Genomic DNA, 68885 nt, shown 5'->3' on the forward strand with positions numbered 1-68885 from the left:
GGAGCCAGGCCAGGCAAAGGCTGATGAGAGAGACCCTCCGGGTGAGCCAGTGGCGGAGGGGGCAGCCCCTGGGGAGGGAGAAACAGAGGTCCTGAGGCCCTGGAGGAGCCTCAGCGGGGCTGGCATCTGCCCTCTGCCTTGCATGGACAGACAGGACAGGAGGTCCCAGGTGAGGAGGCTGGGAGGAGCAGGGAAGGTGGGGGGGAGGGCACCCCCAAGGGACCCCCATGAAAGCACCCTGAATGGTCAGCTTGGGATATAGGCTGGCTGGGCCCATTTGGGAGCTCTGTCAATGGGGAGGGCCCAGGCTCTACTGGAGGCTGGCGCAAGGCTCAGGCCGGGGTCTGAGCAAAAGGCAGCTTCACACCCAAGGAGGGGCTGCTGGGGCTGGCACCACCTCCCCAAGAGCCCCAGGAGTCTGACGTCAATCCTGTCCAACCTGTAGGACCCAGGCCATGGACTAGACCTGGCCTGCTTCTTCAAGGTCTGAGCCCCAGGTGCGGGCGCCCCAACTTCAGGGGCAAGGTTGCTAGTGGCAGAACTGTGACGCTTCCAGGATGCCCCTCAATGCAAGTGGGAAGCTGTCCCCTCCTTCCCAAGGCAAAAAGGTGTGAGGTTGGCTGCCCAACCCTGACTCATGTTGGGGCTGGGGGCTGGGAAGTGGGGTGTGGGGAGGGCCGGGAAGTGGAGTGTGGGGAGGGCCGGGAAGGGGGATGAGGGAAGAAAGTTGCCCAGGAACCATGGCAAGAGAATGAAGGCACAATCTGTCCCAGTATAACAAATGATTACTTATATATAGCAATTATACCAAATAGATTTACTGATTACTTAGTTATAGCATAATAAATAACTGATTACTTATAGCAAAGACACCAATTAGACTTAGATACAATCACATAATTATATGCTCAGTCTTATTACATTACATTACAGAGGTTATTAAGCTTTGTTAGTATTACAGTGGAGGAACATGTTTAGCCTCATAGTACAGAAATAATCGGGTGAAATGTAATTCGGAACTGAAGGGACATTGTGAGAAGTGATCAGGAGGCGAGAGTCAATGCCTTGCGGTAGCGCCAGGTAAGATGCCCGTTACAGACAGGCCTTGCAGTAACGCCAGAGCCTGGGGAGGTGCCTGCTGCTTTGCAGGCCGTGAGGGGGAGTTTCCCTTTCCCTGGGGAGTTCAGAGAACACTCTGCACCATCCGGCCCTCGAGGAGGGTCTGACACTAGCCAGGCCGACCCACAGACATCCAGGGGCATAAACACCTCCGTGGTGCTGTGCTCCGACGGTCGCCATCCTCGTCCACTTTCCCACCGATGCTCCCTTGTAAATTCTTAGAAATAAGAATAGAGGAATCCTAAAAGCCTTTGATCTCTCTGATAAGTGCATAGAAAGATTCTGATGTGTGTGCCTCCCCTCCTTGCAGTGACGGCCTGAGAGAGAGGGGCCCTCTGTACAGTACCCATGTGACCCCCTGTACTGTACCCACGCAGCCCCCCGTATGATCAGTATGTGATTTGCTTGGCCCCTACCAATCATGTAGGATGAGTCACTCTCCGGCCCTGCCCCCTGCCTTGTATACAGTGAATATCAGTGTGTCCAGGCATTGGGGCCACTGCTGGACTCCGCACCTTGGTAGCAGTGGACCCCGGCCCAGCTGAATTATCTGTGTCTCGTGTCCTTTTCTACGATCTATCATCTCCTCACACAAAAGAATACCCACGAGACCCTGCCAGGCTAGACCCTGCAGTGGGGAGGGCTGGGAAGAGGGATGGGAGAGGGCCAGGAAGGGGTTCTGGGTAGGGCAGGGTGGGTACCTCCCCAGTTTGTGGAGCTGGGTGCACTCCAGGGCCTGGACAATGGGTGCAAGTGCTGTGCTGGCCCCGTGATCAGGGCTGGGAGAGGGTCGAGCCCCGTCACTGAAGCCAACAGCCTGAGGATGCCTCCCTCCGGATTCTGGCCTTCAGCCTCTTCAGGCCGCGGTGGTCGGGGTCCACCAGGAGGCCGCTCTCAGCCGCCGTCCAGGCCTCCGCGTGACGCTGCTCCTCCAGGCAGCGCTGGCCGAGGAGGAGGAACATGCGTGCAGTGGGGCCCCGGCCTGGCCGCTCACACAGGCTGTTCTGGGCCGAGGTGGGTGCCAACTTCAGGGCCTGGGCAAAGGACCCTGCGGCCCCCGCCTCATCCCCCAGGCTGAGCAGCAGGCGGCCCTGACAGCAGAAGTCCTCTGCCCGCCTTGGGAGGTCATTGTCCCCTGCAGCCTCTTGTAGCACACGGTCCAGGTCCCTGAGGGCCCGGTCAAACTCCTGCAGCTCGGCCAGGCAGGTGGCCCGCAGACGCAGATGACACGCATGGCCGCCACCAGCCAGGACAGACAGTGAGCAGTAGCCCAGCGCCCGCCCGGGTTGCCCTGTGTCCAGGAGGGTGCCAGCTTCCTGGGCTGCGGCCTGCATGGGGAACACAGAGAGAGGCGGGGAGTGCGGGGTCAGCCCCAAAAGCCGGGCAGCCCCTGCTCTGCAGAGCTCCCCTGCTGGTTCCCTGCGGAGGGCAGGGCCCCGGCTGCACAGGAGCTGCCCACTGCCGCTGGAGGGGCTGGCTGGCCCCGGGCAAGGGCGGGAGGCGGGGGTGGGCATGGCAGAGGACCCCTCCCTGTAATTCCCACTGCCCTGGACTGCAAAGTGCTGTTCAGACCCTTGGAGGCCCAGCGGCAGCCCAAGGCCTGGCATCCTTGCCCACTGCCCCCCTCCCTGCGCCTCAGATCAGGCACCTGGATTTCCCTCTCTCATGTCCCCAGCCGCTGGGCCCAGCTTCTTGCCTGGTGACCGCAGCGGCCTCCTGCCCCCGCCCCTCTTGGCCAAGCCACCTCTCCAACAGGCTGACAGGGCTGCTGCCCAGCCCCTCCACTCTGCCCGGCTTCTGAAGGCTGCCCCAGGCCTCAGGACAGTGGCAGACATGGCCCTTGCCCGGTCTCCGAGCACATGCGCCCTGGGCCCTCTCCCCGGGGCTGATGGACGCAGGGTGCAGCCTCCGTTGCGGGCTGGGCCTGGCTGTCCCCCCAACTCCTCCCAGGCACTTTCCTGAGCTCACCCAGACCTAATCGTCTCATCTCAGACCCAGTTTCTTCACAGAGTCAACCACGACCAGAAATCCGCCTGCCTCACTGGCTTCCCCCTCTGCTCAAGAACCTGCAAGGGCTCCTCACTGCCTGCCGAACAGGGCACCGTGCGGGCCCCGCCCTTCTCGCTGGCCCTGCTTCTCCCTTCCAGCAGCCGGGCAGTGCCCGACGTCTCCTCCCCACTGGGGGCGCGGCCGCCAGGGGCGAACGAAGCCCAGGCCTACGCCCGGGGTCCGTGAGAGGAGCAGGGGGTTCCAGGGTCTCGGCTTTGCTGCTGGGCTCCCGCGGGGCACAGTGTGGTCTCTTCTGCCAGCTATGAGCGGCACCGAGCAGGGCAGGGGCTCGAACCCCCGTCCCTCGCCTGCTGCGCGGCCCGCGGGACCGCCCCTCTCCCGGCCGAGGCGACTGACCCTGACGCGCAGCCCACGGCCCGGGGTGGTCGCGAAGCCTCGGCCCGCGCAGGCCCCGCACATTGGGGCCCACGGGCCGCCCCCGCGGGGGAGCGCGCGCCATCAGACCCCGGGGGCCGCTGATCCGCGCAGGCGCAGTGCCATGCGGAAGGGCCCGAGCGGGGCGGGGCGCAGGAAGCGGGGCGCAACCACTTCCGGCTCACTTTCCGCTCGGCCCCTGTCTCCAGGCAACCGTCCGCGTCCCGCAGAGTCTCGCCTCCGCCGAAGCCGCGGGCGGACGACCTGGGAGACCCCGCCCTGCCCCGCCTCCGGGCTCGGTGACCCCGCCCCGGAGACCGCGTCTGGCCGCCGCTTCTGGGCTCCGGGACCACGGCCCCAACCGGGCTTCCCGCCCCGCCAGGCCCTCCTCCCCCCCGACCCCAGCGCAGCCCCGGACCCCCCCAGTCCATCCTGGGAGCTCTGAGACCCCCCAGCCCGGCCTCCGCCTCTAGGTCCGGGTAGCCTGACCTCGGCCTTGCCCCTCAGCGCGGGGCGGCTGCTCTCCCTCCGCGTCAGCCCGCTGCCCCTCGGGCTGCTGCAGCCCCGACGCCTCCGTGAGATCCCTCTGTTCTTCCTAGTGTGGCTTCTGTTTTCCTACGTGGCCCCCGAGTGCCGGAAGCCGCTGGTGTCAGGAAGCACGAGGAAGTGAAATCCTGCCCAGGCCCCACTGGGGTGTGGTTCTGAGTCCCTGGGACCCCAAAGCCCGCTGTGCTCTTGGCCTCCCCGCCTGCCTTCTCCCCTCCTGCACTGGGCTTGGGGTGGGCTTCCTGCCAGGCAAGGTGCCCCTGGCTGGCCCAGTCTGGCCCTGAGGGCAGGGTCCCCTTCCCTCTCTTACACTCGAGTCGCCTGTGGCTTATATACCCCGTATAAAGAGGCTGAGAAGTCGGTGGGATTGTAGGGCTAAGGTGGCCAGAGACCGTCTTCCTGGGCCAGAACTGGGTGCCTCTCACCCCACCCCAAACCCAACTAAAATCAACCCAACCGCAGAGTGAGGAAGGGCTGCTGGAGCGGTGGGCGCAGGGGTCTCAGGACTGTGTGTTGGGGAAGGTCGGGGTGGGAGATGTGTGGGGTTCTTTCGCGCACCTGGGCAAGGCTCTGCCGCTCCGAGGTCTCCAGGAGACGCAGCAGGCAGCTGAGGTCTGAGGCATCCGCCTCTGCCAGGCCCTGCAGGTCCCGGGCAGCCCCTGGCACGTCTCCTTTCTTGAGCCGGAGTAGGCCCAGCCGGGCCCGGGCTGCCTCTGACGCTGGGGCAGAGTTCAGGGTGTTCTGCAGGTGGGTGCCAGCCTCCTCGTAGCTGCCTGTCAGGGATTCAGGATCACCGTCAGTGTGTAGGGCAGAGGTGCAAGAGAGGCGAGACTCGCTGGCTGCTCCTTCCCTGCCCTACGCCGGCTTAGGGGAGCTGCTGACGGCTCAGCCCCAGGAAGAAGGAGCTGGGAGCAGAGATGCACCGTGATTCCAGGCGGATCACACGGACTCACCGCTGACCCCCCTCCATGATGCTGAGCCCCTCACCATGGGCACTAGAAGGGGCTGCTTTCTCTTCCGGGCAACGAGAGGCAAACTCTGGGCCTACTGGAGCAGCCCTGGGGCCCCCGCAGCCCTCGGGGGGCACATGCAGACTGCAGAGAGAGCTCCCTTCGGAATTAGTGGAGAAAGGTTTCCACATGACCACGGGATGTAGAAACCCGCGGGAAGGATGTACGTGTCGGCACACGGGGCGGACGACAGTTCCTCCTGGAACGGGGCCTCATGTCCCGTGGGCGCCCGGGAAACAATGGCTGGAGGTTCGCGAATGAATGAGGGGGCGAAGGATCTGAGGCCTTTTATGGACCAAGATCACCCCTTGATTCCCCTCCATGCAAGCAAAGAGCCCGCTGGGTAAAGTAGCAGAGAGCTCTACGCACCAGGCCTCACAGGGGCCGGGGCCGGAGGTCATGGCACTGGGCTGGAAGGGATCTCGGAAGCAGTTGTGGCCCACGTCTCTTTCTCCCATGTGACAGAAAAGGATATAGAGGTCAGTGGAGTGCGGACGGAAGTCCAGACCCCGTGTTCCCCTCTGTGGGGCCGCCACGTACCCCGTGCCATGAGAACGTCTGCCAGGAGGAGGTGCCAGTGCGGTTGAGGTGCATCGATTCTGATCAGCGCCTCTGCCGCAGCAAGGAGGCCTTGGGAGTCCTTGTCCTTGAGAGGGGCCCCAGGGTCCCCCAGCTGGCTCAGAAGAGCCCGGCAGCGGGAGTAGAGGCCCTGTGTGATGAGGGACCGGGCTTCTGGCTTCAGAGAGCGGAGCTCTGGGACCACTGTCTCGGGGCCAAGCTTCAGAGCAGAGGTGAAGTCGTCCAGGGCTTCCTGCAAGGAGGGAGGGCGGGGCGGGTACAGAGTCGGCCTAGGCGGAGAGACTGGGCAGAGGGCAGAGCAGGAGGGCTGGCTTTGTCTTTCTCATTCCCTGGTCTTCTCCTCGGGGCCCTAGAGGGTCTGAACACCCGGCTTCCTGCCCCTTCCCGCTTCCCTGTGGCTGCAGCCTCCTGCCATCCCCGACACCCTGAGGTGAGTGTCTTACAGCCTGAAACATCACCGACACCCTGAGGTGAGTGTCTTACAGCCTGAAACATCACTGACACCCTCAGGTGAGTGAAACATCACCAACACCCTGAAGTGAGTGTCTTACAGCCTGAAACATCCCCGACACCCTGAGGTGAGTGTCTTACAGCCTGAAACATCACCGACACCCTGAGGTGAGTGTCTTACAGCCTGAAACATCACCGACACCCTGAGGTGAGTGTCTTACAGCCTGAAACATCACCGACACCCTGAGGTGAGTGTCTTACAGCCTGAAACATCACCGACACCCTCAGGTGAGTGAAACATCACCAACACCCTGAGGTGAGTGTCTTACAGCCTGAAACATCACCGACACCCTGAGGTGAGTGTCTTACAGGCTGGAACAGCACCTAGCACCCTCAGATGACAGCCTGAAACATCACCGACACCCTCAGGTGAGCGTGTTACAGCATGGAACAGCACCCGACACCCTCAGGTGAGTGTCCTACAGCCTGGAACAGCACCCGACACCCCCACATGAGTGTCTTATAGCCTGGAACAGCACCCAACACCCTCAGGTGAGTGTCTTACAGCCTGGAACAGCACCCGACACCCTCAGGTGAGTGTCTTACAGCCCGAAACAACACCAAAACCCTCAGCTGAGTGTGTGACAGCCTGGAACAGCATTCTCCAACCCCAGGTGCACATCTGACAACATGGAACAAGACCCATACTCCCAGGCAGGTGTTCACAGCACCCGACACCCCCAGGTGAAAATCTGACAGCCTTTACTGCACCTCACACTCCCAGGTGAGCATCTGACAGCCTGGAACAACAACCCACCCTAAGGTAAGCAGCTGACAGCTTGGCATGGCAACACACACCCACAGGCAAGCATCTGATGGCCTGGAACACCACCCCACACTCCCAGGTGAGATCAGACAGTCTGCAATGGCACCCCACACACCCAGGTAAGCATCTGACAGCCTGGAACAGCATCCCACCCCCAAGCGACTATGTGACAGCCTGGAACAGCATTCACCAACCCCAGGTGAGTATCTGACAACCTGGAACAGAATCTCACTCTTCCAGGTGAGGATCTGACAGCATAAAACAGCACTCTGCATCCCGAGGTGAGCATCTGACAGCATTGAATCGCACCTCACACCCCAAAATAAGCATTTGATAGTGTGGAACAGAACCCCACATCCCCATGTGAGCATCTGCCAGCCTGAAATGGCTCCCCTACCCTAGGTATGCATCTGTCAGCCTGAAACAGCACCCTCCACCACCAGGTGAGCTTCTAACAACCGGAAACTGTACAGTACAACCGCAGGTGAGCATCCGACAGCATGGAACAACACCCCCACCCACAGGTGAGCATCTCCCTGCCTGGAACAGTACTTCCCCTCAGGTGATAGCCTGGAAGAGCAGTCGCCATCTTCAGGTGAGCATCTCACAGTCTGAAACAAACCCACCCCCAGGTGAGCCTCTGCCAGCCTGGAATGGCAGCCTTCATCCCCAGCTAAGCATCTTACAGGCTAGACCAGCACTTCACACCATCAGATGAGCCAGACAGCCTGGAATGGCATCCCACACCTTCAGTGAGCAGGAGGAGGCCTGTAATGGCACTCCAAACCTTCAGGTGAGCATGAGGAAGCCTGGAACCACACCCACACCTCCAGGTGAATGTGTGACAGCCTGACAGCATTCTCTAACCACAGGTGAGGATCTGACAGCCTGGAACAGCACCCCAAATCCCCAGGTGAGCATCTGACAGGCTGGAACAGCACCCCACACTCCCAAGTGAGCATCTGACAGGCTGGAAGAGCACCCACACTCCCAGGGGAGCATCTGATGGCCTAGAACAGCACCACCAGACTGAAGTGAGAATCTGACGGACTGGAACAACAGTCTCCACCCCAGGTGAGCATCTTACAGCCTCCAACAGCATCCAGCATGCCCAGGTGAGTGTGTGAGAGCACAGACAAGTGCCCACACCCTCAGGTGAGAATGTGAGAGCCTGGCACAGCAGCCCAGGTGAGCATCAGACAGCCTAGGAAAGCACCCGCCACCCCCAGGTGAGCATCTGATAACCTGGCACAGCATCTCACACCCCCAAGGGAGCATCTGACAGCGTGGACAAGCCCTGCCCCCAGGTGACATCTGAATTCCTGGAATATGCGCTGTCCATTTCCACCAGGGGAGCATTTGGCAGCCTGGAAGAAGCACCTCTGTATGTTACCTGTGGTGAAAGCAAGCCTCAGAGGCAGGCCAGGGTTGTTGGCCGAGAGGGGAGGCCTGCCGCTGAGGCCCAGCGCTGACTTGGAGCTCACAGCCCCACGTCGTGCCGTGGGTCCTCAGGGGGAAGAGGCAGTGGGCACGTGAGTGGTGCCGCGTCAGCGCACATCCTGGGGGCGGAGGTTCCCAGGCGTGATGGGGCTCCGGCTCCGGTTGTCACTCCCACGTGCTGGCCCTCAGGCGTCCTGGCTGACTTTCCCTGTCTCTGGTCCTGCGGCCCTGGACAGAGCGGGCGGAGTGGGCAGGACCCGGTGGTACCCCTCAGAGGAGGTGCTGACTCCGGCGGGCAGGTGTCCAAGGATCCCTGGTGGCCACATCCAGCTGTTAAGTGGGCGTGTCCCGGCCAGCCACCGACGCCTGTCCAGATGCACGTCTCCCGCCCTGGGGCCCAGGCTGGCACAGAAGTCAGGCCTGCCAGCGGGCCTGGGGGAAACTTGGTGCCCCAGTCCGGCAGCCTGCCCTGCAGCAGCGAGCATGGCCTCTGGAGGCGCCGTCCCCTGGCCTCTAAGATGACTTTTCCCTGCTTCCTAGAACTCCCGCCCATAAGAAAATCAGATGCCCTGGCAGGCCCATTGCCTCTGTACTGTGCTCTTACCCGGTGAAGCGTCCGGGCACACAGCCCATTTCAACACTGCTCTTGGCTGGGAAGTACCCTTGTCTCTGACAGCCTCCAGCAAGAAAGGGCAGGGCCTCCGGGCTGGGGCTGCCTGGGGGCAGGTCTCTCTTGTGACAGCCTCTTGTCATGGACCTGGGAGTGGACCCCTCCTGCCCCTGCCCTGCATCCTGTTGCGTAGACAGCTCAGGCTAGTACCCAAGAGGGTGACCAACGGTCTCACAGGGGACATTCCTCGTGTCCTGCCTGTTTACGGGCTAAAAGAACCACACTCTTCAGCCACAGGTCCTTCTCCGCCCCACCCGCATTCACCCGAGGTTGATGGGAGCGCTGGGCAGGGGACAGGAAGGGGAGGGGCAGGCAGCACCCGCCCTGCTCTTTCTCCCACTTGTTATCGTGGTAAAATATACATAACGTAAAACGGACCGTCTTGATTGTTTTGATGTGGGCAGTTGGGCGGTATTAGATACATCCGTAATGTGCAGCCATCCCCACCATCCCTTTCCAGAACCAGCTCATCTTCCCAAACTGAAGCTCTCTCCCCGATAAACACTCTCCATTCGCCTCCCCCAACCCCAGGCACCCAGCATCCTACTTCCTGGCTCTGCGATTCGATGGCTCCATGGACCTCATAGAAGTGGAATCACGCAGCGTCTGTCCTTCTGTGGTGGCCGCTTATTTCACTGAGATAATGTGCTCGAGGTTCATCCATGTCAGAGTGTACTGGGATTTCCTTCCTTTTTAAGGCTGAATACTTCCCCATTGTATGGATGGACCCTGTTTTGCTCATCCACCCATCCATCCGTGGACCCTGGGTACCTTCCTCCTCCAGGCTCTTGTGAGCAAGGCTGCTGTCTATGAACATGGGTGTACAAACGTCTCTAAAAGACCCTGCTTCCATTCTTTTGGGTGCAGACCCAGATGTGGAACTGCTGGGTCCTATGGTAGTTCTGTTTAACTTTCTGGGACATGGCCGTTTCCTTTTCTGAGTGCTGCCCCATTTTACCTTCCCACCAACAGTGCAGAAGCTTCCAGTTTCTTCACATCCCCACCAACACTTGTTACTTTCTTTTTAAAAAACTATGGCCAGGTGCAGTGGCTCATGCCTGTAATCCAGCACTTTGGGAGGCTGAGGTGGGCCGATCACCTGAGGTCAGGAGATCGAGACCATGCTGGCCAGTATGGTGAAACCCTGTCTCTATTAAAAATACAAAATAGCCGGGCGTGGTGGTGTGCACCTGCCATCCGGGCTGAGGCAGGAGAATTGCCTGAACCCGGGAGGCAGAGGTTGCAGTGAGCCAAGATCATGCCACTGCACTCCAGCCTGGGCGATAGAGCGAGACTTCACCTCAAAAAAAAAAAAAAAAAAAAAACAAAAAAAAACAAAACCCAAAAAACAAACAAACAAAACTATAGTAGCCATCCCGACAGGAGTGAGGTGCGTCTCGGTGTTGTTCTGATCTGTGCTCCCTGATGACTGGGGAGATCCACCATCTTTCCATGTGCTTCCTGTCCGTGTGCGCATCTTTTTTAGGGAAATGTCCACGTAATTCCTTTGCTCATTTTTGAATTGGGTTTTGGCTTTATTGTTGAGCTTTAGGACTTCTCTGTGGATTCTGGATATTAATTCCTCATCTGTGACTTTCAGATATTGTGGTTTTCTTCTGTCAGTTGTCTTTTTCCTCTGTTATAATAGTGTCCTTTGGTGCATAAAAGTTTCAATTTTCATGAAATCCAACATTATTTTTTCTTTTGCTGCGTGTGCATTTGGTGTTGTGGCCCAGAAGTCATCGCCAAACCCAATGCTGTGAAGCGTCCCCCAACCATGTTTACTTCTAAGAGATTTATAGTTTTAGATTTTTTGATCTATTTTGAGTTAATTTTTGTATGTGGTGTTAGGAAAGAGTCCAATTTCATTCTTTTACATAGTTTTCCCTGCAACATTTGTGGAAAAGACTGTCCCTTCCCCACTGAATGGTTTTGGTCAAATCATTTGATCATATATGGGAGGGTTCATTTCTGGACTCTATTCTGTTCCATTGGTCTGTGTCTGTTTTTGTGCCAGTACCACAGTGTTTTGATCACTGTAGCTTTGTAGTAAGTTTTAAAATCACGAAGTGTGAGTCTTCCAGCTTGTTGGTTCTTTTTCAGGACTGTTTTGGCTGTTTGGGGTCCCCTAAGAGTCAACAGGAATTTTAGAATTTAACTTTTTCATTTCTGTAAAGAACGTTATTGAAATGTTGACAGGGATTGCATTCAATCTGTAGATCACTTTGAATAATACTGACATCTTACCAATATGAAGTCTTCGAATCCATGAACACAGAATGTTTCTATTTATTTACGTCTTCTTTAATTTCTTCCAGCAATATTTTGTAGTTTTCACCTCATTGGTTAATTTCTAAGTATTTTATTCTTTTTGATGCTATTGTAGATGGAATTATAGTTGACCCTTTAACAACATGGGTTAAAACTATGTGGGTCCATAAATATGTGATTCTTTTTCAGTAAATACAGTCAGCCTCTTGTATTGGTGGGTTCTGAATCCACAGCCAAATAAATGCAGATCAATTCTTGGGATGTGAAACCCGTGTATACGGAGGGCCAACTTTTTGTATTTAGGGCTTGGAGGTTCCACAGGGCTGACTGCAGGACTTGAGTATGTGGGGATTTTAGTATCTGAGGGTTGTCCTGGAACCAATCCCATGTGGATACCAAGAGATGACTGTATTTTATTAATTCCCATTTTGGGTTGTTCATTATTAATGTATAAAAATGCAACTGATTTTTGTGTTGTCTTTGTATCCTGTTACTTTGCTGAATTCATTTATTAGTTCTAACAGTTCTTTTGTGTGTGTGTGTGTGTGTGTGTGTGTGTGTGTGTTTAGGGATTTCTACATATAAGATCTGTGAACAGAGATAACTTTACTTCTTTTCAAATTTGGATGGTTGGTAATTTTTTTCTTGCCTAGTTATCTGGCTGTAACTTCCAGTACGGTGTTGAGGAGACTCGCGATAGCAATCATCCTTGTCTTATTCCTGATCTTAGAGAAGCTTTTCTTTTTCACCAACGAGGATGACGTTTGCTGTGGGTTTTGCGTATATGGATTTTAATTGAGGCAGTTTCCTTCTATTCTTAGTTCGTTGAGTGTTCTTATCATAAAAGGGTGTTGAATGTTATCAAATGCTTTTCTGCATCAGTTGAGATGATCATTTTTTCCCCCTTCATTCTGTTAATGTGGTATATTACATTAATTGACATTTGTATGTTGAACCATCCTTGCATTCTAGCAATAAATCTCACTTGGTCATGGTGTGTCATCCTTTTAACAATTGCTGAATTTGTTTTGTTAGTATTTTGTTGAGGATTTTTGCCTCACTATTCATATGGGATAATGGTCTGTAGGTTCTTACAGTGTCTTTGGCTACGGTATCAGGGTAATGCTGGTCTCAAAGAATGAATGAGGAGGTGTTCCTTCCTCTTTAACTTTTTGGAAAAGTTTGAGGATTGAGGATTGGTGTTAGTTCTTTAAATGTTTGGTAGAATTCACCAATGAAGCCATCAGGTCCTGGCCTTTGTTGGGAGATTGTTGATTACTGACTCAATCTTTTTACTAGTTATAGGTCTATTTAGATCTTCTATTTCTTCATGATTTAGTCTTGGTAGGTTTTGTGTTTCTAGGGATTTGTCCAATTCATCTAGGTTAGCTGATTTGCTGACTTAACAATTGTTCCTATTACTATTTTATAATTCTTTTTATTTCTGTAGAATTGGTAATAATGACTTCATTTTCATTTCTGATTTCAATGATTTAAAGTTTCTCTTCCTTAGTCCACCTGGCAAAAGGTTTGTCAAATTTTATCTTTTCAAGGAACCAACTTTTGTTTTCATTGATTTTTTCTATTTATTCTCCTCTGTTTTGTTGATCTCTGCTGTAATTTCCTTTACCCCTCCCTTCCTCCCCTCCCTCCCTTCCTTCTTTCCTTCCCTCCCTCCCTGTCTCTCTTTTTCTTTCTCTCTTTCTTTCTTCTTTCCTCTCTTCTTTCTTTCTTTTCTCTCTCTCTCTCTTTCTTTCATTTGTTCTTTTTCTAGTTTCTTAAGTTATAAAATTAGGTTGCTGACTTGAGCTCTTTCTTGTTTTTTAATGGAAGCATTTACAGCTATGCACTTCTCCCTCAGCACTGCTTGCCCCGTGTCTCATAATATGGGGTGTGTTGTTTTCCTTTTCACTCGTCTCTAAGCATTGCCTAACTTCTTTTGTGATTTCTTTTGTAATTCATTGGTTGTTTAGCCCCCTCCTCCTTTTATAGTGGAGGAAACTGAGGCCTGGGGAGGTGAAGTGATTTGGCTGCTCAGCTGGACCTGGACCTGACTTTTCTGGGCTCCACAGAGACAGTGCTCAGGGCAGCAGGCCTGGCCTGAGCACACAGGTCCAGTGTGAGTCCCTTAGAGTCACACAACATGGAATTCAGCGCAGTTGCAAGAAAGGAATGCTCATAAACAAACAGAACAGAAACCACCTTCTAGCGCACAGGCCTCCCCAGCCGAATGGGGTCTGTCTTCTGGCTACTGCCCTCTCCCAGCGTTTAAGCTGGAGCAGTTTCTGCAGAAGAAAGTCTTAAATGCATAGATGCTGAACTTTGGAGCAGGTAAATGAAGCTCAGATCAGGGTCCAGGGGCTGCACCCCTGCACCTGTCTGTGGCAGACATGGCTGACCAAGGCCAACAGCTACCTCCTCTGTGCATGCCCTCCAAACCCCTCTCAACACAGGGGGCCAGGCAGCCCCCACCAATGCAGTCGAGGGCACACCTCCTGGGCAACACCCCCAGAGGGACCCTGCATGCACTGAGCGTTATTTAAGCTGGGGAGGACCCCTACCATGCAGATGGAGGCTGGGAGGACGAAAGGGCAGGACTCCCAGAAACTGGGTTTGTGGGGACCAGGCTCCCATGAGCTGAAGAACAGGTAGGGATGGGAGCACAGATTTCAATGGGCATCTCACTGTTCAGGGCAGCTTACCTGGCTCCCTGGCTCCTTGGGGTAGAGGAAGGCAGCACCCTGGGTCCCCCACCCCTGCTTGCCCAGGCCCAGGTGGGGAGCGGGGTGGCACCTGAAGCTGGTCCAGGGCCAGGTGCACCAATGCCCGTCCGCACAGCGCCTGCACGTTCCCTGGTTCAGCCCGCAGCACTGCGTTGAAGTCGAACATGGCCGTCTTCTTCTGGCCCAGGAACCCATAGCATCGGGCTCGGGCAAGGAGGGACTCACTTGCCTCACTTCCTGCAGGAAGAGGGCATGGGGTGAGGACGAGACTGTGCTGGGCCCCTCCCCCAGTGTCCCTCCTGTCCAACCTGGGGAGGGCAGAGGGTGCATGAGCTTCAGGGCCCACCTTGGGGAACTCCAGTCCAAGACACACCGAGATAGTCGGGGTGGACTTGGGAGCATGAGCTGCAGGGCAGGAGGAGTCCCGTCAGGACTGGGGACAGCAGGGGGGCTGCCGAGAGGAGGGGGCACTGCAGCTGCCTCTGAGGCCAGGCAAGGGCAGGGGTTGGGGTCCTGGGGCGGGGCCTGGAGTGGCAGCAGCAGGAGGGTGGGGCCTTGGATATGGGGCAGCCTGGGAGGAGCCCCCTGGATTCTGGGCATAAGAGACCCCTCCCCATAGAGGCTGTCATTACTGCGGCCCTCTGGGTGTCTGTCCGGTAATGGACATGGGACAACATGCTGGGCCACTCTGGGCTGCTCCAGGCCGGATACCTGCCCGCCGACGCATGCAGGGCATGCACTCTGTGCCAGGCACTGTCCCCGAATGAGCTCACTGAATCCCCAGTCCAACCCCACGTGGACTACTATGCCACCCCCTCTGAGAGAGGAGAGCGAGGGTGCTCGGCAGGTGCACAGCCAGGTTCTGCAGCAGCCTGATCTAGGTCCAGGCCCTCACGCTCCCTGCACCCCGGGAGATCCCTGTGAGTCCCGGGGAACCTCCCCTTCCTTCCAGGGGCCTGGTGCCCCCCGCCCAGCAGCCCTGACTCTGGGAAGCAGGCAGCACCCCCGTGCTTGGTGTCCCAGGGTAGGGAGGCCAGGCGTGTACAGGCAGAGCCTCAGTCACTGTTTCTAGGAAGGGCTGAGGGGATCAGACCTCACCTCCCCCTCATTAGCTAGGAAAGGGGCCCTTCTACCTTCAGGGATGGGGGTGCTGGGCACAGCTCAGTTCCCAGCTCAGGCCCCAGGTCTCAGAGCCTGGTCTCAGGTCTCGGTGCACCCACCTTGATGGTGAGATGCCCTCAGTGAGTGGTCCCTGCCCTGTCCACCCTGTGGGTGTTCCTGAGGCTCCTGTTCCTGGGGAGTGTGTGTGTCCCCGCCTTCCAGCATGGCAGACGTTCCCCATTACCCTCATGCCTGGCACAGGACTAGGCGCTAAAGGCATGTGGGCAGCTCCTACCTGCGGCAAAGATGGCCAGAGAGAGGTAGGCGATGGCCTCCCTGGTGTGGGCCCTGCCGTCAGCACCGACTGGCCGTGCCCTCAGGATGGCCAGGGCCCTGGCATGGCAGTGGCCTTGAAGCAGCTGCCGGTCCTCAAGGCAGAAGACATCCAGGGTGGGCTGGAGGCAGGCAGTTTCACCAGACTGAACCAGCTTCTTCACCAGCTGCAGGGGTGCCACAGTCACTGCCTATGCCCTGGGCACCAATGCCCTGGGCACCCCTCCGTACGGATGTCCCTGCTACCCCCCACCCACCCTCACTGCCCTAGGGTCCACCTGGTGCCAATGCCCCCAGCCCCCTCCTTGGTGCCCCAGGGCTCACCCAGTGCCAACGGCCCCGGTGATTCCTCAGCCCATCCTCTCTGCCCCAGGGCCCACCCCGTGCCGTCACCCGGGTATCCCCCACTCCCACCCCGCTGCCTCCAGCAGCCTCGGCTGTGTCTGTGAGCCTGGGGGCTTCTGCCTATCTGAGCACTAGGAGGCTGGGCGTGTGTTGCAGTGGTGGCCATCTGAGCCTTTGGGGGTATTCTGTCTCCTCATAGGTGGGGGTCCCACAGTGGGCAGGGACTGTGTGTCCCCAGCTTGGTGCAGAGGCGTAGGCAGGGATGGGGAGCCCTGAGCCGCTCTCGACTGCTGCCTGGCATTGGGGGGCTGGGGCTCTCTGGGTCCCCGAGTCTAGGTCTCCTCCGCCCCATGGAGGTGGAGATCCCGCGCCGCTGGGCACGTTGGAGCAAGGTCCAAATGAGAAGCGGAGGAAGGAGCTTTCAGGTCATGAAGGATCAGGAGGCACCAGGGAGTCCTTCAGACGACGTGAGCGAAAGCCCAGGATGGCCAGGCAGGACCGGGTCTCTGGGCAAGGCGGGGTCTCCACCCCCCAAAATTCCCATCTCCGCGGCTCCGGCTGAAGGAGGTCCAATGCTGCCCCCTGCTGGCCGCTGGTGGGCACAAGGGATCCCCAAGCCGAGCAAGAGGACGCAGGTTCAGGGCATTGGAACCCGGGCAGGGCAAGATCAGGACCCAAACCAGGTCCTGGGGGAGGAAGATGCGACAGGGTCCTCACCCCAGGCCCCAAGGCCTGAATCTCACCAGAACGTAACCTTTAGACCCCCATTCAAACAGGAATCTGGGATAGCCCGAGGCAGGTGAGGGTCTGCCTTTCCTGGGAGCAGGGGGTCTTGGAGGCGGGCAGGAAGGGCCCCTCTGCTACCCACCCCAAGGCGGGGTTGCGTCCAAGCCTGGTCTATGTGAGAGACTTGGAAGAAGCTCGGCCTGCGGCGGGTTCCTGGCCCTGCTGCTGCATAACCACAGTGAAGCAAGGACGACAAAGTGGCCCCAGGGAGCTGCCCCAGCCAATTTCCAGGACATCCCGTGGGACCAGGACCCAGATGAGGAGACTGAAGGTCAGAGAGGCGAGGGCCTGCAGCAGGTGCAGAGCTGGGGTGGACACATCACCTGCTCCAAAGCCTGTATTCTGGGGTGCAGAGCTGGGGCAGAGTGCCCTCCATCTGCTCCAAAGCCAGGGCCACGAAGGCCTGTGCCCTCCTCCCAGCTGGGCCTGTTTCCACCTGTCCTCTGTGACCCCCCGGGCCTCCTCACCTGGTTGGCGTCATAGCAGAAGCCCCTTCTCAGCTGCAGCAGGGCCAGCCGCGCCAGCACGGGGGCCGCCTGGGGCCTCCGGGAAAGGGCCACCAGCAGGACCTTGTGCGCCTCCTCCAGGCAGCCCAGGCGGTACAGGGCGTCAGCTGCCAGGAGGCGAGAGGCCTCGTCCTCTGCATCCAGCTCCATCAGCAGTGTGGCCAGCTGGTGCACGCCGCGGGCGTCCCTGTGTGGAGAGCGGCTCAGGGGGCTGCCCCTTTTGACAGTCCTTCCACCTGCCCAGGTGATTGGGACGTGGAGAAATCCCATCTCCATGCACCCGGCCTGGGCAGCTCCCTCTGGGAGTCCCTCACCGCATGCCATCCCTCGAAGCCAAAGATGCCCTTCCCAGCACGCGGCCCTCACCCTCTCCCTCGCCTTCCCCCCACCCTGTGGGAGGCGGGATTGAGGTGGTTAGACAGGCAGTGGCAGGGCTGTCCCTGAGCGGACCCTGCCTCAGTTTCCTTTTCTGCAAAAACACAGACAACAATCTGGCCTTGCTGGGGCCCAGGGGTGTGTGTGTAGGCAGACCAAGAGAGCACACAGCTGCACGTGGCATGCTCCTGTGTCCACACGGGAATGTTAATGAACGCTCACTGGAAGGGGGGCCAGAGCCTCAAATTTGACAATTCCCAGAGAACGAATATAAATGCCAGCACATAATCAAAGCTCCTCACCACCAGCGAACCAAAGCCACGCAAATTAAACACCCGGGAGGCAGAGGAACTGTGCGTGTGTATTGTGTGTGTATGTGTTGTGTGTGTGTTGTATGTGTGTGTGTTGTGTATGATGTATGTTGTGTATATTTTTTGTGTGTTGTATATCTTTTTGTGTGTTGTGTTGTGTGTGGTGTGTCTAGTGTGTGTGTGGGGGGTGTGTGTGTGGTGTGTCTGTGGTGTGTGTGGTGTGTGCGTGTGGTATGTCTGTGGTGTGTGTGGTATGTGGTGTGTATGGTGTGTGTGTGTGTTGTCTGTGTTGTGTGTGGCGTGTCTGTGGTGTGTGTTGTGTGTATGTGGTGTGTGTTGTGAGTGGTGTGTTGTGTGTGTGTTGTGTGTGGTGTATATAGTGTGTGTTGTGTGTGGTGTGTCTGTGTGTGTTGTGTGTTTTGTGTTGTGTCTAGTGTGGTGTGTTTGGTGTGTGATGTGTCTGTTGTGTGTTTTGCGTTGTCTAGTGTGTGTCTGGTATGTGGGATGTGTGTGTGATGTGTGTGTGACGTGTGTGGTGTGTCTGTGTTGTGTGTCTGTGATGTGTCTGTGGTGTGTGTGGTGTGTGTGGTGTGTGTGGCGTGTGTGTGGTGTGTGTGCGTGTGTGCGCATGTGCACACACACGGCTTGGGGTGGAGGCTGACATCAATGATGCCCCCCAAGAACCCCAGTCTCAGTGCTTTTAACTTTCCTGAATCCCCTCCTGCCACTTCCCAGCAATTAGGGGGTGAAGTCAGAGCAGCTGGGGGTCACCTGCTGGGCTTTGCACTGGCAAAAAATCTGCAAAATTGGGGGAGGGTGGGGAGGGATAATGGGGAGAAATGCCGGACATAGTCAAAGGGGAAGTAGAGGCAGCAAAGCACCTGGTTATGTATAGACCTGTGCAACAACCCTGCAGGACCTGCACGTGTACCCAAGAACCTAAAGTAAAATTTAAAAAAAAGGATTTGCAAAATGGACATCAGGGTGGGGGGATGGGCGGGGACCGATTGTTGGGGTGAGGGGGATGGGCGGGGCCTGATTGTTGGGGTGAGGGGGATGGCAGCTCCTGAAGTCAAGGATCCTACAGTGGCCGCTCCCTGACTCAGGAACCGCGCGCCTTTCTCCATCCTCAGGCCAGGACTTCCTGGAGACAGGACACGACCCACGTTGGAGCACCGCCAAGAACAAAGGCCAGCGCAGGGCCACCGCCTGTAGTCCCTGCACTTTGGGAGGCCCTGGCGGCAGGATCACTTGGGGTCAGGAGTTCCAGACCATCCTGGCCAACATGGTGAAACCCCATCCTAGAAATACAAAAATTAGCTGGGCGTAGTGGCGGGCGCCTGTGATCCCAGCTACTTGGGACACTGAGGCAGGAGAGTGGCTTGAACGCAGGAGGAGGAGGTGGCAGTGAGCTGAGACAGCGCCGCTGCGGTCTGGGAGACAGAGCAAGGCTCCATCTCAAAAACCAAAAAACCAAACAGACACGCACAGGCAATCCCCAGGCTGCTGGCAGGAGTCGCGGCCGCGGTGCAGGTCGGGGTGGTGCTGCCCGATGCACATTTAGCCAGGAAGGGAATGTCCTGACCTACTGCGTAGAAAAAGCGCAGGAACCGCGTGTCCCGCCAGACGCAGGCTGTTGAGCTATTTACATGCACGAAACGAAAGGCCTGGAAGGAAATGTGGGCGGCGGGTTCGAATGTTCCTTTTGCATTTCGGGACTGCGGCCCCTACACAGACGCGCGGAGCTGGCCCTGCCTCGGGTGCCCAGGAGGTCACCGCCACTCTGCCTCCGCTTATTCCTCTGTAAAACGGGAGGAAACGCATCCCTCGCTGCCAACAAGAAACGGCAGCCCCAGCGCGCCCGCCGGGCGGGTCCTCACCCCTCCTGCGCAGCGGGGCCTTGGGTCTCCACGGCCTCCCTCCGGCGGCGACCCTGCGCCCTGGACGGCCCGAGGCGCGGCGACCGCTGCAGCATCCCGCGCGCCTCCTCCCGCAGCACGGCCAGCAGCAGCCCCCGCTGGTTCCAGGGCACCAAGGCCTTGGCGGCCAGCAGCGCGTCCTCGGGCCGCAGCCTGCAGGCGGTGACATAGTCCAGCGTGCCCAGGAACGCGCTGCCCGCCAGCACCCGCAGCAGCCCGCGGCCGCACAGCGCGCGCACGCAGCCACCCAGGTGCGGCGCGCCCTGCTCCACCACCGCCTGGAAGTCCTCCAGGGCGCTCCGCGAGTCGCCGGTGTGCAGCGCGCAGAAGCCGCGCAGGGCCAGGAGGGGCGCGCGGTCCCCTGCACGGTCCCCAGCAGGGTCCTCGGGGCGCGGGGGCCGCAACAGGCGCTCGCACAGCGCCCGGGCGCTCGCCGCGTCCCCCGCCAGCAGCAGGCACTCGGCGAGGCGGATTCCCAGCGCGGGTCGCGCCCCTGCAGGCGCCAGGCGAAGCAGGACGCGGAGCGCGCGGATCACCGGGGCCAGCAGCTCGCGGTCCGCGTCCTCGCGGAGCTCGGGATGGTTCCGCACGGCTTCCTGGAAGCGGGCGAAGCCCACGTCTGCGGCCTCCTGCGCTTGAGCTCGGACGCGCTCCTGGTCCCGGGCGGAGAACACGGCCTGGAGCTGCCCGCGCGCCGCGGAAGGGCTTTCGCGGAAGGCTTCCTGCAGGTCCCGGAGCACGTCCTGCGCCCGGCCGTCCACGAAGAAGGCCGAGGCCGCACGGGTGACCAGCAGGGCGGCCCGGAGCTCACCTGCGGAGAGAAGCAGAGGCTTGGGTCCCACCGGGGGGGCCGGTTCTCTGGGGGTGCCACCTGCAGGCCCCCGCCAGGTCCAGGCCTTGGACTCCGGGGTCCGTGAGTCCTCCTGCCCCTGGCGTCTCCCTCCAGTCTCCTGGTGGCCCTGGGCATGGCACTGCCAGGACACGAGTTGGCAGAAGGCCCGAGGCCCATTAGTGACGGAGCAGGGCGAGAACCGTGCTGGGCAAGCGGCGAGGGGGCCGATGCCCTGCCTGCCAGCGACGCTGCTCTCAGGGTGGGCTCGGAGTCACTCCTACCGCCCAGGGCAAACCAAATTTAGTCACAACGCCTTTCCCCCTGCCTGCCTTTTAAATAATGGGTTTTAGGGTGGAGTTTCCTTTTCTGGGAATCATCCGCTTCCCCGGCAGAGCTGAGGCCCTGACTCTGTGACCTGTGCAGTGACCGGTGACTCCTGGGCACCTTGCTTCTTGCCTTCTTTGGGCCAAGTGGGGACCCAGCGCTGGCACTTACTGAGGGCGGACCTAGCGTTTATGGAATCTCCTGCGTCTGTTCCCTGGTCTGCACCATACTGGGTTATAATGATCCACACGCAGGAAGGATTAAACGGATTCACCCACATCCAGTGCCTGGAGGGGGCCTGGTGCATCCTGTGGGTCACCGAGGTCAGGGGCAGCAGCATCTCCATCTCAACTCCCCCAGGACCCTCGTTGCACGCCCGCCCCCACCCCCTTGTTACAGTTCGTGTCTGAGCAAACGCGAATGGGGCTTTCTGATTGATAAAGGAAGTGGAGCCACCACATCCCAAAAAGGACCCCAGGCAGGGCTCACAGGCCATTGAGAGAGTCTGGGAACACTCGGTGCTGGGCGGGGCTTCAGGTCACGGCCCCACCCTTATTTTTACAGGTTTTGAAAGTGCTGCAGGGGAGGGAGGTTCTCAGGGTGCACCCCAGATCTCCCAACCTCTGCTCCAGTGCTTTTTGCATGGAGTCCTTCAGAATTTTCCAACAGCTTTTCCTTATAACCCCATGTGATAGGTACAACAGCAACAATCCATTGCATTCAAACAGGATCCTGGAGAGGGCAAAATACCACACAGGTGCGGAGGCAAAGCTGCTGCTGTCCCCGCCCTGCTGCTGTTGAGGTCAGCGTAGAGCCCAGCACAGAAGGTGTCTCGGGCCTGGAGGCCAGCCAGGCAAGCAGCCACAGGTCACCCTGCCTCGTCCTGGTGGCCAAAGTAAAAGACACTTTGAGCCTTTCATGTCAGTTACTGACCCGTGAACGCTGCTCTTTGCAGTAGTAGCTCATGGGTCCCAGAGAGCTGCAACCAGGGGAGAGCACCTGGGGCCTGGGAGTGACGGGGCGGGGCGGGGGGGAGCGATTTACTTTCCCACGTGAAAGGGTGGTCGCTCCTCTCTTCCTGGGATTCCAGTTACGCACCAGGCCTCTTGATATTGTCTGCAGGTCACCCAGCCTCAGTTCATTTTTCTTCTGTTCTTCATATGGAGTAATTTCTATTCTGTCTTCAAGTTAACCGACCCTTCTGCTGTCTCTAATATTTTCATTTCAACGACTGCACTTTTCAACTCTAGATTTTTGTTTTTTTGTTTTTTTGTTTTTGAGACAGGGTTTTGCTTTGTCATTCAGGCTGGAGTGCATTGGTGCAAACATGGCTCACTGTAACCTTGACCTCCTGGGCTCACTCTCCTGTGTAGCTGGGACTGCAGGCATGCACCGCCATACCCAGCTAACTTTGGAATTTTTTATAGAGATGGAGTCTTACTTTGTCACCCAGGGTGGTCTTGAACTCCTGGGCTTAAGTGATCCTCCCACCTCAGCCTCGCAAAGTGCTGAGACTCCTTTTTATGAAAAACCATGCCCAGCCTGTTCCTTTTTATACTTTCCATTTATCTATGAAGATTCCACATCAGTTCAGTCATTAGGACTGTATTTCCCTTTAGTCCTTGAATATATTTACATGGTCCCTTTTGTGTCCTGAGTCTGCTAATTCCAGCATGTGGATCATGCTGAAGTCGGTTTCTAGGGATTTCTCTTTCTCCCGACTGTAGCTCACAATTTATTTTCCTGTCTCTTCGCGTGAATAGTAGCTTCTTCCCGCACAGCAGGCATGATGGACACTTTGTAGAGACTCTGGATTCAGTTACATTCCTCTGAAGAGGGCTGAGTTTTGTTTCAGTGGCAGTGAGGTTGGCTGGGTTTAAACTCTAAATTCTGTTGCTTTTTGGTTTTTGCGGCTTCCAGTGGCTGCTCTCGCAGCCCACCTAGCCTTTCCCCTATATGTGCAGTTCCGTGGGCTGAAGATTTAAGTAGATTTAATACACAGATTTGGGGCCACACCCCCTCTGTGGCTCCCTCCGTTTCAGGATTTCTCGTCTAACTTTCCGTTCACTTTTCTCAGCCCCAAACTGTCCTATGATACCTCAAGCTATGAGAACTTCAGCATCTGCTGAACCATGACTCACAGATTGAGGAATCCTCTTAGGCAAAGAGCTTCGGGGGTGCACAGCTCACCTCGCACACCACCATTGTTCAAGGGTCAACTGCTGGCTTCTGCCTGTGTGTGGTTACAAACCCATGCCTTCAAATATTCACTTTGTATATTTTATCAAACTTTTCTAATTGTCATCTGTGGGACATGTAGGCAAGCTATTCCACAATGACTCGAAGCCAGATCTATTGTTAGATAGAAAATGTTTGACTAGCTGGTGGGGAATGTGAATGCTATCACATGATCGTTTTAATTTCCATTTTCCTGATGACTAGCGAGGTTCACTTATTAAAATTTTTCTCCAATCTGGTGGGTGGAAAGTGGTTTCTCATTGTTTTAGTTTTGCATTTTTCTCATTACGATGGTGCTGAATATTGTTCATGTTTTATTAGCCATCTGCGTTTCCTCTTTTGGGGAATGCTTTTGCCAAGTCTTGTATTGAATTTTTTTTTTTTCTTATTGATATGTAGGAGTTCTTCAAATACTCTGCATACTAATTTATTTGCTCATTGTATATTTTGCAAGCATTTTTCTCTTTTTGTGGGCTATCCTTTCGGTTTCCATAGTTATGGGCAAAATAGAGGTTTTGAAATTTAATTTAATCAGATGTGCCAGTTTTTTCTTTATTGATTCCCCGTTTTGTGTCTTAGGACGCCCACCTGTGTGTAGAAATCTTAATGACATTCTCAGATATTTTCTTTCAGAAACTGTAAAGTGCAGTAGTTTCCTCCTGGAATTCACTTTTTCTCAAGATGGGAGACAGGAAATCAGTGCCCTCCAGTGAATAACGCCCCTTTTCCTCCCCTATAGATTTGCTACACTCGTTCCATCAGCCGTTAAGTTTTAGATAGACGCGGGTCTGCTTCTGAGCTCTCTAATTCATTTTATTGGTCTTTCCATCTGCCCCTGAAGTCAATAAACTTCCATATTGATTAGTATAGCTTCGTATTAACTGGCAGAGCAAATCCTCCCATGGCCACCTCTTCTTTCTCCAACTTCTGCTCCTCCTCCTCCTCTTCTTCCCTATCTCACCTCCCCACCCTCCTACCTCTCCCTTCCCCCCCTCCTCCTCCCCCTCCTCCCCCTCCTCCCCCTCCTCCTCCTCCTCCCCCTCCTCCCCCTCCTCCTCCTCCTCCTCCTCCTCCTCCTCCTTTTTCTTCTGTGGACAGTGCATCTCTCTCCATTTACATAGATAGTTTTTCTTTTTTGAGACAGGGTCTTGCTGTTGCCCGGGCTGGAGTGCAATGATGTGATTATAGCTCACTGCAGCCTTCATCTCCCAAGCTCAAGAGATCCTCCCACCTCAGCCTCCTCAGTGGCTGGGATCACAGGTATGCACCATGTGCCTGGATAACATTTTTTTTTTTCTATTTTTAAAATTTTTTTTAGAGACCACATCCCACTATGTTGCCCAGATTGGTCTCAGACTTCTGAGCTCAAGGGATCCTCCTGTTTCAGCCTCCCAAAGTGCTGAGATTACAGGCATGAGCCACTGAGGCATGGCTATAGGTATTCTTTATTATCTTTTAATAAAGTTTTATACTTTTTCCATAAAGTAATGTGACTCTTTGAACTTAATCATTTTTCTGTTGCTGTGGTAAATGGTATGTTTTAAAGCCACAGAGCATCTATTTGTTGCTGGTATTTATAAACAATGTTTGCATATCTAGTTAAATTTTGCTGCCATGTTTAATACCTTTTTTGCTTTTTTGCAGTTTCTGTATACATAGCTCATCATACTGCCTGCAATAATGACAAGATTGTGGCTTCTTTTCTGGTCTTACATGTTCTGTCTTGTTTTCTTACCTTATTGCATTGGCTAGGATCTCTAGAACAATGATGAGTGACTGGGAGAGTTCACAGCCGCCTCGTGATTGATTTTAAATGGAAGGCTTCTGAACTGTCACCATCAAGTATGACATTTGTGGTAGGTTTTGGACGGGTATTATCTTTTTCAATTAATTGAGTTTAGTTCTGTTTCTTGACTGCTAAAATTCTGGGAATGTTAAATATTATAAAACACTTTTTCTGAATCTACTGCAATGATAATATGTTCTTCCTTGGTCCACTAATTGATGTAGTGAATTATAAACTTATGGAAACATAAAATTTTAAGTCCCATGTTATAATATGTGGCCAGATTTTGGCTAAAACATGCATCAAAAACAGATATTTTGGCCTAGTCAGCAGTTATTTTAGCTAACTATTGCTGCGTAACCATCCATTGTAAAACGAAGTGGCTTAAGACAACAGTTAAGACCGGGCAACATCGCGACACCCAGTCTCTACAAAATAAATGAATAAATAAATTAGCCAATTGTGGTGGCATGTACCTATAGTCCCAGCTACTTGGGAGGCTGAGGCAGGAGGATCGCTTGAGCCTGGGAGATTGAGGCTGCAGTGAGCCATGATCGCACCACCACACTCCAGGCTGGGAGACAGAGTGAGACCCTGTCTCAAGAAGGAGATTCCAACCATTTATATTTGGCCACAACTATCCTTCAGTTTGGGCTGGGCTAAGCTGGACAGTTCTGTTGGTCTCACCTGGGGTCCCTCGTGGCTGCAGCCATGCAGTGACTTTACTGGATGAGAGAATCTAAGGTGGCTTCACGCATGTGTCTGGGGCCTTGGGGATGGCTGTCAGCTGAGCCTCTGTCTGTTTCCTCACTGGTCATGATTCCAGCCTCCTTACATGGCCCTGGGATCATTCCAAGGTGAAGGCAGAAGCATTGGGTCCTCTGAGGCTTGAGCTCCAGAAGCCATCACTTCTACCACATGCTACTGGTCCTAGCAAGGCACAAGGCGGTGCGGATTCTGTATGGAGAACAGACCCTGGCTCTTGCTGGGAGGAACACAGGAATCGTGGCTGGGCTTTCCCACCTTTCCCAGCAGCTCTTAGTGAAGAACTTGAACAAGTTGGAAGTGGCTGCCAGTCCCTTAGGAGACAAGCGTGCAGGGAGCCATGGGACCTGGATGCATACCTAGCAGCTGCCCTGAGTGCAAGTGGCATTTATCCTGTATCTTGTCCTCACACATCCTGTGTCCCTGCATGTCTACTTACTAAAAAGGGAAGTTTCCCAAATTGCAGGAGGGTTTTGCTGCGGTTTGAATGTTTGTGCCCTCCAAAACTCAGGCTGCAGTCTAACTGCCATTGTAATGGTATTGACAGGTGGGAGCTTTGAAGGTGATTAGGCCAGGAGGGCTCTGCCCTTGCGGGTGGGATCAAGGCAGGTTCGGCCCCTTTCGCCTCTTTCCTCTTCTGCCTTCTGTCAAGTGAGGATGCAGGCATTCAAGGTGCCATCTCGGAATCTGAATCCGCAAGCTTGCTGGGGCTTGGTCTTGGACTGCCGGCCCCCAGAACCGGAGCTCATCCATTTCTCCTCATGGAGCACCCAGCCCATAGCGTCTGTCACATCCGTCCAAATGGAACCACTGATCTGTGCCTTGTTCCCAAGGACTTTGGAAAGAAACCTCCAGATGGAAGGTTGTTTGTTGCAGGAAACTACATTTGTAAAAAGTCTGTTATAGGAAAATTCATTTGTTCACTTCTTGTCGTAAGCCATGCTTGCGCTGGTGGTGGCGATATGGGGACTCCCTTGCCCTGGGTTTAGTGGATGCACAATACTTAGGGCAGGTGTCCCCGTACACACCAGAGCCACGGCAGACACAGACGAGCTTCCAGTGGCCTCCCTGGAGGGTGCTGGTGGGAGGCTGGGTTGTGGTCCTGGGTGCTCCTCCAGAAGGAGGAGCCAGTGAAGGGACCGGGCAGGAGCAGTGTCTCAATCTGGGGAGTCTACCTCCCACACCCCTTTTCCCATCCACGCTTCCCTCCGCAGTTCAGTGGCTCAGGATGAACTCTTAGAAAACATTCCTGACGCCCCTTCTCTGTGCCTCCCTCCACCATCAAATCTACCCACAGTCTGGCCACTTCTAACTCTCAGACCCATGCTTTCTCTGCAGCTCTTTCTCCCTCATCTGAATTCCGTCGTCTCTTTCCTGAACCACTGTCCCAGCCTCCCGGCCTCCCAGCCTCAGCCACCCAGCCTCCAAACCTCTTAGCCCCTCAGTCCCCCAGCCTCCCAGCCTCCCAGCCCCCCAGCCTCCCAGACCCCCAGCCTCCCAGCCTCCCAGCCTCCCAGCCTCCCAGCCTCTCAGCCTTCCAGCAGGTCCTGCCCTTACTCTGTCTTCTCTGGCACATTCTACATGCGGCAGCCAGAGGAAAGTTTAAAAATGCAGCTCCAAGGCCAGTCATCCCAGCACTTTGCAGGGCTAAGGTGGGGGGATCACCTGTGGTCAGGAGTTTGAGATCAGCCTGGCCAACATGGTGAAACCCCATCTTTACTGAAAATACAAAACTTAGCTGGACATGGTGGCGGGTCCCTGTAATCCCAGCTACTTGGGAGGCTGAGGCAGGAGAATCTCCTGAGCCTGGGAGGTGGAGGTTTCAGTGAGCTGAGATCGCGCCACTGTACTTCAGCCTGGGCAGCAAGAGCGAAATTTTGTCTCAAAATAAATAAATAAGTAAATAAATTTAAAACAATGCAGCTCAGAGCACCTGGCCCCACAGCTTAGCCTCACTGCGCTGAGGGTGACATCCAAGGGCCTTGGGAGGCCAGGAGGATGGAGCCCCATGGCTGCCGTCTCCAGCAGCCCATGCCCTCCCCTTCCCTCCGACAGCCACCCTGGCCTCCGCAGTGGCAGGGACAGCCCAAGCTCTCGCTCCCTTCAGGAATGGGCACATTTGCTTCTGCTGCCCGGAACCCTCAGTCTCAGCCTGAGTGACCCCTCCTCCGAGCAGCTTTCCCTGATCGCTGGCTGGAGAACTACCTTGCGTGCCCCATTTCTTAAAGGGCACATTTTGTTTGCGTCTTTGGGAGCCCCAAAGGGGCAGGGCCTGACTTTCTTGTCACCCAGGTGCCCCAGCCCCTGCCTAGCCTCACCCCATCACGGCAGGACTTAACCACGTGGGGAGGGGAGTGGGGCAGCTCTCACCCTGGCTGCGCAGGGCCACGCCATTCTCCTACCTTGGGGTCCGCTGCCGGTGGGGTGGGCCTCCAGGGTCCGGCTGCAGGCCGCCAGGCAGTCCTCATACCTGCCGCTGTGGAGCAGAGCCTCAGGGGACAGGGTGTCACTCCAGGCGCCCCTGGGGTCCAGAGCTGCCAGGAGTCGCTGGCCGCCGGTCTCCTGCTGGCTGGCACTGTGCCCAGCCCCCAGGTGCCCCGACAGGTAGTCCTGGAGGGCGCTGAGCAGCGCGGGGAGGTAGGGCTGCTGGTGGGTGCGAATGAAAGCCACGGTCCTGTTGGCGCTGGAGGCGAAGGCCTGGAGGTAGGCGGCCACGCCGTCCCCAGCCCGCGCCCCGGACAGGACCCAGGCCAGGGCGCGCGTCAGCCGCAGCTCCAGGACCTGCTGGGAGTGAGAGTCCAGCAGGGCATTGCAGCGGTGTACCACTTCCTCGTGGCGTCCGCGGGCCAGCAGAGCGGCCAGCAGGTGCAGGACGGCGGCCGGGTGGTCCGGGCAGAGGGCGCCCAGGAAGGCGGAGGCCAGCGACCCCGTCAGGGAGACCACTGCCATGCCGTCCCAGTGGATGGCGGGGATCTGGCTGTCCCCGCGGCACCAGGCCTCCAGGGTGGCCAGCACCGCCGCCCCCTGAGCCCGGGCCAGGGCAGTGCGCACGCTCCGCACGGCCGAGGGCGCGTGGCAGCTGAAGGCAGCCAGGTAGAAAGCGGTGGCCAGGGGCGGCTCCCCCAGCGCCAGGTGCTGCTCCCCCTCCCGGCAGAGGCAGGCCACCAGCTCCTGGGCCGACATCACGCCTGGGTCCCCGACGGGCCCATGTTCAGTCCTCACCGTACCTGGGGATGAGGGAGCACAGTGAGTACGCAGAGGGTGGCCAGTTCACCTCCCTGTGGCTGCCCGTGCCCAGCCTCAGGCCACCTCCGCCCCTTCCCACTGAGCCCCCAGGGTCAGTGCAGACCCCACGGGGTGAAAACTGGGGGTCCTGGGCTGGGGCTGCCTCCCACTGCTCACATTTGGGGCCTCAGCTGCCTCCTCTGCTGAGGAATGGGACAGTGGCCCTGCCCAGCTCATGCCCTCTCAGAATTTCTGACCCCTGAGTGCCCATGGTGGGAGGGTTACGGTGGCCTGGGGGGTCAGGGCCAGTCCCGCCCTCGGCCCCTCCCAACCTGAGCTCCTCAGGAAGGTGCACCCCAGTCAGCTGGGCCCAGGGCCACACCCTGCTCACTCTCTCACACGTGGGTCATTTGAGGGGGATGCCCCGTGCGCCTGCCAGGCTCTCGGGTCGGGGGAGCCACCCTGGCCCATGGGGGGTTCAGTTCTGAGGTTGAGGTTCCAGAGACAGCCCCTGGTACTCCCCTCTTCCCCCTCCCGAGGCCTCCTGACCTGAAGAACTCTGGCCCTTTCTCCGCCCGTGAAACACGCAGCCCCAGCATGCCCGCTGGCCCCACAGACACACTCACACTGGCCTGCAGCTCGGAGGCTGAGCCGGCTGTGCCCTGCGGACCCAGGTTCCCTTGCGGATGCTGGGGGACGGAGGGATGTGGCCGGCTGGGTGACCCAGGCCTGGGGGGGGGCTCCCGAGACTGCTGCGTGCGGGTTGGGGAAGGCACAGCCACGGTTTCCCGGGAGAGCATCAACACCTGCAGGTCTCCCGGCTGTCCTGCAGCGCCCCACTGTGGCCGGAAGCCACCAGGCCCCAGTCCCGCGCCGTCCTGCCCGCCCCGCCCTTTGGGGAGGGTGTGGAGCCCCTGCCGTGTGGACAGAGCAGTCAGGGTCAAGTCTCAGGGTACAGGGCGGGGGGGCAGCAGGGCCGGGGCTGCCTGGCCTAGTTCTTCAGCTCCATGGCCTTGACCAGGGCCCAGGGCCGGTGTGGGTAGCGCAGTGGGGAGGTTTATTAAGAGATTTCCCATGACTCCATGTCGATCACTTTCATTTTAATTGCCCTAATTAGGCGGGAGCTGTAATGGAGTGGGGCTGTCACCAGGGCTGTGGAAGGCCTGGGGCACAGAGGTGGCAGGTCTGCGCGACAGTTGTGGTCACAGCAGCGCCGATAGGCCCCCTGCGTCTTTGCCCTGCACACACTGCCCTGCCCTGGGCCCACGGGCACCGGCTGGATGAGCCTGGCAGTCTCGGAGGGTCTCGAGCGGTGATCGCAGCCCCTGCCTGAGGGCAGCACACCTGGACGCAGGTAACCCCAGGGCCTCCTCCAGACCACCCCTCACTTCACATTCTCGATTCTGATTCGGCCGCAGACAAAAGCTGGCGGTGGAGCTGGGCAGGGAGGCCGAGGCCAGTGCCTGGAAGTTTCGGGGTCTTGGGTCATTTGCCCTCCACGTGCTGTCCCACTCAAGACCACTGGGGACTGGCAGTGTGGGGAGCTGGCTCATCTGATCTGCTCAATCTGAAAGCATTCGGCCCTGACCGGACACGCTTATGCTGACACCCTGGGTGCCAGGACTGAGCAGCTCCACACAGGATCAGCCCCCACCCGCAGGAATCGGCCCCCACCCGCAGGAATCGGCCCCCACCCATAGGAATCGGCCCCCACCCGCAGGAATCAGCCCCCACCCGCAGGAATCGGCCCCCACCCGCAACAACCACTTGTCCTTAGACCCCTGAAAAGCACTCAGGAGCTGCTCCCAACACCCTGGGGGTCCTTCTCCCGCTCTGAGCCTGCTTCGCCACCCCAGTTTATGTGGTCAGACCTGGCTGGTGGGAGGAGGGGCAGGACACTGCATCAGCCCCTAGCAAGGCCCCCTCACCCCCCGCACTCAGACCGCAGAAATGAAAGGACCTGGTTGCCACGATGGGCTGAGCAGGAGCCCACGGTCCCCACTAGAGACGCCCTCCAGAGGGCCCGCCGCTGGCAGGACCCATCCCAGTCACACGGAAGGCCTGGGCTAAAGTCGCCACTCTGGGAGGAGCTCTGGGCCATCTCCAGAATGTTCTGTCTGAGCAGGAGCACAGCAGAGAAGCGGGCAGTGAGAGCAGTTGACTTGGCGGAGCTGGCTGACCTCATAGCTGTGGCTCACAGGGCCGCGTGGGCTGCTGGCACAGGCACTCGCTCTGCCCTTTCTGCAGGTGCCACAGAGCAGCGAGGCGCCCACCCTGGGGCTGGGCGCTACCGCCTATCTGGAGCTCCTCTTCTGCTCCCCCAGAGCGGGCACGGGTGTGCCCATCGGGCAAGGGAATCTTCAGGAACCCTTCCCAGGGCCGCCTCAGAGGCTCCCTGAGGGGCATGGGGAGGAGGAATCCAGGGTGCGTGGTCTTTACGCAAACAGGTGCGCTTCATTCACCCTAGTCAGTGGAACCCCTGTCCTCCAGACACCCGAGTGCCCTCGAAGGTCAGGCCGGCAACTGGGAGGCAGGCCCAGCTGTGAGCTGCCGCCGCCAAGCCCCTTCCTGCAGGACCCTGGAGACCCTGCCAGTGCCGGCAGCCTGAGGCTGATCTTCCCCAGCTGGAAGGGAGGGCCACACGCTCCTGCCGCGGGGGGCTGCCAGCGTGGGCGGCAAGGATCCGGGGCCTTGGCAACCTCTGGGTGGTGGGGCACATGTCCTTGTCCCCCAACCATCAGAGCACAAAGCAGGGGTCCCCACAGCTCAGGCCCAGGGCCCAGCCAGGTCTGCATGCCCTTCTGCAAGGCACGGCCTCCTCGAAGCTTCCCCAGGGCTGCAGCCTGCCCACCCACCTGCACCTCTTCCCCGGTAGGCGCTCACCTGGGGAAGGAGATGAATTTGGCTAAGCCAGCCCGGTTAGAGAGGGGAAGCCTTAGCAATAGCTCAAGGCTGCACCCCAAATCCCAGAAGGGTGGCCCTGGCCCTGGGCTCTCTCAGGGTGCTCCCCTGCTTTACTGACCTGGGAGCAGGTGCGACTCTGGTCATTTCCCTGCTAGGTGCCCGCCCCGCCCAAGGGGCACCTCCATCCCACGCGCCCCAGATTGCCCTCCCAGGGTGTGTGAGCCCCTCAGAGCCCCGGCTATCGGGGCTTAGGACGCTCCCCCATGACTTCGAGCACTTTAGCTCAGGGGAGCCCCTCTGGCCCCGGCGTTTACCTGGGGTATCATCCAGGAGACCTGGGCAGCTTCAGGGGACCAGGGTGGGGCCGGGGGACATGACTGTCACCAGATGAAATTTTCGCCTCTTGACCCTGGGCCACACAGGCAGGACCTGCAGGTGGACGGCCCGGCGGAGAAGTGCACAGCCCTCCCCGGTGGAGCCTGGGGTCGGGGAGTCCTCTATGCTCCACGCCCTCCCTCTCCAGCTAAGCTTCGTGCAGGCCTGGCAGCCGGCAGGTGGGGCAGGGCCCATCTCCACCCTCAGCCGGCTCCTCTCATTCCCTGGGGCTCCTGTTCCATCCCTGATCAATAATGCAGTGGAGGGAGGGGCCCCCGTCCTTCCTGCCGCCACCCGCCAGCTGCTCCCACGCTGCCATCTCAGCTCAGGGGTGGCTTCAAGGGCCCCTTTGCATTCTGGAGCTGCTGTGGGTGAGGCCGAGGACCAGGTGCCTGTTTTACGGAGGAGCAAGTCTGCCATATTCACATCCTGGCACCGTGGAGGCTCGGGGGTTCTTGTGGACCCACAGTTCAGCCGTGGACTGGAGCGCCTTTGGGGGATGCTGGAGGAAGAGGCTGTCTCGGGGCCGGCACTCTGGGTAGGGAGGAGCTTTGCCGAACCGTGTGGCTGGTTTCTGAGGCTGAACGGGCCACTCAGCCCGGCAGCTTCCTGCCTGGCCTGCAGGCACTCTGACCACGCAGCCCCAGGGAAGGGCCAGGTCAAGGAAGGGGCCACAACCCCACAGCCCCTCCCGGACCTCGTCTGTCCTCACACCCACACCCGCCCATCCGCAGGCCTCCAGCTTCCCCGCCAAGGCGTACCCTGGGCGTGACGCCTTCTCATCTCCCACCCCTGCGAGGCTCCCACTCCAGGCTGCCCACCGTGGTCCCGTCTGCTCCCACGCTCGGGATCCGCGCCCTCGTCTCCCAGTGCCTGGCCACTCAGCCCAGCCACGCCGACGCCTTCCTGGGCTGGACCCCATCCTGTTCCCCACAGCCCGTTCCTGCCCCAGGGCCTCTGCGCTGCTGGCTGCTGTCCCCCCAGCCTGGAGGTTTGGGCTCAGTCCTGCCTTCAGCAGACCTTGTCCGACTTCCCCACCTCACGTGGCCGCGCTGCTGCTCCCTGGCCCCGACCCCTCTGCCACCCACGCTCCTGCTTGCATCGGTGGCGTTTCCTCCTTGGTGTGTGGGTGAGGAGGGCAGGGGGTGCCGTCCCCCCCAACAGGTGCCTGGCAGGTGGGAGAGAAGTAAGGGAAGGAGTGAAGGAAGGAACGAGGGAGGGAGGCTGAACGGAGGCGTCTCCTCTGATCTCTGCGTCACACTGGGCAGGGGAGGGCCCGGCTTCCCTGGGACGAGGTCAGCCAGAGTCACAGGCCTCCCGGACTGAACTGGGCAGGGCAGGGCTCTGCTCCCATCCCGCGGAGAAGCCCGGGACGCTCCCTTCTCCTTTGTCTTTTCCTTTCCCTGAAACTTCCCAACCAACAGGCCCCGGGGAGAGACTGCGGAGCGTGGAGCGGAGCTGGGGGCCGAGCTGTGTACACAGCCGGTGCTGGTGTGAACTAACGAAGTTTATTAACCGGGCAACCCGGAATCATTAATCATGCAGAAAAATAACACAGCGAAATGACTTTTCAAAATGCCATTGGTATAATTATCGTCTCGCCCGTTACACTAAATGCCGCCATTTATATCTGTGATACTTAAGTATGCAAACAGTAATTAACGTGGTAATGAACCGGGGGCCCCAGAGCCTCCCCTCCCTGAGCTAATTTGCATGTTAATTATCATTAGCGACCAGGGAAACAAGTTATAAACAGCCTAATTAGCAGCCGGATCATTTTTACAAGAGATCACATGCACTTTGACACGTGAACCAGTGTGAGATTAATGAATTCAGGCGAGGCTGCCCCTCCTGCGAGGTGGGGGTGGGGTAGGGTGGCCTTGGCGGTCTCTGGGATGCCCATCAGCAGGGTGCTGTTAGGAGGTGACGGCCGGCTGGTGACCTCAGGCTGGCCCCTGAATGGCGGGGCTCTGGCTTCCCTCTCCTCCTCGGGACTTGGGTTGGTGTGACCAGGAAAGTGGGGGCCCTGGTAAAGAAAAATTATTCTGACCCTTGGCAGGGAAGACTTTATTCAAGACTATTGCATAGGGGAGAGAGACGGTTCCATCCCGGATGCCAGGACAAGTGGGGTCCACAGCCCAGGGGCCAGGTAGGGGCTCGGTGGGTGGATGGAAAATCACAAAGGGGAGGCGTCGGGGCGGGAGATTGCTGCTAACCCGACTTCATAGCCTCTCACTCAAGGCAGAGTGATCCCATATCCAGGGCGGGGATTGGCTCGAAGCTGCCTTAGTGGGGTTCTTGTGACAGCTGGACCCGCAGGCTGAAGCGGGGCGTGACGAGGCCGATTGAGAAGGGCACTCAGCAGCCCGCTGAGTTTCCCAAATCCCAGGTCGGCTGCTCCTGTGCCTCTGCCCTCTCCTGGGCCCTGAGCCTGTCGGTCAACTGGGGATTTGCGTCTCCCAAGAGACGCTGTTCATCCAACCGGACGTGTGCCCCACCCTCCCCCACCTTCAGAGCAGCCCTGTGGGGGTGAGAACCGTCACCATTTCAGCAAGCAGGGAGCCCAGGCACGGAGAGATGGGAACCTACCCCGGGCCTGCAGCCCTAGCAGCTGCTGAGCCCCGGACCCTGCTGCCGCGGCCTCCCTGCCGCCCTGGACACGCCAGGCAGTTCCTGCCCCAGGGCCTTTGCATCACCAAAAGCCCTGCGCGGGCTGGCGTCCACCTGGCTGCACCACTCAACCTCCATCCCATCCTTTCCCACAGAATTTTCCTCAGGCTCTTGCCTGGCGTCGGCCTTGTCCTGCGTGTCCCCCTGGTGAGAGTGCCGGCTGCCGGGGCAGGATGCGGCCCGTTGGCCACCCCCTCCCCGGGGCCTCCATCAGCCCAACGCCCAGCACCTCCCCAGCACTGTGGAGTTGGGGCGAGGCTGGCTGTGAATCGCCCCAGAGTGGGGGCTGAAGATGTTTTTTGAAAAGGGCTCGGATCGCAAAGTTCACGTTCCACTCAGCCGTGGCAGCACAAAAGTAGCCACGAGAAGACAGCATGCAGACACCACACAGCATCCAACGTTGGCAACCTAAAACCAGATAGCTGGCCGGCCACCTGCCACCTGAGACGCCCGCCACGCTCTGTCTTAGACCCTCTGAGCCTCACCTGCCCTTCTCTCCGTTTGATGTGGGCTCTGGGTGATTTCGAACAGCAGCATCCGACACAGTAGGGCTATCTCCTGCCTCCTGCCCAGGTCCCTGAGGATGAAGCTGCAGGGCGGTACCCAGAGCCTGCAGGGCGGTCAGCGCCCAGGAGCCCGGGGCAGCAGGCAGTGTGAGTGCCTCTCCTTTTCTGTTGCACAAAAGAAGGTCCTGGGCACAGATCGCTGTATGGGGTTCCCTGGGCCACGTGCGGGGGACACCTGGTGACTCATCTTCCTATGGCTTCCCTCTCTCCGTCGGTCACACTGCTCCTGGGATTGTTCTTCCTGTTAGGATAATGGCCCCAAGGCCCTTGCCCGTTAGGCTGTGCTTGTTTCCGGGGGAGCCCTGATCAAGGTGGTCTCGGAAAGCAGCCCCTTAGGGTGGGGCTTTGGAGCTGGGTCACTTGCTCCAAGAGATCCTGTGCACTTAGACACGTGATCCAGTGTGAGGTTGATGAAATCAGAGGAGGCGGCCCCTCCTGCACCCGGGCCCTGGTGCTGGTGAAAAGTCGGGGAGGCGGGGACCCCGACAGGCAGCCCCACAGTGTCCTGGCTCCGCTGGGCTGACTGGGCTGTGGTGAGGGTGGAGGTGAGACCTGGGACAAGCAGGGACAGTGACCATTGTACCACGTGACGGCAGAAGTGCCCAGGAAAATGGTGGGAGGGCTGCCTTCTGCTTTCCCCAGCAGAAGCCTTGAGAGAAAGCCACTGTTTTGGGGTTCTTGTCTGACGAGGCACGAGGGGCTCACTGGGGGCTCTGTGGGGCTTGATGAGATTCTTAGAAACCTCCCCTAAAGCTGCAGGGCAGACCTGGCCGAAAATCAGACCTCGGCTCTTGCAGGCAGGACGATAGCTTAGGCTCTAGCAGGAGGGATGGTGGCCCAGGCTCTAGTGGGAGGGATGGTGGCCCAGGCTCTAGCAAGAGGGATGGTGGCCCAGACTCTAGCGGGAGGGATGGTGGCCCAGACTCTAGTGGGAGGGATGGTGGCCCAGACTCTAGTGGGAGGGATGGTGGCCCAGGCTCTAGTGGGAGGGATGGTGGCCCAGACTCTAGTGGGAGGGATGGTGGCCCAGACTCTAGTGGGAGGGATGGTGGCCCAGACTCTAGTGGGAGGGATGGTGGCCCAGACTCTAGTGGGAGGGATGGTGGCCCAGACTCTAGTGGGAGGGATGGTGGCCCAGACTCTAGTGGGAGGGATGGTGGCCCAGACTCTAGTGGGAGGGATGGTGGCCCAGGCTCTAGCAGGAGGGATGACAGGCCCGGCTCTAGCAGGTGGGAGGATCCAGGGTTGGTGTTGGTTTGCTGACCACTTCCTCGGTGTTGGGCTCTGGACTCCACACTCCATGGGTTCTTCCCATTCCTCCCAGCAACCCTTCAGGGCTCAAGCCAGACGTGAGCGTCTGTCTCACGCTCTGGGAGGAGGCAGAACAAGCCTCTCCCTGTGAAGAAATCGTGGGGACTTAGGGATACTGCCCAGATGTCTGGACCCTCAGTTTCTCTTTCCTGTCAACCATGGGATTTCCTGGGGCCCAGGTCAGGATATCAGGCCGCCACCTCTGAGCAGCCACCTCCAGGCAGCCCTCCCCGACTGCCCAGGCTCTGCCTCTGAATCTGCAGCACCACACTCTCCTCTCCACTGAATGTTTCACCCTCTTACTGCGCGGTTAAGCGACCCCTGTCCAGTGGGGATGTGGCTTTGAATGGCCCAGTGGGTCATGGATTCCTTGGGGACAAATCTGTGTTCTTCCTGCCTTCCCTAGCATGCAGCCCAGTGGGCCTTGCAGGGCACAATGACATGGTTTGTTGGTGTCAGGCAGGCAGGGTGCGGTGGACCCCAGGGGTCACAGGCCAGCGGGGGATCAGCCAAGGGGGGACAGCTCTGGCTCAGTGTCCCTGGCCCTCCCCGGGGATCAAGGTCCTGTCACAGGAGTCTCCAGGCCAGCTCCAGCACCGAGCACAGGGTCGGCTCTGGCTCTAAGGCCCATACCTGAGCCAGGGAAGAGAGAGGAGGAGACCCCTGAGGCAGCATGGGGGGTCTCCAGGGGCTGAAGCCGTGGTGGGGTGTGGGGCGTGGAGGGCCATCCACAGAGGGCCTGCATGGTGCCGTGTTCAGGCTCTGGCTGAGACAGATGCTGAGAGGGGACACGCCTGGCTGTGCGGATGCTGAAGGCGGCCGCAGCGCCCAGGGGACAGGGAGGAGGGGGTCTAGGTCTCCTGATATTGCCCGGTGGGCCTGGGGCTTGACTAGGGCTCGGCGGGCAGTGGGGAAGCGGTTACCCTGGTCAGGGCTGGCCGTCGGCTGCCCGTGCATGGCCTCCTGGGCTGAGGAGTGTGCAGGCGCCTGCTTGGGCAGTTCTGATTGTTGATGAGCACGTTATCATCCCAATTATTAGATGTGGGCGGCCTCGGGGAGTTCTTGGTGGTAGAAGAGAAAAGCCCCTTCTGGGCTGTCCGCAGAGAACCCGAGGGTGCAGAGTTCTAGGACGTGAACTGAGAAAAATAATTCTGGTTTCAGTTTGAAAAAAAAAAAGGCTTTTTTCAATTATTTAAAAATATTTTGAAGATATTTACAAATAATGGCTGGGCAAGGTGGTTCACGCTTGTAATCTCAGCACTTTAGGAGGTCGAGGCAGGATAGCTTGAGGTCAGAAGGTGGAGACCAGCCTGGGCAACATAGGGAGACCCCATCTCTACAAAGAAAAGAAAACCCACCTGTGGCCCCGGCCCTGGTGCCCGCGCGAGCTCAGCGTATGTGGACAGCCTCAGGCAGCTGCCGCCGCTGTGACGGACATCTCTGCGTCTCCGCGGTTCCCAGTGGCGTGGCTGGCTCAGCTCAGCCGATTTGGCCCCGCTGGCCTTTGCATTCCAGACCTCAGGCTGCAGGAGCGAGCGTGGAGCGAGCGTCCGGGCCTCGATACGCTTGCGTGGAGGTGCAGGAGGCAGCGCCACGGCCCCTGCATGTCCACGCCGAATCCCTGGAAGCTGCGGATGTGTGACCTCCTGTGGCTGCGGGGCTTCGCAGGTGTGATTAGAGCTCTTAGGCTGGAGAGGACCCTGGCACCTGGATTTTCACAAGGGGCGGCAGGAGAGTCGGAGCCAAAGAGCGGAGCGACGTGACGGCGGAGGCTGAGGTCAGAGGACAGCGAGGCTGCACGGCAGACCACGACGGCGGAGGAAGGGGCCAGGGGTCAGGGGCGCCACAGCCTCCAGAAGCTGTGCAGGCGAGAAGCTGAGTCTTCTGCGGAGCCTCTAAGGACGGCAGCCCTGCTCGCACCTTGATTTAGCCCAGTGGGACCCGTTGGAGGCTTCTGACCTCCAGAACGTTAGTAAATTTCTGTTGTTTTTATTGCAGCCTCAATAGAAACTAACAGAGCGGGGAAGGGGCAAGAGGGGTCCAGCCGACCCTGGCAAGGGCATTTTCCGTGGATCTGACGGGCTGCACCTCACCTGTGTCCACGTTCTATTGGTCAAGATGTGTGACATGGCCAGGCACAAAGCCCGAGGCACCAGGAACACGGCTCCCTCCGGGGAGGCAGGTGGTGATAGGGGAGCTGGTGGCGGTCAGGCTCACAGTCCCAGTACTGGGTCACAAATGTCTGCTTCACTGATGGATACAAAGCCCCCAGACCCCGAAAGTCCCCGCCAGTCACGGCGCCGTGCACAGCACCCAGCAGCTGGTAATGACCGTTGTGTCTTGTCTGGCTCCTGTTGACCTGGAGACCTGTGCACTAAGAAGATGTGTGACCGGCCCTGCTGGGCCCCGTGTGGCACTGATCTGGGGACAGGCTTGTCTCAGTAAACGTGCCCCCCTGGAAGGGGGTTCAGGGGACCCACAGCAGTCAGCAGTCCCTGGGGATTCTGGATCGCCTCTGGGACCGGTGGTGATGTTACCCGTGCTGGGGTAGGAATGCCGATTCTTTGCCCTGGGAGGGCTCCAGCGCCCGGGCCAGCCTTCCTTTCCTGCATCCTCCTGGGCTGCATCTGCAGAGCCTCAGGGACACCTCTGAGGGGCTCAGCCGGCTCCCTGCCCGTGGGAAGCTGGGGCCGAGGGCTTGAGCGGTCATCGTCTGTGTTAAGCCAGGCTAGGTGCCCTCTGGTCAGTATGACTGTCTGGAAATCTTTTTAGAATTAAGATATTTGGTTCCATCCAGCTCCGTGTTCCAAAGCCGCACTCACAGTTCCAGACCTGCTGCTTTCTTTGACTTCATCGCAGGTGTCTGGGAAGAGCTGCCCTAACCCCACCAGGGGCCGTACGGAGGGCTCAGAGCCCTGTCCCTGCTCTGGCCTCCATCCAGGCTGTGTCTTGCGTGGGGAATCTCGCTGCTGTCTCCGACAATGAGGTGCCTCTTTCGTCTCTGCAGTCCCCAGCATCTCTGGGTACCGTTCCCCTTTCATCCCCCCTTGTGAGCAGACCAGTGATTCTCAAAGACCCCCTTCCTGCAGAGCTTCCTACTGAAGGCAGCCGAAGAAGGCCGGTGCACCCTACCTGGAGCCCGTCAGAAGCTGCACAGCCACGGGTCACCAGGCGCAGACTCTGCCTTCCGGGTTCCCCCGGGCAGCTGCTGCCTGAACTTCGTGACCACTTTGTGGAGCTTCCAGCCTCGTGCGGGTTTTCTCGCCACTGAAGCCAGTGGCACGAGGCTGTGGCTGGTGCTGTGGCTGCACCCCCACTTCTAGTTGTGATTTTTCCTCTATTGGTCAGCTTTTGCTGCTGTAACAAATGAGCCCAGTGTCTTGGTGTCTTACGACAGTTCACTCCTTGGTCACCTTCTGTGGGAACTGCCAGCTGTCTCTGAGAGTGAGGGCAGGGGCAAGAAGGGCACAGCCAAGCCACAGCAGAGACATCCACTCCCGCTGGCAGGCAGCACAGTCACTCCCATGCCATCTGCTGAAGCAAGGGAGGTGGCTGAGTGGGGTCAGTGGAGGAAAGCTCTGCCCCCGGGGAGGCCTGGCAGGGTAGGGCAGGGAACAGACCCTCCGCCAGGGCCTGGGAAGTCAGCTCTGTAGTGTGACATGTCTTCGGAAACACAGGGTCAAATACAATGAAATGTGTTTCCCCACAGCAGGACTTCCCAGAGCCTTTACTAGGCTAATGTGTTGTGATGTTCCTGAATGGGACTCTAGCACAGAGTCCCGCCCAAATGCCTTTACCCAGGAGGCACTCCCCTGCCCCAGAGAACCCACGCCCATGCCACAGAGCCAGGTGGGGGGGTGCTGTTCCACACCCAGGTGGGGTGCCATGAAGTTCTGGAATTGGGTGCCTAGTGACTGACGTGATTACCCCTACATATTTTGGAGAGCTGTGTGTAGCATGATTCCAAGCAGAGAGAGACAGGCAGAATTCACTCGGAAGCGACTTGGTCACCCGAGGGAGTTGTCCTATCCTACAAGGGCAGAGGAAAAGCGTCCGAGTTCCAAGTAGTTCAGTCGGAGTGACAGAGGGGCTGAAGGCTGTGGAGGTGGCAGTCAAGTGTCTGCAAAACCAGCTGAGAAGACGTTTTTATGTTTTAAGAGACATCTGCCAGCGTTTGCCGCAGCAACAGACAAGCGTTGTGATATTGTCTGGCTCTGTCCCCACCCAAATCTCATCTTGAATTGTAATCTGAATTGTAATCCCCACGTGTTGGGGGAGGAGCCTCGTGGGAGGTGATTAGATCATGGGGGCAGCTCCCCCCACGCTGTTCTCGGGGTGGTGGCTGAGTTCTCACGGGATCTGATGGTTTTCTACGTGGCTTTTTCCCCCACTGCGCGCTGCACTTCCCCTCCCTGCCGCCATGTGCAGAAGGACGCCTTTGCTTCCCCTTCGGCCATGACTGCAAATCTCCCGAGGCCTCCGCAGCCATGGGGAACTCTGAGTCAATTAAACCTCTTTCCTTCCTAACTTACCCAGTCTCAGGTATTTCTTCACGGCAGTGTGAAATCGCACCGATGTGCCCCGTATCTCGGTGGCTTGTGATGACTGTTTACGGAACACATTCGATGAAGACCTCAGTTGACTGCAGTCTGCTGGGCTTTGCTGGGCTCATCTAGTCTTGATTCATATCAGTTTGGTGCCAGGGTGGCAGACTCCTCTGGGGCACCGAGAGGTGATCGGATCTAAACTCACTGGCTTGGACCGTGAGACCAGCCCTGTGGAGTTCTGGAGCCGTTTCACAGTGGTTAGGAAGAGCCTTGCCGTGTGGACTGTGAGAAAGGCAGCTTGGACCCACACCAGCATCTGCCTGGGGAGCCACTGCCCCGTCCCTGGGAGAAGAGGCGCATGCACAGAATTGGTGCACGTGTCTGGGAAGAGACCGGGAGGCCAAACGATCGTGTTTAGATATTGTTGACAAATTTAGAAATCATGTCTCTCTGTTTGGTATTTTAGCACTTACAGAGACAGCTTTGCCACAAAATATCTCACTTTTATTATTATTTTTCCATCGCTCTAGAATATCAACTTTGGAAACAAAATTCTGTTTGTGTTATTCTGTTTCTAGTAGTGGTATTTCCATTTACAGAATGTCGTGATTTCCGATCGCTGAAAACACCGTGGCGTTCCCATGCATGACGGTGACTTTGCTTTCAAACAGTTGTTGGCCAAAGAGTCATTGGATGAATCTGATTTTTCCGAAATAGATGGTTCTGATGATTCAGACGATTCTGATGTCAGTTCTGTTTAGACATAACTCCAAGAACAGTTTTTATATTTTATTTTCACATTGAAAATCAGGCGATTTGTTTCAGCCTCAAAGAGCATGTTTATGGAAAATGATGCTGGCAGCCAGCTGAGCTTTCTTTTTCTAAGCAGGAAAGTTGCATATTCTTAAGGTACTGTTCTCTGCCTCTTGGCATCAAGCTATCGCCGTTTAGAGGGCGTCTCCTGTAGTCTTCGTCCTGAGGCTTCCACTGTCCGCATGGAGATTCCGATGCATTTATTACCGTATCAACCCCCCTTCCGCTGGGCACACATTTCACTGTTTCGGAAGGAGCTGGAATCACTGCTGTGCCGGGGGCCCTGTTCTGGCTCCTGTGGATGGGAACCCCCCAGGCTTCTAGGCTCTGCATGGGTTGGTCTTTTTAAATAAATTGAGCAATTGAATTATTGATCCTAGTCTCATGATATAAAGGATTGGATTTTGAGTTCTTAAAAATTCTGAAATCACGGCAGTATTCCAGTAAACGCTCTAGGACCTCGGTTCTTCTAGGCAGCACGGTATTGCGGCATGCCAGGACACAGGCGTCCTTGGAAGTGGGCCACCTTGCCCGGGCTGTGCTCTGCATTCTTTGTCTGCCGGTCAGCAGGATCCCCTGTTCCGAGGGCGCTGCTCCCCTGCCAAGCCCTTCCTGCACCTTCTCACGCCCCAGGACAAGGCCCACAGTGCCCACGGAGGCCTCGGGTCTGGCTGGGGCTGCTGTGGTCTTGACCTTGACCTCATGACACCTTGTGTGCTGAATCATCTCAAACACACCCACCTCTTTGTCCTCCCTTGGCTGGTGAGGGGATCAGTGCCCATCTTTTCCGGGCTCCCCATTCCTCCACGGATTTTGTGGAAGACACCAGGCCCTCCAGGGCTCAGAGCTGGCTGCAGGCCCTGGGCTGGAACCCATGCTCCTCCCGCCCCTGCTCCCACTGTGCTAGGGGTGTCAGCCTGGGCCCTCGCTTCTGGTGTTGGTGGGTGGGATCACCACAACTAACCACTATAGGAACCGGGGGCACCCCAGGCTCTCCCTGCTGCCTGCTCTGTGGGGGGTGCAGGGGAAATAGACCCTGCTGTGCTGGCCCTCTCCTCCCCCACCCCAGCTCTTGAGCCTTCCCTGAGCTCTGGCTTCAAGTGTTCTCTTCATGTTCTCCTCGCAAGGAAGCCCCAAACTTTCTCAAGACCCCAGAAACACAAAGGCCCTTTCTGCATGTGTGCATGTGTGCATGTGTGTGCACATCTGTGGGCTTGTGTCTGCATGTGAGTGTGCAAGCATAAATAATGTGTATATGCCATGCTCATGAGTCTGTGTGTGCATGCCTGCGCACAGAGGTACATCTGTTCATGTGCCCAGGTGTGAGCACACACACATATATACATGCATGTATGTGCCCATGTGTGTGCAAAAGTGCAACACACACATGTGCCTTGGGTGCATGTTAGACACGTGAGTGTGCATGTGTGCACGTGTGTACATATGCATGTGTCTACCCCAGCCCGCTAGTGAAACCCAAGCCCTGGACAGTGCCAGTCCTAGGCAGGTGATCCCACAGTCCTGTCCTCAGCACCTCTGATCTTGAGGTACTTGCCAGGGGGGACCACCGTTTCCCCATTTGGACAGATTCATTAGAAAGCCAACTTTGGGGTCCTCGTTTGCCTGGGCTTCTTCAAGGCACTACGCCGAATTTTGCATCCTTTCTCTTAAAGTGGGCTCCCAAATTGAAAAGCTCTACACCTACAAAACCTGGATCTGCCCTATTCTCATTTTAAAATGAAGGAAACAGGCACAGAGAAGTCCAAGCATTTGTGCAGGATCATGTGACCAGTGCCCAAGTTCTGTGGTCCAACCATTGCAGCCTCTCTTCCTACACACACCTGCATGCAGGCATCTGCACACACACAGTTACATGCACACATCTCTGCACCCACACACACCTGCACACACACCTGCATGTACACATATGCACATCCACACACATCTGCACATACCTGTATACACATGCCTGAAAGCTACACTTGTATTCACATACCTGCACACCCCCACAAACTGCACACACATCCCTGCACACCCCCACACACCTGAACACCCTCACACACCTGCACACACACCTGCATGCACAGACATGTACACCCCCACATACTTGCATGCACACAGCCACCTGCACACACACCTGCACACACGCCTGCACACACCCACCTACACCCACCTACACACACCTGCACACACCCACCTGCACATGCACACACCTGCACACACCCACCTGCACAGGCACACACCCGCACACACACACCTATACACACCTGCACACACCTGCATGCACACACTTGCACAAACCCACCTACATACACCTGCACACACACACCTGCATGCACACTTGCATGCACACACTTGCACACCCACCCACACATACACACACTTGCACACACCCACCTACACACACCTGCACGTGCACCCCTGCATGCACACACTTGCACACATACACCTGCACACACACACCTGCATGCACACACCTGAACACACCCACCTGCACATGCACACCTCTATGTACCCACCTGCACGCATACACCCGCACACGCCCACCTGCACATACACCTGCACACACACACACCTGCACACACACACCTCTATGCACCCACCTACATGCACACACCTGCATATACCCACCTGCACACACACCTGCACACACACACACCTGCATACACCTGCTCACACACCTGCTGCACACATGTGCTCACCCCACACATTGGCACACACACACACCTGTATGAACACACATGCACACCCACACACATCTGCACAGACACTCCTGCATGCACACATCTGAACAGCTACACACACCTGCATGCACACATCTGCACACCCCTACACCTACCATCATACATAGAAGCACACGTGGTGGGCACACTTGCCTGGCTCTGCAACACAGCTGTGTTTTCTGGGGATGCCCTGTGAACCCCAAGATAGATGTGGCCCCGCCTTTCTGTGCCCTGTCCTTGGGACTCAGCTCCCCTGCCCCACCCACCCACGCCTCTTCCCTGGGTGCGGTGCCCAAGCCCGTGCCCACGGTGCTCTGGAGTCAGCACATCTGCGTCCAGGACTGACTGCACTACTTCCCTGTCCCTTCGCCACCCCATGACCGATTCCCCACGTTTGAGAGTGGGAGCATGACGATCTTCCTCCCAGAAGGACGAGAGAGTGAGGGAAGCGAGAAAACCTCTGGCTGTTCACCCTAATTATCCCTGAGCTGCACCGGCTTCAGGACCTGCCTTCCCCTCAAGGGCTTCAGTTTCTCTCCTGAGTGACTCCAAGTCAGCTAGGAGGCCCACGTGGCTGTCCTAGGAGCCCTAGCTGTGAGGAGTGGGCCTGGCCTAGCGTCCCTCATGCTCCTACCCTGTGCACATGGGTCCCAGGCAGGGCTGAAGTGCCAGGCTAGGAGTCCTGGGTCTTGGGGGACCAGGGGTTGAGGGGCTGGGGGCCAGGGGCCAGCAGGCGGGAGCTTTAGGGCACTGAAAGCCTAGAGGCAGGGGGCCAAGGCGCTACGCCGAGGCCTGTGGGGTGGTGGCCTCGCGTTCTTAGCAACCAGGCCTCTGGTGAAGGGTGGAGGTGAGTCCAGCCTTGGCTCTGAGTCCTACCTGTGCTCTGGCCAGTGTCCTGCTGCACGGATGTTCCAGGAGTGATGGTTCAGGGGACAGAAATGGCCCAGCTATTGCCATCAGGACAGATAAAAACCAGCCCCTGTCTCTGGAGCCAGAAGCCATTCAGCTACCTTGGCTGGCAAGTTCTGCGGCCGCCTGTGGAACCCTGGCATCCTGGAGGGGCTGCAGCTGGGAGTGGCACCAGGGTGGGCCAGAGAAGTCAGAACCTCCAAGCCAGGCTTGGCATTCAGCTCCAGACCAGCGCAGCCAGGCCTCGGGGGCTGAGGAGGGTCCCATGTCCAGGGCCAGGCCTCTCCTGGCTTCTGGGAATGGCAGGCTGGGAAATGGTCTGCAGGCTTGGGGGTGGCTGTTGGACACGGGTGGAGTCAGGCCCTGAGCACAGATTGCCTGACTCTGCCGAGCCCACTGACGCGCGGCTCAGATGTGGCCCCCAGGGAAGGGGTCATGGGTGGATGGGCCCGGGGAACCAGCCCCTGAAGCCCCCGGTCCTCACACTCACCTTTCTTGCAGACAGAGCCTACAGCCACTGAAGTCCACAGCCCACCTCCTAGCGGCTTTGGGGAAGAGGTCTTTTCGGGTCCAAGGGCGGTTCCAGCCCCACCAGCCGAGGCCCTGCTCAGCCCTCTACCTCCCCTGCCCCAGATGCCTGCCTCTGGGCCTCCCTCCAGAGAGTCCCTGCCCGAGCCACTCCCCGGACCACTGGCCTGTGGGAGAACGAGCCCTCCACCGGGGCCGGCCGCGACATGGGGCCTGAGGCTCCAGGCCTCAGTGTCTCCAACTGGGCAAGGGGCGGGGGATGCTCCTGTGGCTCCCCGTCCAGGGCGAGACGTGCCTTCTGGAGAGAGGCGGTTGTGAGAGGTGGGCACCGAAGGTGGGCACGTGGGGGCTGAGCAGCTCCGCCGCTGGACGGCCGTCCCCCTGCTGTGCCTCAGTTTTCTTCTCAGTGCAATGACGCTAGGGATGCCTCTGCTGAGGCTGTGGGGGGAGGGATCGGGGGCCCCTCCAGAGCTCACTGTCACTGCTCCTGAGTCCTGGCCCTGCCCCTCTTGGTGGCATCTTGGGGTGCCCAGAGTCCACACTGGGGCAGTGGCTGCTTGGCCTTCTCCCGCGGTCGCTGCTTGTGGGCACCAGCAGAGGGCGGCCGCGCACTGCGCACAGCTGGGCTGTCCGTGCCGGAACCCCCACTCCTCTAGGGGTGCGAGTCGGGGGAGGCTGGGGAGGGGCTCAGGCCGCAGGGTCCTGGACCTGGGGTGGGAAGGGGTTGGGGAGGCCTGGCCTGTGGCCTCGGAGCTGGGTCTGCACTGAGCATCCTCCTGGCCCACATACTGGCTTGGGCTTGCGGGGTGCTGGAGGGCGCAGTCACCCTGGGCTTCTCCAGGCCATGAGGAGACAGGGCTGGTGGGCAGGAGGCGCTCAGGCTGCAGGGCCTGCGGCCACGGGGGCTGTGGTCCGGAGTCCAGGTTGGCAGCCCCCATCCAGCTTCCAGCCACGTTGGGCCGCGGAGGGCAGAGGGGTCCTGCTCTGACCCCTGCACAAGTTTCACCAGCGCCTTCTGGCTGAACCTTCCCCTCTGCGCGTCCTCACAGGGGTCTCTGTTCCACCCGACAAGCGTTGAATCGTGCCTGGGGGAGGGGGGGCCCCCTGCTCTTGTGACCCACAGGACGTGGTCACTGCAGCCCATTCTCCTGTCTGGGGACTCGGAGTGGACGGAGGCTGGGAGGTGGCCCCAGGACAGGAAGGGAGTGTCTGGCCCCCGTGCCCCGAGCAGGTGCGTGCTCCCGGACGGACGGAAGAGCCTTTCACGTGGCAGAGCAGTCCGGGACCTCAGGGAGCTGGCTGTGGGACGAGGACTCTTCCCAACGGAGGGTTTGCCTCAGGCCTGGGGGAGAACGGAGCCCCACCCCCACGCTAGGCCAGGACGGAGGCGAGCTGTCCTTCAAGCCCACAAGGCCACCTTGAAAGGCTGCACATGAGCACTGTCCCCAGCCCCCTTCCCTCGCCAGCCCCCAGCCGCAATGGACCGGTTGGGGGTGGGGCTGGGCCTCTGGAAACCCACAGAAGCCAAGATGTCCACCACAGTGTCCTTTACGTGCTGGACCCGGAACAGCTGAGAAATCACTGCAGTCATCAGATGGAACTTCATTCTACTAACAACATGAATCATAACAGGAAGAAGAAGACAGGACACGTGTTCTTTCCTCTGGCTGCTATAAAAATGGCAACAGACGTAGTGCTTGGAACTACACGTTTCTTACGGTAGAGTTCTGGAAATCTGGGTTCTGACAGGAGGGTGTGGCAGGGCGGGCTCCGCCGGGGGCCGAGCGGAGATTCTGTTCCTTGCCTTTTCACCTCTAGAGGCGCCGAGTTCCGTCCTCGTGGCCCCTCGTCTGTTCTCACGCCTCCTCTGGTCCCTCTCTCTGACCTCTGCTTCTGCGCCCACATCTCCTCCTGCTCTGAGCCGCTGCCTCCCTCTTAGGAGAGCCCCGTGACCACATGGGGACCCCCTTGGGTAATCCCAGAGAACTTCCTCAAGGGCCTCAATTTACCCCTCTGCGCTATTCCCTTTGCCAGGAGTGATGGTTACTTTTATGAGTTAACTTGACTGGCCGGTGGGGTTCCCAGACACTTGGTCAGCGTGACCCTGGGTGTGTCTGCGAGGCCGTTTCTGGGTGAGACTGACATTTGAATGGGTAGACAGGGCAAAGAAGGCCTCCTTCTGCTACGCGGGTGGCCTCACCCAATCAGCTGGAGGCATGCAGATAATTAAAGGGGTGACCCCCCAGTCAAGAAGGAATTCACTCTGCCTTCAGCGCTAAAGGAACCAGGAGCTCCTCCAGGTCTGGAGTCTGCAGGTGGCAGAAGGTGGAATCTGTCAGCCTTCCTGATCCCACGAGCTCTTTCCTCCCAACGCAGCCTGCTGGCTCTGTTTCCCTGGAGAGTCCTGACGCATGTTCCAGGTAAGGTTCCGGGACTGGGACACGGGCATCTGTGGGGACCGTCCTTCAGCTGACCACAGACGAGGCAGATGGCACCATCATGCCCACGTGAGAACACGGCCCAGCAACCCAGAGGCACCCACTCTGAGAGCTCCCAGGGCCCCCCTGGGTGCCTGGGTTTTGGCTGACTACCTTCCTTCCTTGGACATTTTGGGGTTTTCGGCTTCTGCTCTAATGAGGAAGTTCAAGGTAGGTGGCGCATCCCAGCCTCAGGGGAGGCAAATGCCCCAGGAGCTGCTGCCCGACAGCCGTGGGCATTAGGCGGCTCTCGCACTGCTGTGGAGAAACGCCCGAGGCTGTGTGACTGACGAGAAGAGGTCCCGGGTCTGCAGGCTGCGCAGGAGGCACGGTGGCGTCTGCGTCCCGGGAGGCCTCGGGAGGCTTCCAATCTCAGTGGAAGGCCACAGGGAGGCAGGCGGGGGAGGTGCCATACACATTTTAAACGACCAGACAGCACCAAACCAGGAGGGCGCTGCCCCATCCGCGCACCTCCCGCTGCGCCCCATCTTCAGCACGGGGACTTTATTTCCGCATGGGATGTGGTTGGGGACAGATGTCCTCATGACACCACCTCGGTTTGGGGCGGCCCGGGAGCCGCTGCTGCTGTGTGAGTCCTGACCGCCCCTCCTCCCTCTGCCCCTTGTCCAGGTGTTCTGAGGTCACCTGGGGCTTATTCTGCCCAAAGAGCATCTCGGTGAGTGTTGGTTGGGGGGTCGGCAAGTGCAGGGGTGCAGAAGGAGAGGGGAGAGGACTCTGTCCCCAGGACCTGGGAAAGGGTTGCAGGCTGCCCCTCTGGGCTGGCGGGGGGAGGGGGCTTTGCCTCCCACCAAGCAGCTTGGTCCCTCTGTCTGAAGCTCCCCGGGGCAGGGGCCGGGTGAGGGCACACTTGATAGCACCTTCCCTGGGGAAGGGGAGCCTCTGTGGTCCCCGGGTGTCTCCGACTGTGGGGGTCACCTGTGCAGTCACCTGCTTCAACTTGGGTCCTCTGTCCTGCATCCACCATGCGCAGCTCTGCAGTGGTGAGGATTTGCTTTCCAGGGCAGACTGGACTGCTGGAGGGCAGGTCAAAGTCGGGTTCTAGAGAAGGTGGGACTAGGGTCCCCATCAGTAAAAAGGGTAAAACGTAGCGTCTTCCCTGGGTGGAGGGAGAAAGGGGCCAACTTACAGAGCAGCGGGCTCCGGGCGACACCGGCTCCAGGTAGACACCGGAGAAGATCCCCGGTCGGGCTGCGGTGCAACCCCCTGCAGCCGGCGCCACCCTCAGGGCTCTGCCTCAGGACACCGTCCATGCTCAGCACAACCCCTGACTGTCATCTGGGGACAGAGCTTGCAAACATTTCTGTGTGTTTCAAGCCACAAAGCAGCAGTGGAGTGGGGCTGGTTTGCGGGGGCTTCCACTGCAGAGAACCGCAGGTTAGGCGCTTACACACACAGGGCTCCCCCCGGCCCTGCAGGCTGGAAGTCCAGGATCAGGGCTGGTGCCTCCCCAGCCTCTCCGTCTCCTCACAGGGGCGGCCCTCCGTGTGTCTGTCGTCGCCTCCTCCTGTAAGGACACCTGGATAAGGACCCCCCGTATGATGTTCTTTTGCCCAAGCCACCTTTCTAACGCAGGGCCATGGTTCAACCCTAACGGATGGGGGGCTCAGCTTTCAGGGGAACCCCTCATCTGTGGCTCTCCCACCACAGTTCAGCCCTAACAGGGGGCTCAGCTTTCGGAGGACCCCTCGTCTGTGGCTCTCCCATCACAGTTCAACCCTAAAGGGGGGCTCAGCTTTCAGGGGAACCCCTCGTCTGTGGCTCTCCCACCACAGTTCAGCCCTAACGGGGGGCTCAGCTTTCAGGGGGACCCTTCGTCTGTGGCTCTCCCACCACAGTTCAGCCCTAATGGGGGGCTCAGCTTTCAGGGAACCCCTCATCTGTGGCTCTCCCACCACAGTTCAGCCCTAACGGGGGGCTCAGCTTTCAGGGGGACCCCTCGTCTGTGGCTCTCCCACCACAGTTCAGCCCTAACGGGGGCTCAGCTTTCAGGGGGACCCCTCGTCTGTGGCTCTCCCACCACAGTTCAGCCCTAACGGGGGGCTCAGCTTTCAGGGGGACCCCTCGTCTGTGGCTCTCCCACCACAGTTCAGCCCTAACGGGGGGCTCAGCTTTCAGGGAACCCCTCGTCTGTGGCTCTCCCACCACAGTTCAGCCCTAATGGGGGGCTCAGCTTTCAGGGAACCCCTCGTCTGTGGCTCTCCTACCACAGTTCAGCCCTAACGGGGGGCTCAGCTTTCAGGGAATCCGTCGTCTGTGGCTCGCCCACTGGCGGGCAGAAGCCGGGCGGGGCATGGGTGGTGTTTGTTAAGGTGCAATGAGTAAAACCTGCAGTTTCCCACGCTGCCAGGCCGAGAGCAGAGCCAGCTGGGTCGCGGTCAGATTTTCTCAAACGCTGCTTCTTAGGAGCCGTTTTTCCTCAGTCAGGTCCCCACCTCCGGACCCCCGCCCCCAGGTGGAGAACGTCCTGGGCCCCAGGTGGAGAACGTCCCCACTCCCGTGCCAACCCGGGCTGCTGAGTGTGGGCAGAACACGGCAGGCAGGTCCACGCTGCTGAGCTTGAGAATTTCACACAAGACCCGGTGGAGTGGGGTAGACTCCACCCAGTGCCACTTCGGAGTCTCGGGGGCTGTTTGCAGAAGGCACCAGTGGTCAGGAGGCTGGGGGTGGCGTTGACTTAGCCAGGCACTGGCCAGGCTCTGGCCATGGAGAGCGTTCTGGATCGCAGCTGCCGGGAGCAGCTGTGTGTGCCCTGTCCTCACGCAGGGTCTTGCCGTGTGCAGGACCTGGCCCTCCTGGTGACCTCTGCCCAGCACACATTTTAGAGCCAGCCCCCTCCTCAGCACCACCTCTCCCCGTCTGTATCAGCGCATCCTCAAATTGCTGTAAAGAAATACCTGAGGCTGAGAAAGGTGTACTTGGCTCAGGGGTCTGCAGCCTCTGCTGGAAGCATAGTGGCTTCTGCTTCTGGGGAGGCCTCAGGATGTTTCCAGTCATGGCGGAAGGCAAAGCGGGAGCAGGCGTCTCCCACGGTGGGAGCAGGGGGCAGAGTGGGGAGGTGCCAACACGTTCAAACGACCAGATCTGCTGAGAACTCACTTGTGAGACCAACGCCAAACGGATGCTGAGAACCACGCGTGAAGGACCCGACCATGATTCAGCCACCCCCCACCGGGCTGACCAGCCCTGGAGGAAGGCAGCTCAACACGGGTGTGTGTGGGGACAGAGGCCCAAGCTGGACCATCTTCCCACCTGAAGATCCACAGCTGGGGGGAAACATCATTCTGATCCCCAACTAGCCCAAGAGCTGATGGCCCTGGGCGGAGTCCGTGACGTCGCTGGCCGCGGCCTGACAGATGTCCAGCTCAGGTCAGTCCGGGAGACCCCTGTCCCCTGGGTCGTCGAGGTCCTGCAGGGGAGGACCAGGGTGGGGTCCACACCTGCCTGAGCTGAGGTGCTGAGGTTCTGCTGGAAAAGCCAGAAAGCAAGAGGCAGGCGGTGGCCGTTTCAGAGACCACAGCCTCGCCCAGGCGGGCGCTGCCATGGCCGATGTGTCGTCTTGGTGCCCAGCTCCCATCTGGCTGGGACTGGCTTTGGGGCAATGAGGTCCGGGTGCCTGGCTGCAGCCCGGCCGGGTCTCGTGGCCTCCCTCTGTGGTACCTCTGTCTGCTGGGGACCTGGGTCCACCGACTGCTGGGCCACGCGCCGCGCCTGGTGGGAGGGGCCGGGCCAGGCTGGTTGAGGACACGCTGGGGTCACCGGAAGGCCGGCCCCAGGGCTCCCATCTTGCCGAGTCGAGATCCCCCGAGAAGGAAAAGTACCCTGGCCCGGAGCTGGCACACCCGCCGGCGGCCTGAGGTGGGGACCGGCCCCCCTCCGAGTGGTGAAGACACCAGCTGCAGGAGAAGCCACTGGTTGTGGGAGGAAGGGGTGCAGTGAGTACTTCTCAGAGGCTCAGAGGGCGAGGGGCAGCGCTGGGGCTCCCAGGAGGCCAAAGTCTAGCCCGGGAATGGCCAGTGAGAGCACACAGAGATACAGGATTCCCAGGGACGTTCGAATCTCAGATCAGCGCGTCCTTCTGAGTGTAAGAACACCCCGTGCACGCTTTGGGGCATACTTGTGCTAAGAAATGACTGGGTGTTGATCTGGGACTCCAGGGTCAGTGGGCAGCCTGGAGTTTCTGGTTGCTCTGTCTGCAGGGTCCCCTGACCCCACCTCAAGCTCAGCTGGCCGGGAGCCCTTGTCAGGAGAGCCTCACGGGCGTCCCATCCCACGAAACACAGGCTGGGAAACCTGCTTGTGGCTCTTCTGGGGGTTCCTTCCTTCCGCATCCCAAAGGAGAACCCCAAAGGTCCTCAGAGAACACGAGTTTCTGCTCATAACCAAGGGCTGTTTCTACTGACAGGGTCCCGCAGGGTCCAGAGAGAAAGAAGAAGAGGAAGGAAGGCGGATGGGAGGAGGGGGAGTTGGAAGGAGAGAAGGAGCGAGAGGGGAAAAGGAAGGGAGGGTAGGGCAGGACGGGAGAGAAGGAATAAGAGAAAGAAGGTGTGACGGGAAGGAAAGCGCCCGGGGCGGCCCCAAAGGCACAGGATGGGCCCGGAGTCCCTGCTGAGTCCATCTGTCCCCATGCCTCATGCATCACAGGTGGCACGCTCCTGCTGGACAGTCGGGGGACCCTGAGCTCACAGCAGGGCCACCAGAGGTCACACGAGGGGTCCTTAGGGCCTGCCTCCCAGACCTCAGCTTGGTCCCCAGAGGGAGCCTCTCTGTCCCTGGGAGACAGCCTCTTTTGTAAAGCCAGCTCGCCTCTCTCCGACACCCTCTCTGCCAGCCCCGGCCCCGGGAAGCAGCGGAGGCCTCGGGGTGGGAGTCCCGTGCCGGCTTTGGGAGCGAGGTGGGCACGGTCCCCGGCTTTGCCTAACGAGCCACACGTGTGTCCCTGGCTTCAGCTTCCTGCCCAACACGCAGGGCCGGGGGACTGAGGCTTTGTGAAGGAAGAATTTGGCCCCCTTCCCCCATGTGCCTGCCGCGGGGGTCCCTCCACCTGGCGGCGAGGGTCTTGGCATCTGAGTTTGCCTGGCGCGGCCAGGGAGGGGCGGTGGTGGCCTGTGGGTGTGTGACTGAGTTTGGGTCCGAATCAAGGGTGGGAGTAACGGTGGGGTTGGGAGACGTGGGGGTGCAGAACCCATTAACTATCAGGTAACAGATTTGATTAATTTTGTGCCTGGAGGATTTTTTTTCTCTCCCTTTTCTTTTCCCAAAGAATCAGAGAAAACAAAATATTTTTCTAATTAAATAAATCTACGGTGCACGCTAATGGAGCCCGTCTGTGGGTCTGTGACAGGGCAGGGGAGAGTGGAATAATGATTTTATTTTTTCATTAAATAGAATTATAGGCAGTTACTCAAAGCAACGCAGGGCCTAATTGAAAGAAACCCATTTCTTCTTAATTTACTTTCACGGTTTTGGATGATAAAAGAGTGTGCTGGTTGGAAAATTAAATAAAAAACACAACACAAGGAGAGGACTCTGTTTAGGGGAATGTTGGCTCCTTGAAGCTTTAGGCTCGGGGAGACCAGGGGCGGCTCCGGTGGTGGGGATCCTGCCCGGGGCCTCTGAGGGCGGAGGAAGTGACCTCAAGACCACCAGGCTCTGTGGGGCTCGTCTCTGCCCAGGCCTAGGCTTCCCGGGGCCCCTCCTCCTTCCTGGTGCCCGGGACCCCCTCTGGAAAGAGTTTCCGCTCATCAGAGTCACGGACAGGATGGTGGCCTGGGCAGTGGCAGTCAGGTCAGCCGTGCGAGTCCGTGTCCTGGGGGGCTGTGCACTCTGGCCAGTGTCTTCCCGGTCCCCCTGGAGAGCTCCCACCTTCAAGGTCAATGCTGCTGTGTCTGGCCCGGTGCCTCCCTCCACCGCCCTCTCTGCTCACTCATCAAATAACGGCTCTTCCCCGCTGCCCAAGGCTCCTCTTCTTCCAGGAAGCCCTCCCTGACCAGCCTCACCCCCAAACCTGCACTGAGCCAGCTGAGCTCTGGGGGTGCCCCAGCCATGGGAGTGCCAAAGTCCCTCACGCAGCTAAAGCCTCCTCCTTCCAGGAAGCCAGGGACAGGGTAAGTGCCTATGAAGATGGCCAAGCCCGAGTCTGTGCCTGAGGCCCTGGTCCTGCCAGTCCTCGCTGAGTCCCCTCTGTGTGCTCCGTGGAGCCCTGGGAGACGGAGGGCGGGCTGCGGGTGCCGGCGCCATCCCCAGAGCTGCCTGCACTCGCCGACACGTCCTGTGTCCATGGGCCACGGGAGGCTCCTGAGCACCTGCGACGTAGTGTGAGTGGGGACTGGAACCTTACGTTTTATTTATCTTAATTTATTTAAATTTAAATGTCCACGTCGGGCCGGTGGGAACGTTGCACGGGGCAGGTAACCGGGAAATTCTGGTCACTTCCTCCTGTGTTGGCCACAATTCTCCGATGCAGAGAGAAGCTCCCAGCGCCTCGGTGACACCAGCGCCCTCCCTTCTCACTCGGTTCTGGGGGACAGACAGCATTTCTGGGGTGGCAGATGCATGTGGTCAGACAAGTGTGAGGATGTTGATTTGTAATGGAATTATTTTTAAAAAGCACAATTCAGAATGCACCAGGTCTCCCTGAGAGGCCAGGCTCCCTGCTCCCGCCCCGCCTGCCTGCCCCGCCCCACCCCTCACCTGTCCCGCCCCCTCCCCCCCCGCCTGACCCGCCCTCACCCCTCCTCGCCCCTGCCTGCCCCGCCCCCCCGTCCCCTGCCTCCCCGCCCTTCGCCGCCATCCCCCAGCCCGGTGTGGGGGAGGGTGCAGGTGCCGTCAGCACCGGGTGCCACCTGTGCTCCCACTGCCAACCTGCCAAGACCACAGCCATCACCACAGCACCAACCAAAGTCTCTCCTGCCAGGCGCTGCCTCGCTGCCACCTGTGGGTGCCTTTCTCAGCGTGGCAGACCCTGGGCACTGTGCCCTCCAGACTCCTCAGAGCCTGGTGCCAGGCACACCCTCCACAGCCCTCTCAGCCCGGAGCTCTGACACCCTCCTACCTTGGGGCCTGATCTCTCGGGGCCCCCGCAGCTCTGCCGGGAGGGGCTGGGGGTAGGTTCTGGGGGTAGGTTCGGGGCTAACCTGTGGCCAGAGGCCCCGTGTGGTCTCCACCCGTCCACCAGGCTGTGGCCTCCAGGTGAGTTGGGGCCACTCCCCACGGGGCTGTGTTGCTGGGAGGTCCGTCCCCCTCACGGCTTCTGCTACTCTTTGCACTCAGTTCTTCCCAGGAAAGGCCCGGTGGCCACAGATTATGTTTCCCGTCTGTGGAGCCCCCCAGGCTGGGCCCCCGCGGACACTGCTCCCAGCTTGCTCTTCCTCTCCAGCCTGCACCCGCCAGGCTCCAGAACCCTGAGGACAGAGCTGCTCCTGTCCCCTGAGGTGTCGTAACCTCTGGGGAGGCCCTGGAGGGGCCTCAGGTGCAGCCACTCGTCTGTGCTCTCCCTGGACCTGGGACCCGAGAGGCTGGGATGGGCAGAGTGTGAGAGGTCTTCCCAAGGCTGTGGGGCCTGCCTCGCAGGAAGCAGGGACTTCAGGAAGGCTCCACGCTCAGGGCTCGGTGGGGCCACTCACAGGCACGTCGGGAGCACTTGCTGTGTGCCCAGTGCCATGCTGGACGCTGAGACCCAGGGTGGGTGCCTGGTACCACCACCGTGAGAACTGCCAGTCTTGCTTCCTTTCTGAGGGGAAACTGAGGAACTCTGCTTGCCCTCCCACGTCCTCCGTGTCCCACATAAAAGGCAGAGGTCTGGCTGCACTCCCTCTGGGACACCTGCTCTCACCAACTTGTGTGGCTGCCTCGCCAGGTGCTGGGGAGGGTCCAGCTGGGTCTGTGCTGAGCAGCAGTGAGTGTGGCGATCCATTAGTGATGTCTGTCACGTGCACGGGGATGGGAGGGTGGGCTCGAGAGGCAGGCATTCCCCGTCCGCCACTGAGTCCTTTCTTAGCCTGCCCAGCCCTTGCCATCTGCTGTGGTTTGATTGTGCTCCCTCTAAAATCAGGTGTTGAAACTCAGTGGCCAACGTGATGGCATTACGTGGTGATTGGACCACGAGGGCTCCTCCTTTCACGACTGGGAGTCCACAGAGTTCCGTGAGCTCACCCACCCGTCCTGGCGCGAGCGTGTCCTCTGCAGGTTGTAGCTCTCAGCAGACACCAAACCTCGGTCTTGGACTTCCCAGCCTCCAGAATGCTGCGACAGACATCTCAGTTCTTTGTAAATTACACAGCTTGTGGCATTCCATTATGGTCACCCGGAAGGACTAAGGCCCCTTCATGAGCTGATGGGTGGAGCTGCAGCCCCCCCAGGACCTGATGGCCTGGTCGCCAGTTCTTTTTGTTACCAACCTCGGCTTTCTAGATGTGTTCACTGATTTCATCACCCCCGTAAACGTGCATCGGTCAGCACGGGGTGCAGAAGGAAGGTGTATGGGGGGAGGCCCAAAGTCCAGCGGAGGCCAGGCCCAGTGCAGCCAGCTGGAGGCGTGAGGACAGTCAGGCGGGTGGGGCCGGGGGAGGCGGAGGCGGCCTGTGCGTTTGCCGGAGGGGTGGCGGGTGGCAGGGCACCCCTTCTGGTGTGAGGGAGGTGAGTGGGGGAGGAGCCTAGGGGCCGGGTCTGAGCAGCTGCTGGGCCTCCAGCCTGGGCCTGGGGCTCACACCTCAACTGTCAGATGCAGGGATTGTAAGGAGTGAGAGAGGAACCCACAGTGACCCCTGCCCCCTTTCTAGAGCCCCCACCACAGCTCCTCACCCGCCCCACCCTGCTGGTCCTGGGCTTCTGAGCAGAGGGGCTGGCCCTTACCCTTTGTCCGTCACGGGCATGCAGGTGTGAGACGAGTCCAAGGGGCCTGCAGGGACGGACTGGGGCCAGGGGTCCATGCTTCAGGCTGGGGGCTCAGGAAAGGCCCAGAGGGGCCCACAGCGCTCCCTGCACAGAATGACAGGCCAGGGAGGGGGTTGGCCTTTGTCTCAGCCACACCCAGAGGTGCAGGCTGCAGAGTCCGGAGCCCCCTCCTTGGAGTCCTGGCGCCCCTGTTCACTTCCTCCCCTGGTGGCTCCAGATGCCTGGGGTGGGAGCTGACCCGGCAGGAGCACCGGAGGGGGTCGCCACACCCACCCGAGGCCAGTGCCAGCAGCGTGGACAGCTCACCAAGGGTGTGACGGATGGGCCGCCCGTCCTCACAGCCCTGACAAATGTCCCTCCCGCGCACAGGCTCTCTCTGGAATCTGCTAACACTCCTCGAAGGTGAAGCCCCATTTTTCCCCTGCAATCACAGTATTAAACTTTAATAGCCGATATTAATAAAACATGCTCTCCCTGATGGAGCCACTCGAGGCCGGGAAGGAGCGTGGGCGGAGGATGGTCCCTGGTGACTGTCTGTAATGGTTTCCCATCCAGGCCAGGTGCCCGGGGGTGCTGCGGTGCAGAGGGTGGGGGTGGAGCTGGGGGGGCTGCACCCCTGGGGTCTCCGGTTCCATCCTTCCCAGGCAGCACCTGAGCTGCCCTGAACTCGCGGCGGATGTCAGACAATCCCCACAGCCCTCTCTCAGATGGCGGGCAGGGTGCTGCTGCCTCCCGAGGACCAGGCGTGGCTGCTCTGCCTCCAGCAGGGAAGAAGACGGGGTCCATGCCTTGGCTGAAGCCCCTCTAGCTAAAGCCCCCACTGAGAAAGGGAGAGCCCTGTCGCCCTCCACCGTGCACCCCAGCGCGGTGCTGCGGCCACGCCGACTGTGACCTACCGCCCTGCTGCAGGATTGCCAGAGAATCGTTTGCTGAGACTGGTGGGTGGGGGGGAGTGCTTTTGAGAGTGTGGGAGAGCTGTTCGTTGGCTAGGACAGTGAGGGCAAACTAGGGCCATCCTGGGCATCGGGGCATCTCCTCCCCCCATGCAACTCCACCCCATGTCTCCCTCTGACTGTGCTTGGGGGCTCCCCTTGCCAAGCCTGTCCTGCCAAGCCCGTCCTCACTGTGAGTGCCATGTGAAGGGGACGATGTTGTGGGGTGGACAGAGTGGGCACGATGGAGAAGCAGTGGCTCCTGCTGGGTCACCCTGCCTGGCCCCGGGATGTGTGGGGGTGAGCAGTGTATTAGGGTGAGGATGTACTGGGGTGAGCATCGTGCCGGGGTGAGCATCGTGCCGGGGTCAGCAGCTTGCGGTGGGGCCCCCAGATGTCTCCGTTCTCGCTGCATGTGTGTTAGGATGTCCTTTCTCTTGGGGCAGAGCTGTGTGTCCCACATCGTGTTTGAGGTGTAAGTCACCAATCACCCATCAAAGTGTACAATTCAGTGATTTTTTTTTTTCATTCGGCAATTCTAGATTTAGAAATTTGCCTACGTACTGAAAGGTATTTGTGGTCCCGAAATCAGTACCGCATGTGCCCCAAGGCCACTGGGACGTGCACAGTGCCAGCACAAGCCTCTTTTTTGACGTCTATTTAGTGCCACGTTTCTTGCTTTGTGCAGTTCTTGTTGGTGATTTTGCTGTGGAAGTGGCCTCAGAGAAGTGCTAGAATGCTGTCCTGTGGCCCAGTCTGGCCGGCTGACCGCGTCCCTGAGAATGCCTCCCCCGCCCCGGGGAAAGTATCGGGAAAAATGCCTCCCGAAGTGGCATCTCCTCCACTCTCCCTGCAGCCTCTGAAGGGGGCACCTTTCCTCCCTCTTAGGGATGAGGACACCAGGCGTGGCGGGGGAGCCACTTCTGCGGTCGTCACGTCCAGCCAGGAGGATGGTTACTACCATCCTTGCCTTGGCTTTTCCTGGGCAGGCCCTGGGCCAGGTCTACGCATGCTTTCCCACACTCCCCTCGGGGCACCAAGCGTGCCCAGCGCAGGGGGTACCTGGAGCGGGGGGTTGTGGGTACAGAGAGTGGGAGGGGGAGGCGGGGGTGGGAGCCGGAAGGAGTTGGGGTCCGGGGCTGGGAGGTGTTTATAGAGCAGGAGTTTGCAGTGGGGGCCCTGGCAGGAGGCCGTGGACCAAGAGGCTTTGCCGGGAGGCGCAGCCATGCAGGAAACCGGAGCAGGCACAGGGAGACCTCCCTGGAAATCTCGACGTGTCTCCACCGTTCCATGGGGGAGGGCAGAGAGGTGAACGGGGCTCTGCGCACCGCCCTTGCCCCAAACCAGGGCAGACCTGGCCCGGCAGCCAGTGCCTTCTGCCCCCCATGCAGTTCACCGCCTGGTGCCTTCTGGAAGCTGGGCCGAGCCAGGCTGTGCGGTTGGGGCACGAGGCCCCCAGGGATCCCGGGTTCTGACAGCCACTGTGGTGGGCTTGGACCCAGGTTTCCAGACCAGGTCCTGGGACACTTGCCTGGTTGGTGGGGCTGGCGCAGGGACCATATGGTGGAGTGGGAAGGGCCAGCCTCTGGGAGTCGTTAGGCTTGTAAGCTGGAGCCCCCAGGAACCCGTGAGGTCACCTGGAAAAAAATCAAGTGGCTGCCATTGAGAACGGTCTCAATTACCCCAGTCCCTTTAAATCTCACCTTCAGGTTTAAAGCACTGAGCAGGGGTAGATTCCAGGCTATTGTCCAAACAAGAGTGGCTCAGTGGTGGCCCCACACCTGGCTGGGTGGCTCCCCCTCACACACAGCAGCCACACGCCCCCGCCCAGTTCTGCTACCCTATTCCCTGCTAATAAAGTCCACGGAGTCCCAGAAACCTGCTCGCCCTGGCTGCCCCTCCTGCCCCCTTCCCCACCACTGCCAGCCGCACCCCTCCCCCAGCACCCTGCAGCCTCGCCCCTTCTCTCTCTGCCTCCGACGGGGTCTCCTGAAGGACAGTCTCGGACCCTGGCAGGCTCCTGCCACTTTCAAGTGCTCTTCAGGCAGCGTGGTGGTTTCAGATGAAAAAGTGCCGAAGCAATTTGGTTCAGATATATTCACTAATGTGAAATTTAAGATTAATTATGATTTCTGCAGAAATCCCATTATGCAAATAATAACTATTTTCTTCCGAAGGGCTGCAGAAGGGCTGTGAGACCTGCGGGGCCGAGGTGGGTCCCCCTGACCCCCGGGGGGGCACTGTCTGCTACGAAACTTCATCCAATACAGGCAGGGAGCCCTTGAAGCGTTTGCATCTTTTTTTAAAAAAAGCTCAGGGACCTCAGGGTAAAACCATTTCCCCCCAGAACAACTGCAAAATGCTCTGTAGGTTTAAGTGGAAGAATTTTGTTGCGAAAGGTAGAGAAGTGAGGAAAACTCCACTCAGAACCGCGTGGCTGCTGAGAAGGTCCTGGACAGACCACAAAGGTAACCGCCACGGACGGCGCAGAGGCGCTCGGCACGGAGCCTGTGTTAGCGGAGGAGCCCCGGCACCTCCCTCGGCGGGAGGTCGAGTCTGTGCTCAGAATCCACTAGGAGCAGGTGTGAATCGTGCCTCGACGTAGGTGGCTCAGGAGTGCTTCAAACCCCTTTGTCCTGCTGTCTCCAGAAATCAGTGACAGAAGAAGGGAAATTTCATTTACTTGACCTCGTCCGGGGACAATCGCTGGGCCCGGGAAGGGCTCTGCCATGCAGAGCAGGAGGACCTGGAATGCAGCGAACGCTCACGTTTGTTCACGGCGGCGAGAGGCCCACACCGTCCCTCCCAGCTCACCGCAGAGGGGGAGCCAGGTCTGGAAAAGCAACGCACTGCCACGCTGTGGTTACGGGTACTTATCTTCTGGGCCCGCTGCTCAAAAAGATGGCACATTCGGCTCCTCCACACCTGGGCTGCCCCATGCCATCTGTGTGACGCGAGGGGGTGAGACACATGTATTTTTTTCTGACCCTGGTCATGTGAAAAAGTCGGATTTCCGTCATGGCTGTGCCCGACTGGAGGGTTTTTCGGAGGACGTTGAATACCCTGCAGCTGATCCCATCAGAAATGAAGTGGCACCCTCTTCCACCTTGGCTAGTGAACCTTTTCATTCAGTGGCCTCCAACCTTTTGGGCCCAGGGACTGGTTTTGCGGAAGACAAGTTTTCTGTGGATACGGGGGTGGGGACGGTTTGGGATGATTCCAGCGCTTGACATTTATGGTGCTCTTGTATTCTGATTGTAATATGAAATTAAATGATCAGACAATGTGCCGTCATGTAGAATCATGTAGAATCAGTGGGACTGTCTAGCTGATGGTCCCGTCTGGGGGTGTTGGGGGACCGTGACTGACCCTCAGGCATTAGACTCTCATGAGGCGCGCACAGCCTAGATCCCTCACATGGGCAGTTCACGGTAGGGTCCTTGCTTCTATGAGAATTGAATGCCACGGTGCCACGGCTGTTCTGACAGGAGGTGTGGCTCAGGTGGTGATGCCAGTGGTGGGCAGTGGCTGTGAACACAGATGAAGCTTCCTAGGAGGCCAGGGACCCACACTGCGGGAGCTCTGTTTTAACTGAAGCTTGGGAGGGAAACTGCAGCACTGTGTCTGAACACACTTGAGGGATCCCCCTCCCGACTGGGAAGCAGGGCAGCCACGTCCACTCCTGGCGCATGTGGCTCTCCTCGCAAAGCTACCGACCGCCACCTTGATCGCCAGCACCGTAGCTTGGTTTTGGCCCTTTCTGAATTTCACGTAAAGAGAATCACACCATGTGCCCTCCTTCCTTTCTGCCTGGCTTCTTTCCCTCAGCGCGACGATGCTGTGATGACTCCGTGACATGCCAAGCTGTGTTCCGTCACCTCCACTAGGCAGCATCCCACGTCGTGACGATGCCACGGCCTCTTGCCCGTCCTCCTGTTGGCAGGTCGTGCTGACCTCGGCAATATTGCTAACCATGCTGCTGCGAACGCTGCGGTGTGTCTGTTGGGGAACGTGTGTGCACATTTCCAAGGGGTACTTGGCTGGGTGCAGAATTGCTGGGCTGTAGGTTACGTGGAGATTCAGCTGTAGCGAGGATGGATGCCAGCGCTCCAGAGTCTCGCCACCTTCTCTCCCTGCAAGTGGGGTGGGAGTTCAGTCGCTCTGTCCCTCACCAACCTTTGCTCGTGTCCGTCTGGAACATAGCCTCTCTCGTAGGTGTGTGTGGGTGGCTCGTGGTTTTAATGTGCATTTCCCTGATAAGGATTGACATTTAGCACTTTTTTTTTCTTTTGAGATGGAGTCTTGCTCTGTGGCCCAGGCTGGAGTGCAGAGGCACGATCTCGGCTCACTGCAATCTCCGCCTCCTGGGTTCAAGTGATTCTCCTGCCTCAGCCTCCCAAGTAGCTGGGACTACAGGTGCGTGCCACCACACCCGATTAATTTTTGTATTTTTTGTAGAGACGAGATTACACCATATTGGCCAGGCTGGTCTCGAACTCCTGACCTTGTGATCCGCCTGCCTCAGGCTCCCAGAGTGCTGGGATTACAGGTTTGAGTCACCGTCCCCGCCCCTCATGTAGCACTTTTTTTTGGTCAAATGCTTATGGGATAACTTTTGCAAAATGCCTGTCAGATATATATATATTTTTTTACCTGTTTTTTGATTCTTGGGTTGCCTTCTGTTCTTACTGATTGGTAGAAGTCGGGCATATATCCAGGAAGTGAGTTCTTTACCGAACACACTTGCTACGATATTTTGCCAAGGTCTGTGGTTTGCCTTTTTACTTTCTTAATTGTGCCATAAGGTCTGGGCTTAAGAAATCTTTGCCTATCCTGAAGTCACACAACATTTTGCCTGTGTTATCTTCTAGAGGTTTTATTGTCTTATCTTCCATGTTTAGAATCTGTAGCATCCCAGGAACCGATATTTAGGAATGCTGTGACATAGGGAGCAAGGCTTATTTCTTCCATCCCGACACCCAAGCGACTCAGCACCATTTCCTAAAATGACCATCCTGCCCCCACCTGGTGGCCACCAGGTCACCGTTTATCGTGGGCCTGCTTCACGGGTCTGTTTGTGAACCGACACCACACTTGCTGAATTATTGTACCTTCGTCTTAGACCCTCAGCCTCTGGTGGAGCACGTCCTCCTGTGTGACCGTCTTGGCTTGTCCTGACCTCGTCTTTCTTTCTTTTTTGTTCAATCGAAAATGGAGTCTCGGTCTGTGGCCCAGGCTGACATGCAGTGGTGCAATCTTGGCTCACTGCAGCCTCCACTGCCTAGGTTGAAGTGATTCTCCTGTCTCAGCCTCCCCAGTAAGTGGGATTACAGGCATGCACCACCACACCCTGCTAATTTTTGTATTTTTTGTACAGACGATGTTTTGCCATATTGGCCAGGCTGGTCTTGAACTTCTGACCTCAAGTGATCCCCCTGCCTTGGCCTCCCAAAGTGCTGAGACTGCAGGTGTGAGCAAACACTCCTGGCCCAGTCCCCACCTTTTCATTTCCTGTACACTTTAACAGTGTGGTTACCTTCCACCAATAAAAACCTGTAGGGATTTTTTTTTTTTTTTTTTTTGAGACAGAGTTTCACTCTTGTTACCCAGGCTGGAGTGCAATGGGGCATTCTCGGCTCACCGCAACCTCCGCCTCCTGGGGTCAAGCGATTCTCCTGCCTCAGCCTCCTGAGTAGCTGGGATTACAGGCACGCGCCACCATGCCCAGCTAATTTTTTGTGTTTTTAGTAGAGACGGGGTTTCACCATGTTGACCAGGATGGTCTCCATCTCTTGACCTCGTGATCCACCCGCCTCGGCCTCCCAAAGTGCTGGGATTACAGGCGTGAGCCACCGCGCCCGGCCAGAAACCTGTAGGGATTTTCAAATGAGCATTGCACAGAATCACACAGGCAGTTAATACGGAGATGACTGCCATCTTTCCACTGTCGCAGCTTTGATTCCTGAATGAGCCTGGTTCCTCCACTGGAGGCCTCCGTGACTTTTGTAAAATGGTGTTTTGTAGTTTTCTGTGAGAGGTTTTGCACATTTTAAATGTATTCTCGGGTATTTGATTTTTTGTGTCATTGTAAATGATATTGTTACCAGCTGAAGGTCTTGACCACAAGTCATACAGGGTCTCAGCGTTCTGAACAAAGAGTTGGACAAAATGTACAAAGAAAGTGAGAGAATAAAGCAAGGAAGACACAGACTACTTACTGAAACCCAAGTACACTCCACAGAGTGAGAGGGCTCCAGCCAACAGCTGCAGAGCACTGCTTACAGAATGTTCTGGAGTCTGAACAGCCTCTGGAGGTTTCTCACTGGTTACTTGCTTACACTGTATGTGGAGGGGCCCATGGCCTGTCTGAAGGGTTGGGACCAATCAGAGGCTAAAGTGAAGTCACAAAGTCACACCCCTGTGCAAATGAAGAGTTAGCAGCCCTCTACCAGTCCGATGGGTTCCTGGAGGTGAGCAGTCCCGTGGGTTCCCGGAGGTGAGCGGTCCCGTGGGTCCCCGGAGGTGAGCGGTCCGTGGGTCCCCGGAGGTGAGCGGTCCCGTGGGTTCCCGGAGGTGAGCGGTCCCGTGGGTTCCCGGAGGTGAGCGGTCCGTGGGTCCCCGGAGGTGAGCGGTCCCGTGGGTTCCCGGAGGTGAGCGGTCCCGTGGGTCCCCGGAGGTGAGCGGTCCGTGGGTCCCCGGAGGTGAGCGGTCCCGTGGGTCCCCGGAGGTGAGCGGTCCCGTGGGTCGCCGGAGGTGAGCGGTCCCGTGGGAGGTGAGCGGTCCCGTGGGTCCCCGGAGGTGAGCGGTCCCGTGGGTCCCCGGAGGTGAGCGGTCCGTGGGTCCCCGGAGGTGAGCGGTCCCATGGGTTAATGGAGGTGAGTGGTCCCGTGGGTTAATGGAGGTGAGCGGTCCCGTGGGTCCCCGGAGGTGAGCGGTCCGTGGGTCCCCGGAGGTGAGCGGTCCCGTGGGTCCCCGGAGGTGAGCGGTCCTGTGGGTCCCCGGAGGTGAGCGGTCCCGTGGGTTAATGGAGGTGAGTGGTCCCGTGGGTCCCCGGAGGTGAGCGGTCCCGTGGGTTAATGGAGGTGAGCGGTCCCGTGGGTTAATGGAGGTGAGCGGTCCCGTGGGTTCCCGGAGGTGAGCGGTCCCGTGGGTTCCCAGAGGTGAGGGGTCCCGTGGGTTAATGGAGGTGAGCGGTCCCGTGGGTTCCCGGAGGTGAGCGGTCCCGTGGGTTAATGGAGGTGAGCGGTCCCGTGGGTCCCCGGAGGTGAGCGGTCCCGTGGGTTAATGGAGGTGAGCGGTCCCGTGGGTCCCCGGAGGTGAGCGGTCCCGTGGGTTCCCGGAGGTGAGGGGTCCCGTGGGTTCCCGGAGGTGAGGGGTCCTGTGGGTTAATGGAGGTGAGCGGTCCCGTGGGTTAATGGAGGTGAGCGGTCCCGTGGGTCCCCGGAGGTGAGCGGTCCCGTGGGTTCCCGGAGGTGAGGGGTCCCGTGGGTTCCCGGAGGTGAGGGGTCCTGTGGGTTAATGGAGGTGAGCGGTCCTGTGGGTTAATGGAGGTGAGCGGTCCCGTGGGTCCCCGGAGGTGAGCGGTCCCGTGGGACCCCGGAGGTGAGCGGTCCCGTGGGTTAATGGAGGTGAGCGGTCCCGTGGGTCCCCGGAGGTGAGCGGTCCCGTGGGTTCCCGGAGGTGAGGGGTCCCGTGGGTTCCCGGAGGGGAGGGGTCCCGTGGGTTAATGGAGGTGAGCGGTCCCGTGGGTCCCCGGAGGTGAGCGGTCCGTGGGTCCCCGGAGGTGAGCGGTCCCGTGGGTCCCCGGAGGTGAGCGGTCCCGTGGGTCGCCGGAGGTGAGCGGTCCCGTGGGAGGTGAGCGGTCCCGTGGGTCCCCGGAGGTGAGCGGTCCGTGGGTCCCCGGAGGTGAGCGGTCCTGTGGGTCCCCGGAGGTGAGCGGTCCCGTGGGTTAATGGAGGTGAGCGGTCCCGTGGGAGGTGAGCGGTCCGTGGGTCCCCGGACACGAGCAATCAGAGGCACTTCCCATTTCTCAGCTGCAGCGCGGCGCAGCCGGAGGGTTTGCCAAGGCGGTGCCTCGGATCGTTTTGTTACTGGGGTGCGGAGAGGCGGGTTTCCTCTGGAACCGGCCTGGGGTTCCCCGCCTCCAGACCCCAGTCTCCTGCCTCAGGGTCGTTTTGCTTCTTGGTTATTTTCCTTTCTAAACACCATGAGCACAATCCGCTCGCACAGTAAAGCTGCTGACTCCGTTTCTGAGGTTTTCCTGCAGACGGTCTTGAAGCCTCACCCTCCTGTGAGCTGATGAGCAGGCCTGGGTGCCCCTCTGGAGGTGCTGGCAGAAAGTGCAAACCCTTGTCCCCCGCCCCGCCCCCCGCCTGCCCACGGGAACCCTCCCCCCAGCCCATCCCTGACCTCTGGGACCCCTGGGAAGGCTGAGTCCACCTCCCCTCCTCGCTCCCTCAAGCCGTTTTCAGACAAACTTGGGCATTAGCCCCGCTCTCTCCAGAAAGCCCCATTGTGTGATTAGTAAGCCTTGCATACCCTCTTGGGGTGTGTGCGTGTGTTTGTGTGTGTATGTGTGTGTTCGTGTATGTTTGTTCTTGTGTGTCCGTGTGTGTTTATATGTGTGCGTGTTTGTGTGTTTGTGTTTTTGGGTGTTTGTGTGTGTATGTGTGTGCGTGTTTACGTGTGTGTTTATGTATTTGTGTGTTTGTGTGTGTTTGTATTTGTGTGTGCGTGTTTATGTGTTTGTGTGTGTGTGTTCGTGTGTGTGTTTGTGTTTGTGCTTTTGTTTGTGTGTGCGTGTTTATGTGTTTATGTGTTTCTGTGTTTGTGTGTGTGTTCGTGTGTGTGTTTGTTTTTGTTTGTGTGTGCGTGTTTATGTGTTTGTGCATGTGTGTTCGTGCATGTGTTTGTGTTTGTGTGTGCGTTTATGTTTGTGTTTGTGTGTGTTTGTGTGTGTGTTCATGTGTTTGTGTTTTTGTGTGTGCGTTTATGTTTGTGTGTGTGTGTGTGTTCGTGTGTGTGTTTGTGTTTGTTTTTGTGCGTGTTTATGTGTTTGTGTGTTTGTGTGTGTTCGTGTGTGTTTGTGTTTGTGTTTTTGTTTGTGTGTGCGTGTTTATGTGTGTGTGTGCGTGTTTATGTTTGTGTGTTTGTGTGTGTGTGTTCGTGTGTGTGTTTGTGTTTGTTTTTGTGCGTGTTTATGTTTGTGTGTTTGTGTGTGTTCGTGTGTGTTTGTGTTTGTGTTTTTGTTTGTGTGTGCGTGTTTATGTGTGTGTGTGTGTGTGTGTGTGTGTGTTTGTGTGTGTGTGTGTGTGTGTAAGGCACCGTCAGTATTGTCATCCAAATCAACTTTTCTGGGCGTCGGGAGGGAAGTCTGTCTTGTTTCTTGCCGTGGGGTGAGCACAACCCAGCCTCGGCAAACACCATTGATTTTTATGTACTGACCTTGCATCCGGGTGGCCACACTGAGTTTCCTTAATCATTCCGATGGTTTATCTGTGGAGTCCTTATGATAGTCTACCTGTAAAATCATGTTGTCTACATATAATAAACGTTTTATATCTTCCTTTCCAATCAAATGCCCTTCATTTCCTTTTCTTGCTGTGATCACACTGGTGAGGACCTCGGTGTAAACCACGCTGGGGAGCTGCCATTTTCGTCTCGTCCCCAATCTTGTGGGGAACCTCCCACGATTTCACCGTTAGGTAGAGTGCGCGCTCTGGGCCTTTTGCATGTGCTTTTGGTCGGGGTAAGGAAGCTCCCTTCTCTTGTTTTCTGATAGTTTGTTTCATTGCCATGAATTTCCCTGCTCTCTACTCATCGTTTTCTAGCTGAGTTCTCCTGTGGTCCCTCCCGCTCCTCTGCTTGAGTGAATCCGGGTCCGAGCATCCCTTTATATTTTGGGCCTTGGGGAATTCACTGGACTCACCCTAGTCTTGGCCTTGCCTTTGACATTTGTCAAAGCCTGATTTCTGTTCCCAAATGTGATAAATTTTGGTTACTCTTCCTCAGCTACTTGAAAAGAGTGTGTCTTCTGCAGTTTTGGGGGAGAGTGTTGTGTATCTGTACAATGAACTGAGTGTGTTTCCTTGAACTCAGATGCTGAAATCCTAACCTCCAAGATGACAATATTAGGAGGTGGAGATTTAGGAACTGATCAGGTCATGATGGTGGAGCCCTTGAGAGTGAAATCAGTGCCTTATAAAAGGGACCCCAGAGAGCTCACTTATGAGGATACAAAGGAGGTGAGCCGCCTACATCCCAGAAGAGGGCCCTCACCAGAACCCGACAATGCCAGCGCCCTCATCTCAGAC

At 58.2% G+C, this 68885-nt stretch overlaps 1 protein-coding gene and 1 long non-coding RNA gene across 10 annotated transcripts; one reads left to right on the top strand and one right to left on the bottom strand.

The window, feature by feature from the left end:
• Positions 1-758: 758 nt before the first annotated feature.
• TTC34 (tetratricopeptide repeat domain 34) lies at positions 759-29679 on the bottom strand. Of its 4 annotated transcripts, none has more exons than XM_003939637.4 (9): positions 29531-29679; positions 28082-28906; positions 19696-20545; positions 17091-17316; positions 15455-15659; positions 14129-14295; positions 5640-5910; positions 4648-4862; positions 759-2447 (listed from the first exon to the last, which is right to left on the bottom strand). In XM_003939637.4, the coding sequence occupies exons 2-9, from the start codon at positions 28860-28862 to the stop codon at positions 1920-1922; spliced, it is 3243 nt and encodes a 1080-aa protein (XP_003939686.2). In that variant the 5' UTR covers positions 28863-28906; positions 29531-29679; the 3' UTR covers positions 759-1919. The 4 variants fall into 4 exon arrangements, with proteins under 4 accessions (XP_003939686.2, XP_039330315.1, XP_074236052.1 ...); XM_039474381.2 differs by having other exon boundaries at positions 2203-2447; positions 14038-14295; XM_074379951.1 differs by having other exon boundaries at positions 2203-2447; positions 5469-5910; positions 14038-14295.
• LOC120366060 (uncharacterized) lies at positions 5898-11883 on the top strand. Of its 6 annotated transcripts, none has more exons than XR_005580841.2 (3): positions 5898-7747; positions 7827-8028; positions 9596-11883. It is a non-coding gene; the product is annotated as an uncharacterized LOC120366060 (long non-coding RNA). The 6 variants fall into 6 exon arrangements; XR_012512296.1 differs by lacking the exon at positions 9596-11883 and adding an exon at positions 8306-9578 and having other exon boundaries at positions 7827-8183; XR_012512295.1 differs by lacking the exon at positions 9596-11883 and adding an exon at positions 8110-9578.
• Positions 29680-68885: the final 39206 nt, after the last annotated feature.

The sequence above is a fragment of the Saimiri boliviensis genome, chromosome 11 (genome assembly GCF_048565385.1).
Source record: "Saimiri boliviensis isolate mSaiBol1 chromosome 11, mSaiBol1.pri, whole genome shotgun sequence".
NCBI lineage: Eukaryota > Metazoa > Chordata > Mammalia > Primates > Cebidae > Saimiri > Saimiri boliviensis.

Bases quoted from the DNA above. Each gene is read 5' to 3' on its own strand.
- TTC34 (XM_003939637.4), bottom strand. From the start codon at position 28,862: ATGTCGGCCCAGGAGCTGGTGGCCTGCCTCTGCCGGGAGGGGGAGCAG. The intron at 17,317-19,695 runs GTGAGGACCCGC...CTCTCCACACAG, and splicing joins GGCCCCGCTGCGCAGGAGGG to GGACGCCCGCGGCGTGCACC. The intron at 4,863-5,639 runs GTACGTGGCGGC...AATCCCTGACAG, and splicing joins AGACGTTCTCATGGCACGGG to GCAGCTACGAGGAGGCTGGC.